Genomic DNA, 72089 nt, shown 5'->3' on the forward strand with positions numbered 1-72089 from the left:
AGGCCCATTGTTGAAATGGCCAATATGTCATAGAAGGAATCAACTCTTGTCCAGGAGCATGAATTAAGTTGCCATAAAGCTGACATTTTTGACAAGACTTAGCATAACAAATAGCATTAGCTTGCATGGTAGGCCATTAATAAACTCGTCCTAAGCAGTTTTTGAGCAAGTGCAAGGCCATTAGAATGTGCCCCACAAATTTCGTCATGGACTTTAGTGAGTGCCTTTTTGGACTCTTTTAGCTCTACACATCTAAGCAATGTTCCATCTAGACTCTTCCTATACAAGTCACTAGAGACCAAAGTGTAATGTGAAGCATTGCAGAGGAGTTGGCATTTTTGGTTGTGTGTGAGGGTTTCAAGAATAACTTGATCATGTAGGTTAGAGAAGATAGCTCCATAGCAAGAGAAATCATGACCGACAACAATGTAGATCACTTGGTTATCTAAGGAATCATGGGCGGGATAACATAGTTCTTCCACTAGGAACTGAAATCATGATTCATGTTCTTGTAGTTCGAGGATAGATGCTAGAGTGGCCATAGCATTGACAACCTTATTTTCTGCTCTAGGAATTTGCTGAAATGTCACAAAAGTGAAATAGTTCCTTAGAGCATCGATCAACTTCTTGTAAGGGATCAACTTGTCATCCTTTGTTTGATATTCATTGTTTACCTGATTTATAACAAGTTGAGAATCTCCATAGATATTTAATTTAGTTATTCTCCATTCAAGAGCCATTTTGATCTCATTTGTGAGTGCCTCATATTTTGCAATATTGTTTGTACAAGGAAATAAGAGTTTGTAAGATTTGGGAATTGTATATCCATAAGGAAAAACAAACAGGACACTTGCTCTAGCTCCATTCTATGTATGAGAACCATCAAAGAACATTTTCCAAGTTCTCTTAGTGATGTGCATAATTGAGGCATCTGGAAACTCAATTGCATGGGTGTTGTATCCTCTAGTGAAAAATCAGCCAATTGGTTAGCTATGTCTTGCCCCTTAATGGCTTTATGTTCGACATACTGAATGTCAAATTCTGAAAGAATCATCATCCATTTAGCTAGGCGACCAATAAGTGTAGCTTTGCTCAAGAAATATTCCAAATGATCAATTTTAGCAATTAGGTGAACTATATGTGCTAACATGTATTGTCAAAGTTTTGAGAAGCAAAGACCACTGCCAAACATGCTTTCTCTATGCTAGTGTAGTTCATTTCATAAGCAACCAAAGTTTGACTAATATAATATATAGCCATTTCCTTAACTGTTTCATCACTTTGAGCTAATAGTGCTCCTAGAGAAGAAGTTGTAGCTGAGATATACAAGATCAAAGGTTTGCTCAAAATGGGTGGCATCAAAACTGGAGGTTTTGCCAAGTATCTTTTGATTTGGTCTAGACTTTGTTGACAATCATTGTTCCAGATATGAGTAGATCCTTTCTGTAATGTTTTGTTAAAAGCTTGAGCTTTATCAGCTAATTGAGAAATGAATCTTCTTATGGATTGTAAACATCCTTGTAGACTTCTAAGCTTACTGATATTTCTTGGAGGAGGCATTTCCATGATAGCCTGGACCTTTTCAAGATCAATCTCAACGCCTTTTTCTGAGATAATGTAGCCTAAAAATTTTCTAGAAGTGACGCCAAAGGCACATTTTTTTGGGTTTAGCCTAAGTTGAAATTGTTCTATACGGTCCAATATCAAACTAAGGTCTTCGAGATGTGTGTCTCATTTTCTAGATTTTGCCAATGTATCATCAACATAGTCTGCCATATTTTTATGCATCATATCATGGAAGATGGTGGTCATTTCTCTTTGATAGGTAGCACCAGCATTTTTGAGCCCAAAAGGCATGACATTCCAGTAGAAAGTACCCCATGCACATGTAAAGGTTGTCTTCTCTTGATCAGCTAGGGCTATCTTAATTTGGTTATATCCTGAAAACCCATCCATGAGAGAGTACATTTCATAACCCGCAATCATGTCCACTATCATATCAATTTTTGGTAGTAGAAAGTCATCCTTGGGGTATGCTTTGTTAAGGTCTCTGAAATCAGTACAAACTTAGATAGATTTATCATGTTTAGAGATAGGTACAATGTTGGAAATCCATTCTACATAGTCAATAGCTCTGATAAAGTGTGCACTCAAGATCTTTTCTAGCTTGGCTTTGACCAATAAGGCTACATGTGGATGCATCTTTCTGAATTTTTGTTTAACTAGCTTGACAAGAGTTTTTCTAGCTCAACTTTGACCAATAGGGCTACATGTGGATGCATCTTTCTCATTTTTTGTTTAACCAACTTGATATCAGGAGATATAGACAAATGATGCATGATAAGATTTGTGTCGAGCCCTGGCATATATGAGTATGTCAATGCGAAATTGATCTTCTTTTTCTCCTCAGTTGACAATGATTGAGCTACATGAATAATTTTATGAGATTCCTCTGTCCCTAACTTGATAGGTTGTGTGGGTTCAATGAGAACCGATGATCTATCCTGAAAATAGCTTGGCAGACTACTGAGTACCTTGTCCATAGGTGCCTCAGGGAGGTTTTCACCATTAGATACGTCTTTATTTTTACTTTTTTTAGGTTCAGATACTGCCACAATGTGGTTTTGCCCATTCGACCATTTATTTTTTCTTTTAATTTCATAACTAAGGTACTTGATATCTAATTTTGTCATGTTAACCAAGGGTTCTCTCGTGGAAGAAGTGACAAGTTCAATGGCATTTAGGTAACAAGCAATCTCATAGTCATTTTGAAAAGATTGTATTTCAAGTCTTTGATTTTGGAGTGACCAATCTATGAGATCAAGGTGGATCAATGAGAGTGAGGTGGAAGCTTCAAGGTTGTTAATGTGAAAGGATTCATCTCTAGTGATATGTGAAGTCGAAACTATAGTGAATTTTGCAAAGGAATCTAGATCAAGAATAGACCTAGAGGGACCAGCGTGATCCATTAAAGCATATTGTGAGCCAAATTCGTCTAACCTTATACTAGATTCGTCTACTACATTCGGTTGGGTTGCATAGGCATGAATAACATCCACTCCTAATTCACAAGATGCATTTGACAAGCTTTCCCATTCATACTTGTGAGAATCTGTACTCTTGTTTCTAGCAGTTAGACAAGCAATATTTTGTCTAATCTGGCCTCTATTCATGTCTTCATGGTTGGATTCATCTGGTTCTGGTTGTTGAGAAGTGGAAGCTTCATCGTCATCATTGGTAATTAGAGCTTCTTCTCCCCAAAGGAGAGAAGTTATAGGCATGAAGTCCTCCTCTTGCGAAGTGGCAATAACAAAGGGAGGATCATCATCCTCTAAGTCACTAGACATGGGTGCACTTCTATCAAGTGTTGGTATATCATCTTCTAACCCAAAACCTAGGCCAACGATATCTTGAGTATCACAACCTTGAGTATGACTTAAAGATTTAACAAGAGCTTTTTCATTACCAGTTAAGGACCCATGGCCCTGATAGCCCATGTTTGCAAGCATTTTATAGCCTTTGCCGTAACATTTAGGAGAGATGGGAGTAGTGATTGTGACTTCCTCTTCCCTATAGATCCAATCTTTAATAGCTTGTTTTTCTCTCTCTTCTTCTAGTGGAACTGAGGACTGCACAAAAGTGCCAAAAAGAGTCATGGTGGAAGCAGAAGGCTTCTTTTCGGTAGACGGTTTCCCATTAGACCAAGGGGAAACAGGTAGAGAAGCAATAGAGTCTAGAGTGTATTCGCGCATACCAAGGCTCATCATTTTCAATTTCTGTTCACACTCTGTAAAGAACAGTGTATGCTCATGAGAAGAGCGATTATGTGGAACCAGTGTTTCAATAGTAGATAGTGTGTTGATAGACATTGAGTTGTCATCAGGGACAACTACTTCAGTACCATTAAAAGGGAACTTGATGCACTGATGGTACGTAGAGGGTACTGCTTGCATGTCATGAATCCATGGTCATCCCAACAACAAATTGTATGCAAGTGGTATGTCTAGGATTTGAAAAACAACATTCTTCTCAACTGGACCAACTTTGATTGGAAGTAAAATTAGACCTTTGGAAGATCTTTTGACCTCGTCATAGGCTTTCGTAGTGATTTTACATTTAGGGTCAATGGAAAATTCAGACATGCCCAACTATTGGATTACATTGAATGAAATGATGTTTAACCCTGCACCATTGTCTATCAAGACTCGACGAACATGAGTGCCGAAGATTTGGACTTCGACATGGAGAGCAAGGTTGTGGGGATGACTGAGAGCTTGGCCATCTTCTTCAAAAAAGGTGAGATAGTGAGGTGAAGAGATATGGTTCACCATAGCTTGGAATCGTTCCGCATCAATATTTGTGGGAACATTGGCAGAGCGTAAAGCTTTTTCGAGGATATCCTTGTGCAAAGGGGATAATTCTAACAACTCAAAAATGGAAATTTGAGCCGATCTATGTTGTAGTTGGCTGACAAGGTCATAGTTGGAGATCCTGGAAGTAGTTTTTTGTTTAGAAGATGAAGCATTCTTAGGATCATTAACAACTTTGAGGACAACCTTAGATTTCCCCCTAGTGATGGCGTTAAGCGATTCTCTTTATAAAGAGGAAGATTTAGCCACTCGAAGTACCACCTTAGGTCTGGTATTAATATGATGTTGAGGAGCATTACGTGTTTTTAGGATAACTTTGGGTCGTTCATCCTCAAGTTGGTTTTCATCATTAGAACTTGTCATGGATAAATACTCAACGGACTCAAGCATTCCTATAACATTGTCTATGTCAACATAAGCATAGCTAATCTTGGCATCGTGATTCTTTTTAGTAGCTTTGGAAGTTTCACCTTTCTTGTATTTAGACAAGGATTGTTTAAAGGCTTTATGGTTAGCATTTTTGACGAGGCCATCTATGACAACTTTACCATCCTCGATGAGGTCTTGGATTATGTCTTTGAGCTTGAAATAGTTTTCAGTGTTGTGACCCTTGCTTTGATGATAACTGCAGATTTGATCCTCTCTCCACCATGAAGGTTTGATGGGTGGATCATAAGGTCAAGAATTATCTGGCAAAGTAACCAGCTTGTTTGCAATTAAGGTTTTTTAGACCACTTTGTAAGGCTCAACCATAGGTGTATAAACACGTCATTTTTTGGAAAAGTTAAAGCTCTTGTCAAATGTTCGTGGTTTGAAACCTTCTTGTTTCTTTGTAGCATAGATGGTATTAGAAAGGTTAAATGCAGGTTCCTTGGTCTTAAGAGTGTCCACTACTCTATCATTGACAACATACTTGTTTTTATTCCAAGGTTTGCCTTTGTCTTTATCGTTTCCATTGTTATTTTTGTCTTTGTTTATGACAATGTCATCCTTTTTGATAGCAACATCCTCAATGCGATATGTGCTCTTAACCATGGCGTTGAAGGTTGTGAATAATTGTTTTCTTAGATCAAAGTATAACTCAAGTACAAGTGTAGTGACAAAAATGTCAATTTTTTCAGCCTCGGGAACTTGCCAAGGATACTGAAAGTATAAGGATCTCCATTGTTGAAGGTATATCGCAAAAAGTTCTCCCGATTTTTGTTTGATGTTGCATAAGTCCAACACAGTTACAGGATGTTGAATGTTGTAGGAATATTGCTGGATAAAATATTGTGCAATCTCGTCAAATGTTTTAAGAGAAGGACTCAATTTTGTGAACCATTCCATGGCTTGCCCTCTTAAGCTTCTAAGAAACATACACATAAGAAAGGTGTCTTCATGCATAAAGTCCATGCTAATAGCATAAAAATGTCTCACATGATTGTGAGGGTCTCCATTTCCATTGTATTTGTCATACTTAGGAACCTCTATATCCTTAGGAAATGGTAGCATGTATAGACTCCTATCAAATGGAAGAGCACATATTGATTCAACAAATGAAGTTTTCGGTGGCTCTTTTGAAGTTTGCAATTGTGCAAATTGTTTCCTCAGTTCTTGTATTTCTTCCCTTAAGATTTCAACCTCAGTGGGCTCTCATTTGTGGATTATGTGTTCAACATCAAAACCTTGAGGAAGTTTCCATCCCCTAGCTACCATGTATCAAAAGTATTGGTCTTTGTTTTCCTCTAAGACTCTAAGCATAAATTTTTGATCAAAACCATCTTGTTGAAATTTTATGACATCTTCACTAGTTACTTCTTTATCACTTTCATGATGGGATTGTCTATGTGGTGAAGAACATGCACCTGCGGTGACTCTAGGAGTTTGAGGCGTGTTGTTGCCATCATTGCCATCATTGCCCTCAAAAGGGCTTCTAGAACAGGGTCCTCTATTCCCCTCATGGTGTGCACAATTGTCAGTTTCAACTCATTGATTTTCTCTTTCCCTAGCATATAGTGTTTCCAAGATCCATTGATTTTCATGTGCTTGCTCTTCTAAGCAGTGTTGGACCTCATCGGCGTGCACCATAGTGATCAAATTATTTTCACCCTTGGGTGTTTCAAAGGGTGTACCAAATGGGTTCTCAAAATTGCAAAGCGAATTATGTCAAACGTTAGCTATTTGTGTTTGGGTAGATTTGGGACCTTCCACACAAGGTTGTTTGCGAGGACATTTAAGTGATGTCTCCAATTGCTTGAAAACAAAAGGGGTATGGTTACTGTTACCAACTTGATGTCTAGTTGTGACCGGCATGTAAAGATTCGTCTTTGTTTAATAGGACAAGAAAAGTATATCAAATTTGAAGCTCTTACAATCAAGATTAGTCACTTGCCAAAGTATAATAGATGGCTTGTCAAACAGTGCTCAAGAACTTACAGCACTAGTGACTCGAGTTGAGCGAGCAAGCAAGAAGCTTAATAGCAAATAGCTAAAATAGAATGGTAATCAAATTTTTATAAGTGATTCATTACTGATATTTCAAGACTTGCATCTAATGGACTAAACCCATCTTTTCAACTTAGGACAACTTCTTAACACATGGATGTGTAACTAGGAACAGGGAGGATGGAAGTGACGAGACCCTAAATCAAAAAAATTAGAACACAGACCCTATTTTGATAGCAGACAATCTCAGGTGATACTTTTTCAGAGACTAGGCGATATTAGGACAACATAATATATCATACGACACAGTTCAGAACACCCATGTGATACTTTTCTTGTAGACGACAATTCGCCCAAGGTGAGATGACAACTTTTTGAATACTAGGACAATAGACTTAGTAAAGATGTACGACACAATTTGTGAAAAATAATGTCGTGTGATATTTCTTTAGTGAACAGATGATAAAGTGCCAATTTTTGTGTAAAAAGGACAAGTTTTACTCCAAAATTTTATGTTTCAGTTGGTCAATCAAGTGATTTTCAGATCAGACAGTGTAAGTATCTAGTTTGTGTCAATTATCAGCAAGGTTTGCAAACAGTAGGTGTTTTAACATGTCTCAAACAATTGAACAAGGGTAACAACAACCTTGTCAACATGCATTTGTGATATCAGAATAGCCTTCCTACCAATTTTACCGAGATGTTTGATTTGCAAGAATGTTAACACTAGTCAACACATTTGAAAACAATAGCCAAGCAATCTACCTTAAAGTCATGGTTCATTACTCAACAACTTGGCCCATGCTTGATGCTCCTTCACCTCACACCAAGTGGTTTCCCACAAGAGATATTGACTTTTTCATGGAAGTGTCATAAGCACAACCAAGGGAACACATATGGTGAGTGTAAAATCTTGGGGTGATACGGATAATCCACTAAGATCGATCCTTGCACCAAGAAGTTGAGCGGCTAAAAAGGGTAGTTACTAACTTAGGGTGTTTAAAAAGGGCTTCCATTCATAATGTTCCTCTTGCACCCAATTAAGGGACACCCCACCTTGCGGTGGGTAATAGACCTTGCAGCCACAAGAGCACCTTAAGCATTCTTGCCTAGTGATCTCTCTATGGTTGAAATCTCATAAGCGATCACACTAAGCAAAGACAAACACTACATCTACCAAGGTTTTGTGTCCTTGATAGCCTTGAGTTTATAGTAGGTTGGAAGAGTTGGGTAATTTGCTTGTCCCCACTTGGGTTGTTCCTCTCAGGTTGTCCAAGAGCAAGCCCACTAAAGGATCCTAGACTAAACAAGAAGCGGATCAACTTTTGAAAGTCAATATTTCTGTTTTACCTCAAGGGTGAAGAGCATATGCTCCTATTCCAATAGTTTCACCTAATCACACCAAGAAGCTTCAATTATCCACTTGTTTTCAAAATCCAAAGGCAAATCAAGATTGTTGATTCACCACAAGGGTGAAAAGCATACTCTCCTATCACTAAAGAATCTTAATCACAAGTTTAATGTGCCTACAAAAAATAAACATCTAGTAAATGTCGCATAAAAGAAAAATAAGCAAGTTGGGTTTTTATGAGTTGGGCAACCCTACAAACAATTGTTAGTAGCTCTTGTGCATTTGAAGCTTTGACATGCGTTCTTTTAGGCAATATTAAGTTTTCAAAGTAACAACCTACAATCAAAACCGTTAGCACCATGAGTTAGCTTCAAAAACAAAAATGAATCTGCAAATGGACTTTTGTAAAAACAGCTAAGGATCTGTAAAAACCAGCAAGCAGCAAGCAACAACTGAGAAACTGACCAAAATACTCCAAACAACAAGCAAATTTAGACCAAGCGATAGTTTATGTTGGAAGAATGTCGTACGATACTCAGTATACGTGGGCTACAGAATCTTCTTGTGTAATATTTATCACTAAGTTGGGCATCAGAATCTACAATATCAATGCGACAATTCTTAGTATGGTCGTACGACACTATTTCCAAAAAGTATCACCTGACAGTTATGAGAAATATCATATGAACTGGAAAAATATCGCCCGAGAGCTGCGATTAAAATAGAAAAGAAAGTGCAAACAGAAAGTGGAAAAAAATACAATAAAAATGAAAAAGCAAAGGACAAAACTTGATGTTCTACCCCACTGTGGGTGCCAAAAATGTACACTCGAAAAGAGTCACACTCTAAACCCTTCTATCCAAATGATTCCACAAGTTTGGAATGTTTGGATGCCGGCTTAGAGCTCCCTATCCACGGAGTGCAGGAAGATATGTTTCAAGTATGAAGGCTCTCAACCGAGCCTTAGAGATACGCTTCTTGCTAGTAAACCATGTAACATGAGGTTCTTTAAGACAAGCAAGAATGCAAGTGTCTACAATTAATCCCTCAAAGATGCAATGCAAGATGAAAGCTAATCTAGGATGAGAATGCAAAGTGCAGCTATTCTAAGCATGGATGAGAGTGTTACAATCCAAATATTAAGCTATGTGATTTAAGCTATTATAAAGAAACTACATTAACATGCAACTATGATATAATGCTATATGAACTTAAGCTAGTATGATGGAATGAGAGAATGAAGACAAGAAATGGAAGTTCTCCACAAAGCTCCAAGGAAACCTATTAGAAAATCTGCAGCATAACAATATTCAAATGAGGATGGATCCTCTGAGGGGAAAAGCTCTCTCCTTTTAAAGTTGTACAAATAGTAGAGATCAAGATGAAGATGGTGGATGATCAACGGTAAAATTCGAAACGAGGAGTGATCCATGTGCACACACAAGTCAACCAATAGAATATAAGTTGACTTGTCATATAAGACAAAAGCCTCAAAAGCCTTTTTTTTTAATTGCAAAATAGAAAAAGGACTTTATGTGTGCACTTTAAGTGGGTTAGAAGAATGGGCTCTTTTATTTAATTAAAAGGGGACATGTTCTTTTAATCAAATTATGAACTTAGGATAGCATAATCAAACTATAGGTTATAATCAAATTAATTGATTATTAACAATTTGGTCTAGGTAAATGATTAATTAAATTAGCCAAAATGCTGAGAAGGGGGCTAATATTCTAGATGACCATTTTTAGGTGATTACAACAGGGAGTCATATGCATAATATATTGAGGGAGATGAGAATTAGTTACAAGAGAACAAGTAGAGAATCAGTAAGAAAGATTAAGCCCAAAGGGAGACTAAATAAGTCAAAGGGGAGTAAATGACTAAGAGGAAGAGAATCTATAAGAAAAAGTAAACAATGATGAAGATGATGTTAGAATGAATGATTTTGTTGTTGAACAAGAGAAGAAGATCATATCCTAAGGGGGAGAAATGTTGAAGAAGATTGATGTTGCCGAAGATACAAACCAATTACACCTATTAAGGAAATCTGATACAAAGAATCTGATATGAAGTCTAAGAGTTGAATAATTGTATTGTTCTCAATGCATACAATTGATTATCTGATGTAATGTTTTGTAATAAAAAAATCATATGTCATGTGTTACCATCAATGCCAAAGGGGGAGATTGTTAACCCCAACTGATGATATAACTAAGAATGCTATGAATGTATATTAAAGAGTTGTATCAATTGCTATTTTGCCATTGATGTCAAATATTAGTTGTTTAGACATGATAATAATTCAGTAGAGTTCCATATCAATTGACCGATGAAGAGGATTTGAAGAAAGTATATTGATGATAGAGTTGATAAATAAGGTATTCAGTGGGCACTTGAATGAGTTGGATAATGACGATATAATGTTGGTTTGATTGTTTTACAATCATGTAATATTGTAATGAAATGAGTTATACAAGCTGCACCGAGTGACAAGGTGAAAGAAAAAAGACAATATTCACTGAGTGACTATAGTGTTCACCAAACAGTGGGCGAGGCAAAGATAAAGTTCAGTATTAACTTTAAGTAAGTTTAGTATTGATCGAGTGATGTTTTACCCTAGTGAAATGTTATGTTCACTGAATAACAAAAATAAGAAAAAGATTGTAAAGATGGAATCTGAGGCAGCCTTTTGATAGAAATAAAGGATGTTCGAGAAGTTCAAAGGCACAAGTCAAAGTTTTTTACAAGATCTACAGTTGGAAAAATACAACAAAGATATGATGATAAAGATTGAAGAAGGATAAGGATGAGAAACAAAATCGATGAAAGTTCTATCTTCTAAGTGACTACATGCAATGAATCTGAGATCGATGATTGTGGTTATGCAACCAAATCTAGAAGAATCTAAAAGTAGGGAGACTACTATATGAGGAGTCGTCGAGCAAGTTTTTGGTTATTGGTTATTGGTTGAATGCTGAAAGGGTGTGAATTTTTGAAATTGTTGAAGCTGAATGAGACCAGAAAGAGACCGAGTGGATCAAAGATCTAAACAAGCAAGGTAGTTCTAAACCTAACAGATGATTTATACTATACTTTCTTACCATTGTAGTAGAAAAATACCTTAATCAAGTGGACCTAACAAGTCTATGAAATCCTATATGGTAACATCGATTAGTGGTGTTAATAAGTCCTTTAGAGTAGGCCACTCTTTAGACAAGATCAAGGAGTGATAAGGTCTAGATGATCTTTTGGTGTAAATCCTCCAACTAGGTCACATTAAAAATGTGCATGTAAACCTTTAACAAGGTTGACTCCTAGCATAGCTCACTTCATAAGAGTGAATATTTTTGGGTTGTTGGTCCTAAGTGATTTTTTCCTTTACAGGGTTTCCACGTTAAAAATCTTGGTGTCAAATGTGTGATTATTGTTATGTTACAAATTGATTTTCATGATATTTACCTTTTACTACAACTCGATAAATGATCAATAATAACTAGGTAATAGAACAATTATATTACTGATAGTCGGTAATAATGAGTTAACAATCTAGAGTGAAATGATTATAAGTGTTAATTGTGAAGTTGAATGAGATCACTAAGTAAATGCTTTTGATTTTAATGAAGTTTGATTTGGCAGTAAAGTGTTTGAAGGGACTTCAAGATAACTAAACGTAATTGATTCATGTCCCCCCCTCGCCCCTCTTAGTTATCTACCATTTCTCTCCTTACATTGATTGATCAAAATTTTAAATGTGACTAGCTTTAACTTTTCATACATTATATTTTTAGCTGTCATTTTTAGAATTTTATTAGTTAAAGTGGAGAGGAAACTTTTTGCTAAAAATCTATAATAAAGCTTTATTTTTTATTCATTGTATAACATTTAGAAAGTTGGCCATTTTGATGCAGAAGCATCCTTGGGTCGTTGAAAATCTTACGTCACCCAAAACTATTTTCTTTTAGTTTGTTTGTTTACTGTTCATTTGGATAGTTTTCTTGTTGTTTTAGGTTACAATTGATCCAGGTGGTTCATTTTCTTATGTGATCCTTATGGTATGGCCTAGGCACCATAGAGATCTTATGCCTAACTTCACATCTTGTTCAGATGTTTCTAGATTAAGATTAAGATCAAGATTGGTTTGATCCTAAACTGGATTTCTTGTCATAGTGGTTAGGGTGGTGGCTTATGACTTGCAATGAAGATTACGACATGTAATCGATGCATTGTTCTATGTTGTAATATGTTTGATCAACCTTTTTGTATGTTCACACGACAAGATGTATTTCTTTGGAATTGTTTTGATGGATTTGGGTCCTAACCTATATGTTTGTAATATATCTCCTTGTCTTGGAAATAAATGATTAGATAAGCCAACTTGTGTCTAGTGACCTTGTTTACAAGTTGAGTAGTAGCCCTCGTTTGAGTAGTATTAGACCGTTAGAAGAGATTCAGTGGAAGCAATTAAGATAACTTGGAGTCTGTTTGAAGTTTCATAATTTTGTGGGGTGCTCAGTCGTAAATAGGTTGTTGAAGGCAGTAGATGCATTTGTCTTATTACAATTGTATATTGACAATGGCAATGTAATTTCTACATTAGCAAGTGAAATTGATGATAATCCAATGATATTTCTTCCTTTATATAAAAACATTCTTGTTAGTTGTTTGGGCATCTCCATCGTGGTTTAATCTAGCTACAATGTCAAACATCTCTTTTGGGGATTCTCTCTCATTGACTACGTCAAATTTAGGTACTAAAAAAGCTTATATAAATTATGTTGCACGCTTTTGTCTCAAAATTCCCACCAATCCACCACCATCAATGCTCGTGTCAAACCTACTTCATCTCTTCCTTTCGCATGATGCCCCACCATACTCCATCTACCTCTCAGCACATGATCTCCTCACCAAACTTCTTAACTGACTACACATAAAGCCCACCTCCAATGCTTTTTTTCACCAGCTCATCTTCCACCTCAATGGCTTCCCTATATACATGACTTATCTTGAATCCCCTAATCCATTTCACAACTTCAACATGGGTGTGAGCCACTTTTCTTATCTACAATTTGGTTTATGCATCTAGCTAATAGAGTTGATGGTTAGGAGGGAATCTCATCCTACTTGTATATTGTTTACATTTTCTTCTTAAGCACATTATATACCAAACAATGTCATCTGAAATTCAACTTTGTGTTCACCCTTCTTATGTACTTAGATTTTGTCACCAAAATTCTTAATTATCTCAAAACACACCCTACACCACATCCCCCAAAGGCTAGAGATCCTATTAAAGTTCACCTTGCCTCATCCCTCTCAATTATACCACATTGGCACCTTTCTTGAATGAGCAATATGATCAAACCAATGAGCCCCATAAACAAGGGCTATACCTTACGATATTTAAAACCTATAAAATAGTTTTCAATAAATCAAAGTAACAATATATTATTACAAAAAAAACCTTTTAATATTAAAAAGAAATATAAAAATATAAAACATGGGTCATATAGTGTGCCTCCAAAACCACACAATCAGATCTTAATAACAATATCAAAAATTGAATTACCATCAAAATATCTCCTAATGAATGGTTCATAAGGCACAACAATTGGTAAAGGTTTAGCAAATGGGGTTGCAAGATGAGCTCAACCTTGGAGGGAGCAATATTAGAATGGGTGACTTTTTAAAGGGCATTATTCATCCATGAGCATGTTGCAAATGCAATGAGTGTTAAGCATTTCCATTCATTATGACCCACTACTCATAAAACAAGGACAATGAATTTGACTAAAAAATATATAATTGAATCCGAACAATGATATCAAAATACTTCTCAATTTATGAACTTTATATAAAAACAACCTATTCATTTAAATGAATCTAATTTTCATTTAACAATTTTTTCTTAAAAACCCTCTTTAAAAGCATCTCATGTGACCTATAACAAAAGTGCCTTTGATCTATTTATTCATTAAATTATTTTTATGTTGAATTTAATTATTTTGCTACAAATTGTTAGGTACAAGATATCATTTTAAGAATTCGAGTAAGAGTTGTAAAAAATACAAGTATCATAAACCATTAAACAACTGATGTGTTGGAAAAATTCCAATCCAAATGACATCTCACAATACTAGCTAGCACTTGCACCTGTAAGGATTCATGATGTTATATATATATATTATAGAAATACTCATATAATCATATAAATGTTTATAGGATTATTTTGGTAGAAGAGTTGTGCTAGATCATTAAAAATATATTGCTTATATCGCATTTGTTACATTACTTGTTACATGCATGAGGCAACCATCAATTAACATTTATATGTGAATGCATATTGATGTTATTTTAAGGAAAAACTTAGATTTTTTTAGTTATGGAGAAATTATTAAAAGATTAAACTTTAAAAAAGAAAATCTAGTATATTTTTAATTTATTTAAAAATATTAGAAAGATTGAAATAAAATATATTAAAGAACATATTCAAAAAGAACTTAGACATGAACAAATTTTTTTTTTTAAATGTATCAAAATTTAGGAACTTTGATCTAATTTCACTTCACATTCCTTTAACCATTGTTGAAAAACAGGTAATGAGCGTGTAGAATTAGTAGCCAATCTGACTATTGGGATTAATAAAATAATCTGACTACCAAATGTGACTATTGGGATGCAAAAGGAAGAGTAATCCTTTTCAAAACGAGATCAACAAGATATATTTCAGTATGCTAACTTCATCATAAATAGTGTACCCTTAATTCTTTGAAAAGCACTTTGTTTTAAAATATTTTTGAATTTTATATATTAGCCTGTACAATTAATTGAATTCAATAGTTGATAAAATGTCCAACTGGCACATTTTACTTAGCTAATAAAATTAATTTAATAGTAAAATAACTATTCAAATTTTGTAGACTACTATTGAGATGTAATCAAAGTCAAATGTGTCGATAATGAAACTCCTGTGACAAGATTGTCATGCCTGGAATAATCATTTTTGTTTGCTGATGTAGATTCTTATTCATATCCATTAGGTTTTCCCGGGAAGCCATATTACCATGATTTTCAAAGAATTACTTAAATCACCTATCTATATCATTATTACACTACTTTATGCTTCATGGCTTGGAGACACCTCACATTGGCTTTTGACAGATGGCATTCAACTTTTGACAATCGGTAGATTTTTATGCAAACATCTCTTCCTGATTTTTTTGCAATTGGAAAATCTAAAAAGGTAAGCGAAAGTCTCTGGTGATTGCACAAAGAAGATAAAAGAAGAATCATGGCATCCAATAACAGGACACAGGCTTCAAGTGACAGGGTTAGAAGCAACCTAACAAGTAACACTAACAGTAAAGCAGCAATGACGATGAATCAGTACAACACAGACTCAAAGTTACATCTTAAGTTCGAGCAGTCAGGAGAATCGACTAAGTCTTTTGATTACACTATGTCTATCAAGTGTACACTAGAATCGATTCCTGAACAAAAAATTAAGACTCATCCGTCGCGAATGCAAAGAGGAGGAAAGCTTTAGGCTTTTGGATGCATGCCGACTGTTGAGGAATGCAACTATAGGATCATTGCTTACAGGGAAAATGCGATAGAAATGGTGGATGCGACAAGGAAGAGTGTGAGTCAGTATGTTCTGGATGTGGAAATTAAGGCAGAAATGAGAATTAGGAGTGATATATGGAGGGTTTTTACAGTGTGGAGTGCAGGGAAGTTGGAGATGGTAGCGATGATGAAAGAAATAAGGCTGGTAAACCCTTTTATGTAATTGTGCCCATGAGAAGAGAGTTGGATTGGCCATCAATGCAACATCGAGGTTGCATGTTGTACCTAATAAGGATATCCATCTGCTCTGTACTGATACTGTTGTTGAGGAAGCCAGAGAGCTCACTGTTACAAGTTTCATAAAGATGAGCACATGAAGGTTGTTGTGAAAATCAACTTAAGCTTCTCTTGCTATGGCTGTAATTGTCAATGGGAATGGAAATGATGGAGGCAACAGCAGACAAAGTGCAGTGAAGCTTCAGAGGTTAGTTATTTGTCATCACTTCACCTAAATCTGTGACATTTCCACTTTGCCCCCCTTGTGAATTTTTCATGCAGACATTTAGCCTACAGGAAAGCACTGTGATTCATTTTCGCTCCTGCCTCATCCAAAACTGTGCTCCACTAATCGATATTTTCTGTCTGCAGATAATTCGCTTTCAATGTCGAGTTATACAGGGAAGAGTTTGGGATCTTCCCCAAGAGCAGAGCAGCTATGTAGTTTTAAGCAAATGGACATGGACCAAAAGCAACTCAAATGGGCATTACCTGTGCCTGGCTGATAGCAATGAACACACATGTTTTGACGTACTCACCAAGACAAGATTGACATAAAACATCACACTTCTGTATGCCCGTACCAAACAATGTGGAGGACTGGATAAATACCAAAAACCAGGTGATCAATGGTTTGAGGATGTGAGACTGGTTTTAGCGAGCGAAAATGAATGTCTGTACGTTGGAGTGTTCGCTCTAGGAGAAGCCTATCGGCTTAAATATATTAGTGGTACTAAAGAATCTTAATGAACCGCTCAAAGCGATGCCACATAACTTAAAACGGACTCTTGAAAGTGCCTTCTTCAGCTAAAACATAGAAGATTAATAACTTAATCAGCTAAATATGTAGATACATTCTATGAACAATGTCCAAATTAATTATCTATGATTATGACTAGGAAATTATTAATTTATACAAAACAAACCAATGGTTTAATAAGGACATTTTTTTTACATTGTATCAGATAGCGTGATGCTGTAAGGAAATACTGTCACATATTTCCAATGCAGCAATTAAGGAGCACTGAATCCATCTTTAAGCATTTATAATAACTCCAAGAGGAATGGATCGCAAAGGCGACCAGCCTGTACACAGCATGTTGCAGGCTGCGTCATTTATAAACAAAGTTGTTGAAAATATTCCCCCTTGCTTTGACCTGTGGCAATGATAAAAAATGCATCAAATCTAAATGATCTTAATTTTAAGATTTTATAAAGAAATATTATGTATTGTTCAACAGCCCTAGGTAGGTTTTATATCATTTTTCAAAAGCGACCAAAGTGTAAAGTGAAACTAATTAAAACACATGGATTTTCTATCATTTTTATCACGTTAACAATAATCTAACATATGCTGGTAACAGGTAAACAAGCATAGTTTAAAGTTTCACCAAATCTTCAGTATACTCATTTCCCAAAAGAAAGCGTGTCATTCCAAGAAAACTTGTGGAATACATGTGTTTTACACCTTCAAAACTATAGAGACAGCACAATTTTTATAGCATATATCCATTATTCTACCGCATATCTCTAAACACAGTAAATATGTACATCAAGCTTGTACTAAACATACAGCTTGGATGACTACAGTGATGATAACAGAAGGGGAATAATCAAAGTGATAAACTACAGTTGTTAAATAGAAATTAGACTTCCAGATATTCTGATGTGCTCGCACTAAAAGTTGTTACTTGTTGGATGCTTTTCAAGTAAACTTATACAAGACATTATCTTAGCCCTTGAGCTAGTAAAAAACTTATGGTTGGGCACCTTGTCCTAGTTATATTGTGTATTCATCCATCAATGAAGAACATGAATTTTATAATCTCCAAACAAATAAAAAATGACCATAAACCAAAAAAATGATTCTTATTAATATCAGAGAGAAAATATGAATCTAATATAAGCAGAACTGTTATTGCCCATTTCAAAGCTGAAACAAACTAAATGGAAATCAATTTTCTTACGAGGAATTGAAAAGGATTAGCACTAATGTTCTGTAGACCTCAGAAAAATATATTAACATTAAAACTATATGTCACATTTTTCTTTAAGGCATCACAGAAGCAATTACTAAGATATTTAAAGCTTTTGATATTCAGACCATTTCTATAGCACATGCATAAACGGGATAGAATAGCAACTGGCCTATTAGTGCATAAGGATGCATCATGCTAGTATTCGCTAATATGATAATATGCTGTTTGCAAGCAATATTCCCTCTATGGGCAAACCCAAGAGATGAACCATATCGACTGGTCTGTTAGTGTTAAAAGGATGCATTATGCTAGGATTCACTAGCATGCCATTTGTAAGTAAAATTCCATGTATAGGCCAGCCCAAGATAGCCGACGGACTTTTATAAATTACAAAAACAATATTGACAACAAGACCTCTTTATTTAAATTTATTTGCTATCACACATAAGACAAGTCACAATTGGGCAATCAATTAATAATTTAATATCTCCTACTGTCTATAAACTGTTAAGACGCTACTCAAGCTTGGTTTTTCTTCTTCTTATGCAAATGGGCCTAGCTGGACTCCACTCCAATCCAAATGCAACAATCAAAATTTCCTGTCCTATCTTCAGTAATGCATACCACCAAGTCTTGACCCTATTGGGCCTTCACTCCCCACACTAGATAAACAAGTCAAAAAGTGCCCAAAAGAGTCAGTCAAATGGTACTGCAACAAAGTTGCAAACAGTGTAATGAGTGCTTCGTTCCTAACAAAAATAATTATGGGTTCTACAGAACTGCAAAGGTAGCATTTGTCTTTTGTTACCAGATACAATTTGGATGCAAATCATTATAAGGTCTTTATTACAATATTTTATGGTGAATAACATATGATGCAAATCATGATAGAGGTACATGATGAAACTCAAACAACTCTACTACCTACAAGTGATCTTCACCCAACTTTGGGGGGGCCTTTTTTTTGGCAACTACAATATCATACCAGATTTCGCAACTTTTTCTCATTAAAAATCCATGAAGACTAACACACTTTGCAACAGCTATCCTCAAAGATTGACACAAATAATCAAGGATGCACAAGCTCATAAGAAAACGCTATATCTTCACTAAAAAAACAGTGTTACACAACTCTCTACCAGAAACACCAGGACTCGATAAAGTCCCAAGGCAGTTGAAGTTAGCCAATGCCAAAAGACTCGTGATCAGAGCACCTAGCAAATCTGATTATGTATGTGTTTTGGGCACAGCAAAGTAGCACGTTGTAAAAACTAGACTATTTTTGTGATTTTTTCTCCTCCACCAGGCACTTGAAATTCTCTGGCCCTGATCAGGATTTTGTCCTATTTTAAGGTGCTACAGTAGAATATTTCTAGGCATAGCTTTTGTCATAATTTATGGCATTTTATTAGTTCATTTGAGGTGCTGATTTTTCATCATTCTTTGGTTTGTTGATGTAGACTTTTTATTTTTCTTTCTTGAATATTATTGTATTTAATTTTCCTACATGTTCATAATTTATTTAGCTCGCTTACTCGTAATTAGTGGGTCATTATTAGAGTAGATAGCATCTTCATTGAGTGTAAATCCCACCACCTAATTTTAGGTCAAATCTAATGAGGACTAAACTCTGAAATCCTTATCCAACAGAGAGTCAAGAATCTAGCTACAAAATAAGGATAGCATCAAGGAATGGGAGAGACCAGATTGGAAGACTCAATATGGCTCAACACAAGATGCAGTACCCAAAAAGAAGCAATGGCATGAACAAATAAAAGTTGGAGTGGATACATGTATAGAAAACAAAACCAATTTTTCTAATTGATTGGATTTGTTTACTCTCTATTCTATACATGTATCCACTCCTCCAACTTTTATTCATTCATGCCATTGCTGTTTTTCATTGCTGCATTTCTTGTCTCTCATTCTTTGAAGCTGTCATTTATTCTACTCACTAGGATCATGACTCTTTGTTGGATATTTCAGAGGTTACTCCACATTAGATCTAAGTTCTCATTGCTATTAGCATATTCTAGCATTACTCTGCGCAGACTGATCATATATTATTCGTTCTGTTGGGCAGACAACAGACATATTTTCAATTTTTTCCTATGCAGACATTAGACAATTTTTTTTGTTTCTGGTTGGCTTATTCTTGGATGTACGTCTTGTAATGAAAGGAAATATACAATTAGGATCACATTATTCAATTTCCAAGCACCAAGTTCATGGGTTACTTGTGACCCTGTGGCATCCATACTTTGCATTCGGATTTTTTCAAAAAAAAGATAAATTTGTTTTTCCAGCAACTGTGAAATTCAATATTGAAATTTATCCTTCTATTTTCTTGTACTATCAGACGTGCGTGCATGGGTCATAGCACTTGAATTTTGGGTTTGATCAAATGATAATGTCAAAACTAGTGCATAAAATCCATACCATCTACTGAATATTAACATGGTATCAGAACAGAGAATCTAAAATCTACCAAAGTTTTTGTTCATAGATACTACTGCTGCCTACAAGGAGGAGTTTTCAGAGTTTCCACAGGTGTGATGCCAGAGTTTTAGCAATTGAAGCTGATCCATGCTTGTGAGAGGCACGAGAAATCATAGTAAGTTTTTGGGTGTGATGCCCAAAAATTTCAGAGGTTGAAGAGGTCCAGATTAGTGAGAGGTTGTTATTAAGATAATATCTTATACTTTCTATAATAGTCAACTACTTGTCTGTAGTCCATCTTTCAGTCTAGATAGGAATGTTTCCTATCCCGTCTCTTTTTTCTTCAGTCCAGATAGGAATGTTTCCTATCCTGTCTCTAGTTTTGTTTCTGATTCCGTCTTCAGTCTACATTGTTTCTTTTAGAAACAACGTCCTTGTAATTCTTTATAAGGAACGCATTTGTTCCTCTGTTAATCAATAAATCATCCGGAAATCCGTTAATCTACCAACTCTTCTTGAATCTTGTAACATGGTATCAAAGCCATGATAAAGAATTTTTCGAAAAATTTATAATTTCTTTTGAAATTATCTGCACACCACGACAGTCGTCTCTTTTTTGCAGCCTCCTGGTCTGCAAAATCCGTGCCTATATCCTTGGGAAAGCTCGCAATTTTTTTCTACACATCGCGTCCAAATCACACACATTTGAAGCAACTCGCGTCCATATATTTTTCAGCTCATTTGACAGCAAAATCGCGATTGTAGGGTCAAGGATTAGTTCGTTTTGTTTGCATTCTTCATCATTTGCGTTCTCCCTGAAAAAAATCTGCCATTTTTATCAAGAAATCTTAAGTTTTTTCAAGCCTTTTTCAGCCAGGGCCGTTTTTTTTCGAAACCCTAATTTTTGGGGTTGAAAAATTTTTTTGTTTGCAAATTCTTGGTGGGTTTTTCGAGAGCTCAACTGAGTTGTCGTCCGTTTTTTCTAAGTGCCTCAATTTTTGTGCCTCGATTTTCAAGCCAGCAGATCCAGAAAACGACAGCAGATTCCTTCTAGGTTTTTCGAGCTCTCTTCTGGGTCATTCTCTAATTCTTCTGGGTCTTTCGTATTATTGCCTCGAAGAACGTGCTTTCACAAATTTTCACAGTTTTCATTGAAAAACGTGCCATGGCATCTCTAACAAATATTTTGGTCGAACATAATTCCAAATTCAATGGTCGCAATTATGGAACCTGGAAGCAACGCATCATCGCAATCTTCGAATATCAAAACACCGATCAACTTGTTATGGGTGTTACGCAGCGTCCGACTTCTCCGGGTCCTGATCAAGGCGAAGCTGCATTTTTCGCCTTCTGAATTTTTTTTTGAGATTTTGGGTTTGTTGATTTTCTCCTCAAAAATCATTTCAAGTTGTCTGTAATACGCAAGGTTGTGTGAGATTCTGGGTTTGTTGATTTTCTCCTCAAAAATCATTTCAAGTTGTCTGTAATACGCAAGGTTGTGTGAGATTCTAGGTTTGTTGATTTTCTCCTCAAAAATCATTTCAAGTTGTCTGTAATACACAAGGTTGCGTGAGATTCTGGGTTTTACCGTTTTTTCCACAAAAACAAAGTTTTGTAATTGCAACTTATTTTGAGTCATAGCACTCTTCTGGCAAAGCTTCTTGGTTTCAACATTCTGTAGATCCAGGGAGGATCTCAGTTATCACAGAATGTTTCGACATCCGTACGTTGACCATTAAGGGAGGGTATTAAGATAATATCTTATACTTTCTATAATAGTCAACTACTTGTCTGTAGTCCGTCTTTCAGTCTAGATAGGAATGTTTCCTATCCCGTCTCTTTTTTCTTCAGTCCAGATAGGAATGTTTCCTATCCTGTCTCTAGTTTTGTTTCTAATTCCGTCTTCAGTCTACGTTGTTTCTTTTAGAAACAACGTCCTTGTAATTCTTTATAAGGAACACATTTGTTCCTCTGTTAATCAACGAATCATCCGGAAATCCGTTAATCTGCCAACTCTTCTTGAATCTTGTAACAGTTGTTGGGTGGGATGCCATTACAAATTCAATGACTAGAGTGTTAATCTATGCCTACTTAGGTTGTTGATCTGACCTTTTTTAGTTATTTGTTTAGTTTCACTACATTCCAGTAATTTCAAACATCACTACTTGCAGTCTAAGAAAGTGTGCCTATTGGGTTCTTCAAACTTTACTCCTTAGAAGTATAGGTTGCAATGGTAGTTGAAAGAAGTTTATCTTTGGGTTTTCTGCTTTTGTGGAAACCAATTTTGGCAACTCTAATTGAACATGACAAAGAAGATGACCAAGGCCAAGTTTTCTTGGATCTTGTAAAGGATCTTGTAAAGGATCATTCAGTTCTTCACATTGCTAAACAGATGCTACAGAAGAACAAACCTAATGCCACACGCATGGGTGACCCAATCAAAGTAGTCACCTTCATTATGTAGATGATATAACAACTGATCAGCTTGTAGATAGTGGCATTGGAGGATAAGGAGTTGGTAATAACTGCCCTAATAAGTTTCACTCCATCTTGAGAAATGTTCACATCATCAGAGGCTTTGTAATGATTTCATCCAGGAGGAGAATAGATTATACTTATTCATGCTAGAGTGGGAGAAGGTACAAACCCATTCCTCATGAGAAAATGAGGAAAGTGGTAGAACATGAGGACTTGGGGAAGATTCAGAAGAACAGGGCGACAGAATCAGCTCCTTTAGACCAGGATAAGAAAAACTTGGTTTAAGTGTTTCAAAAGCCATAAAAATGGTGAATGGACCACTCTGCATCTGTGTCTTGAGAAGAAGAAAACCAAAGCAGTGGCAACAACCCTAAACATAGCCAAGTTTTGGCCCAGTAAGTTAAAAATTGTGGCCTTTACAAGCTACTTGCTAATCCAATTAAGCAGGTATGGCAAGATGTCACAGTAGAGTAGCGTTCTATCTGTATAAAGACAATTTCTCAACACCTTGTGAAATCATCAATTGATTGTCTGCATGTGACAGAAGAAGTATTGAACAGAACCAAGGCAAATTGCTGAAGGCAAAAGGAGGAAGGGAACCTTGATAAAACTTTTACTCCAGTTGCCAAAGGATTCTTTAAAATGATGAGTTTTGAAATACAAGGGTGAAGTTGAGGTTAATAAACACGTCTTCGCAAAGAGGGGGTGTTAAAATCTGTGTTTCTCAGAATGTATTTAGGGCACAGCACATTAAAAAAATTACTGGTGATTTTTTCTTTTCTTGGCACTAGAAATTCGAGCCATCATCTGTTCTTTGATTCTTTTAGTATATTTAGGCATTAGTGTAGCATGTTCCTAAGCACAACGTTTTTCATAACTGAATCTGTTTTTATTAGTTTATTAAATATTTGAGGGGCACATTTTTACTATTTAAAGCACTGCTGGGTTATAATTTAGTTTTAGTTTTCTGCTATGTGGACAGTAGATATATTTTTATTTTTTCCCACGTGAATAGCTTATTTTGGAGTGACAAGTTCATGAGTTATTAATGACCTTGTGGTTCCCATTATATTTTTCCCAAATAATAAAATATTATTTTTCCAGCAAAAGCAGAACTCTGGTTTCAGATACCTTCCTATTTCATTGTACAGAAGTGTGTGCCTGTAGGTTATAGCTTGCGGAATTGCAGGCTCGTCCCTCATATTATAATAGGTAATCCACTTTCATTATATTTCACAACTTTGGCCTTTCTAATTGCTGTGATACAATTGGGTTTGTAAAAGATCAACCCTGCCTGCATATAATTGTTAGAATAATATTAATATCTAATTAGTGGTTGATATTCTAAATAATTAGTTTAGCTTCTCTTAGTTCACTTTTATTATGATCCTTCTAATTTAGTCTACTTTGTTGATATAATTGCCTAGAAAATGCATCTCATTTCTCAATAATAATGAATATGCCATTATGACCTTGTGACTCCCATAATTTGTATTCAGGATTTTTTCCAAATAATAAAATGTTATTTTTCAGCAATAGCAGAAATCCAGTTTCAATACCATCCTATATTCTTGTACAGAAGTGTGTGTGTGTGTGTGTGTGTGCGTGTGCAGGTTATAGCTTGCAGAATTGCAGGCCTGTTTTTCATATTATGATAAGTAATACAATTTCATTATATTACACCAATCTGGCCTTTCTAATTGCCCTGCATACACAATTGGGTTTGAAAAAGCTCTACCCTGCATGCATATAATTCTTAGAATAATATTAATATCTCAATATTGTAAATAATTAATTTAGATTCTCTTAGTTCAGATTTATTAGAATCTTTCTATTTAGTCTTTCAGTTTCATTAGAAACTTCATTAATGTAAATGCCTATTAAATGCATCTTGTTTCTCAATAATAAATACGCCATTACCCAGCCCTATTTATTTCATGGTATCAGAGCAGGAAACCAAAATTTGCTTTTCCTAAAAGAAATTAAATAAAATGTTCTGTTTTTTGAAATACAAATTTATCAATGGAAGCTTTTGATTGAGGCCTGTAATTTATTTGAGTAGTTTTTTTGTGCGTGTGTGGTTGAGCTTCTTCTCAAGACTCATATAGGGTTTTTTTGTTATTCATGTCTCTGTAAATCACGAGTTTTTTACAACTCACAACTGGTATTTGGTATTCTCAGTTTGTGTTCCAGCTTCTCCTGCCCATACGAGCTGATTGCAGAGGGGCTTTCTGGTCTTCGCATCTTCATTTTTGCACGTGTTTTGAAAAATATGATTTCCTCTTCGTTTTGTTAACTTGTGTTTCAACACAGTTTTCTGCCAGCATTTTTACCTGAGTTTCTGTGCCGTCACACAGAAAACAGCATGGGAGCAACATGCAACTACAAAAAGTGCATGCAAGTACATGCAACCCACTAAATTTGTAGTCTTTTGCTCAAATCAAGAAATCGAGCAGCAACCAAAACCATTGACCAAGCTTGCAATTTTCAACAAAAATCTTCAAATCCAACGAGTTTGCAAAGTCATTATTTCATTGAAAATAATAATAAACCATTTTGGAACAAATTCCAATAAAAAAGGTCTACAAATTTTCATTTTAAAAAATCACCAAATCTTATAGAAGCCCATTGACCCACTTTGATAACATGTTACATAAATGTATTATTCATAAAAGATAATTACAAATGCAGATATAGTCCCCTTATATAAAGATAACCGAGCAAAATATAAACTTTCTAAAAGGCTAACAGGAAAGTTTTTATGTTATCTAAAAACTAAATATGCCTAAACAACAATTAATATGATATTAAGTACATTATTAATAATTTCATTATCTTTGCAATTCTTTGGAGATAGTAGACTTCAAATGTGATATGATCCTACAAGCTCAAGGAGTAAATTCAAAGAATACTTGCTGACCTGTAAATTGAGCATATAAATATTCATCCTTCTTCTTCTTCTTCGGGTTTTTCATTGGTATCTGCAATTGTATCTGCTGTTTGAGAAGACTCATCTGAGTGCAAACATGTAAAGCATATCTATGAGCTGCCATCCCATATAGAGCTGATAAAAGTCTTCCAAGAAACTCTTAAATTGAATTAATAAGCTATCTGAATAATACATAAGCTTTAAATACTTTATTTTATATAGCTAAAACACCAAATATATTTTTCTTTGTTCAAAAAAACCTCAACTTCATATAAACTAGACAGGAAATAAAAGCTCTTTGCATGTGAATGAAAATACAAAATTGACAACTCCTCGTAAGGACAATGTTATATCTAAATGCCATCAGTAATCTATGTAAAGTTCAAAAAGATTCAACAGTCACATATGCTCAGAAGCAAGAATAGAAAAACTTTACATGGCAATCACCTAACAACATCCTTCATGTCAACTATCTTCAAATGCTGACAAAGCACACAATTCTCATTTAGTACAAAATTTTTAAATATTAAAATTATAAACTTAAGTATCAGGCATGGATTAGTTAAAAGAAATTAAGATTATACCTCAACCACACTTTATGAGGTCTATGCCAAGGTATGACATCAATGAAATGATTCTAGTATGCTTTGAGCTAGATCCTAAATTTCCAATGGATCAAGTGAAATAAAACAAGATTATACCTTTATTGCACCCAGTGAGTCTTCTACCAAGCTCTGCCATCAACTTCATGGTTTTAGGATTGTTCTACTCGGTTGAGAAAATGAGATGCTTCTAGTTCAGTTTCGCTCATTAGAAAGGGAAAATGAGCAATCCTAAGATACCCAACCTGAATAGAGTAAAAGGAAACTACAATTATACCTCAATCATACAGAGTGAGGAGTCTTCCAATGCATATTGTCTTAATGGTTTTTACCTTTATGGGTTTAACCAAGTTGTGGGACTGACGTGTTTTACAGTTTCAGTATTAATTTCCCCAGTCAGGAAAGGTAGTTACAGAACAATTTAATTATCAGGCTTACACGGCAAACTTTTACTTAAGGGTATAATTAAAAACCAGAACCCCCTGAAATCTGCATGGACAATAATTTATGGATTTGAGAACTAAACTCAATATCTACTACACATGAAAATTTGGGGAAACAATGTTTTGAGACGCCAACATGTGACCACCAAAAATTAGAATAATAAAGAGCAGCAAATGTGCACACTTTTTTGTTTTGATGATGGAACATCAGTTGGAGTTAATAATTCAACTATTAGTATTTACTTGCAGATTGATTTTGACACATGATATGAAAGTCTAAAATTTTGATGACATGTAACCCTGAACCTGTGAAAAATGAATTGGGCGTGTGTCTGTGTACATGTGGGAATGCATGTGTACATACATGCATGTGCCCCTCATGAACATATTTGTGCATGTCTATGTCTATATCTGTGTCAGTGTACACACACACACTCTGTGTGCTATATACTTTAATTAAGATGTAATGATAACTAAAATAAATAAAAAATGAGATACACATGCATCTGCTACTATAAAATAGCAAAGTGCTAACCCACTCAAGCAGAAACAACGGGTAAAAAACCATTAAGAACAAAATAAAAAGATCTCTAAAGGTCTTGTTGTTGAAGCTTGCAGCTGCGATAGAGATCTCTATCTCTGATTTATGAGATAGAAATATGATTGTTATGACTGTTATGGTCATCTAGCATCAGTCAAAGTAATACCGAGCATCTGACTCTGGTTCAATACATTATGCTGTAAATAAAATGATATATATATATATATATATAAAAGTGTTACATGTTTATGATTCAGATCAGGCTTCACTTGTTACTGTCACTGATTCATATCGGGTTGTATTCATATTGAGAAATCTGTGTTATCACCAATCAAGTATCGGGCTCCATTTCATATTACCATCAATATATGTCTAAGTGTTGTATTAAATGATATTATCGGGCATGATTAGTCATCGGCAGATTACTATTATGCACATGTTGGATTATTGACCAACGGTCATGCCCACGTAGAGTCATGCCCCTGCAGGGATGTGACCCCTCATGTGTTATATATATTCACTCATTGATGGGACAAAGCAATATCAATAACAGTCATACTTGCAGTCCCAGGATCAACAGTCATATATATTGCAGATTATCAAATACCACTTAATCAGTACTTGACATTCAATATGAAGATTATTGGAGCATTGAAGACCAACCAAAGTTAAAGACCTGCTGCACACAAACAAGATCAAGTACAAGTCTGAAATATAAACAGTCTGAGAATCATATTATTTATATCAGAGATCCTATGCATTAACAGTCTTCAGCTAAAAGATATTTGTGTTAATAATATGCAAACAGACGTGTCATATGTCATGCAAAGAGGCATGCGTATGGAAATGTGAAGTGTTGAACATGTGGAAATATGAAAGGTCTTATTTTTAGGACCCAAAGAGATCTTTGTGTGAAAGATGAAGAGTCAAATGCAATCTATTTATGTGATTGCTAGATATATTGTAAATCAATCAAGTGAAAGCCTTGTACTTTGAACATTTCTTATCAATGAAAGAGATATTTTGCTGGTGTGGCTAGGTTTTTATGTTCAAGTGGAAAGGTTTTCCCAAGATAAATCTATTGAGTCTTTTGTGTACCATTTATGCTCTTTGATTGCTGTCTATCTCTATTTCTAGGCTTAAAACATTAACACTTATATGACGGAAAAGATCTCCGATGTGGACAATAAAACAAAAAAGCGTGAACTACTCAGAAACAGAAGATCTGAAAATCACACCTTTTTTCAAAGATAACAAGCAACGCAACTCTTACTCTCACAAAATAAACTAAAACAAAAACATTAATGTTTTATCAAAACTCCTGTAGTATCTACCCCTAAAATTGTTTGCCTCAACAGTTATGGATCACACAATATTGATAGCCTTTGATAGAATTAAAAAATTTAACTATTAATCCAAAAACAATGATATTTTTTCCCAAGCAATGCATGCAGTTCATGCTTTGAGAATTCCATAGGAAAACAATTTGAGATATAATATAATTAGATACAGCTGCTCATCCAGATACATTACCAAAAATCCTTTGGCAATTTTATCCAATAACCTGATTGGCTCAGTTTACACCTATAAACTAGGCTTTTCATCCCAAATTGGGGCTCCCAAGTGAAAACCATATATATCTTTTATTTATTTTCCAGTTTGATTTAACATAGTTCCGCTTGCACACAGAAAAGAATGTCAATTCTTAGAATTCTAAATAGTATAGAACACTCTTTTAAGTAATTTTTATAATATGAGCTGTACTTTTGTAGTGATTACAATGAAAGGATATCCTCTTGAAGTTCCCTGAGCTGCATGGATAATGTCAATTCTTAGAATTCTAAATAGTATAGAACACTCTTTTAAGTAATTTCTATACTATGAGCTGTACTTTTGTAGTGATTACAATGCAAGGATATCCTCTTGAAGTTCCCTGAGCTGCATGGATACAAATATGGATATGGTATCATATACAAATACGGGCATTTCTTAATACCCCCAATATGGATACAGCTGGATACAGCATTAACCAAAACACATACACATAATAATTAACACAATTTTTAAAGTTATTAGAGGAGATCTTCATTACGTCAAAAGCAATATAGACACATATATGCCACATAAATAGTTATAAGTTAATTTAACACTTTACAATATGCAACAAATAATAGAGTTGCATTAGAAGACAAACAACAGAAAAACATTTCAATTGTTGTAGGTTTTGTTTATAGCAAAAAAATTTAATAGCATAATGATTTTTTTTAAATTAAATTTGGGCAAGATTTGTGTCAAATTTTAAAAAATCAAACCACATAGTATTTGGAACGGTTGGAATATAGGTTCTCTTGGGCACACATGGGTAAAATATTTGACATGTATCCAGGTTGAGTTGGATACATTTCGGATGCAGTCAAGGCTAGATAATCCCCAAGGGAGATGTTCAACCTTGCAGCTAGATACAACAAAGCAGTAAATAGGAAACAACTGATATTCTCATTAATCACAGAAATATATAACATTCAACTGGCCTGCAACATGCAGTTTACATTCTCAGAACAGATATGCCTCATTACTAAGCCTTATTCCAGATCATCCCTATCCAAATCTCTTGGCTATCAACTATCCTACTGACTTCTCTTTGCTCTTATCAACAGCTGGCTTATCCCTTCCCCCCAAATGTTGTCGGGAGAACAGGTAGTTAGACGGTTGGTCCATCCAAGGAAGTTATACGGATGCGACAGTATGCCTCACATCCCCTCGGCCACTATATGTATGCACTTCTCTCTTGGAATGAGACACACTTCTATGGATAAACTTGTATGTAGCAATGAGTTGATGAATACAATGTTGTTATATTATCTTTCTATCCATTATTGAGTACTTTATGTATGTGTGCAAGTAATCTCTGTTGACCCAAGAGGGAAAACAAGATCCTCCATTCTCTCACCTTGCAAACAACAAATTCGCCACTTTGCAAGCTCACGATCTCGGATGTGATCAGAAGATCACAACTTGTGCTTTGATGCTGATGGAGTCAAGGCGACATAATTAGAGAGATGTCCAACCTTGCAGCTAGAGACAACACAATGGAAAACTCAAAGATCCAACACCAACAAATAGGAAACAACTAATATTCTCATTAATCACAAAAATAGATTACATTCAATCGGCTTGCAACATGCAGTTACATTCCCAGAACAGACATGCCACTTTACTAAGACTTATTCTAAATCGTCGCTATCCAGATCTCTTGGCTATCAACTATCCTACTTCCTTATTGCCAACAACTATTACCCTACATTTATACAAGATTGTTAGCCACAAGAAAACTTATCCAATGGCAAATCCCCAAGAAAACAAAAACTTATTACAACATATAATTCAGGACACAAAATTAATAAGCACACCCCTAAATAGATATATCATTTAGTGTGAACAAACAAGGTTGGCCACATGTATAAGAACGTAAAATAATGTGCCAATTAGCTTTGCCAATCGTGAAACACCCTCGCAAGTCAATTTATGACAACCTGACTATTACAACAAGGAGAACAATATAGGACTAGGCCAATGATAACATAACTTCATCAGGAAACATCGGATCAAGTTGCGAAGCTAGACATGGGATCTCTATGATACGTAGAACACACCATAAGGATTGCATAAGATAACGTGCCAACTCAAACGATAGCTACCTAGAACAAAAAAATTGGCAAACAAAAACAGGAACAAAAAGGAAATATTTTTGGGTGATGCAAGATTGCCAACTACCCAAGAATGCTCCTGCATTAGTTTCCAAAATGGATATGGGTATGAGTTTCTGGCTACTATGATAGTAAGAGAACATGTCATCCCTATCCCAAGTCTTGGCTACATCCTCATCCTAGAAATATCAACATTTTGAAGATAGGGCACCATGATATATATACACCATAAACATGCATAAAACAACAAGCATGATTTTAATGCAATTCTAATAGAAAATCATTAAGGGGACACCAAATCCCACAATAAAATTCATCTAATTTCAATTTGTGAACTAAGATTTTTTAAGTTTTTTAAACCTAAAAACAAAAACAAAATCTTCAAGACCTCGTCCTTGTATTCCACACCTACAAAGATCAGACCACCTCCCACATCTAAATCAAAATTTACCCAATCTCTTCCAAGTTAAACATTTAGGTTAGCCATTTCAACCATCAAAATTTTATAACCCCTTCCAACATCAAACAACATAAAAAATCCACACAAAAATCAAACACACTAGGTCTACTTTTCTTTCTTTGGCCTTTACACTTTGCTTATGCTCGTTTTTGTTATGTTTCTTTTTCCCTTTTGTTGGCTCATCTTTTCTTTTATTTTTGCCTCATCTTTCCATCATTACTTTCCCTAACTTTCATTGTAGTCCGGTGTGTCGAACTGTTTTCAGGGGTTCCACATAGGTTCCTCCTTTTCATGTTATGATTGTTTCCCCTTTATGATTTTATGATCAATCTGTTATTTAATATCGTTGTTTTTTGCTATTGTTCAGCACATGTGATACTTAGTTGTAGGATAGAGGAGCAATCACTGAATTAATCTTAGAAAGGCTACAAAGGGATTGTATGGACAATGCAATGCACAAAGGATCTGAACAGGTTTTGGAGAAGGCAATTACATGTCAAACTCTTGTTTTCCTAATAGTTTTCAACAATCAACATTATCAGATTTCCACAATCCATTTGAAATTTATTTCTGGATTCGATTGTGTAAGTGGCAATTACACGTCAAACTCTTGTTTTCCTAATAGTTTTCAACAATCAACATTATCAGATTTCCACAATCCATTTGAAATGTATGAAATTTATTTCTTACACAATCGAATCCAGAAATAAATTTCATACATTTCAAATGGATTGTGGAAACCCTTAAGAAAAGTAGTCTTTAACAGGACTTTCATGTAAATAGCTTAAGAGGGTGAACACTGCAATAGAGGGATAAAATTCCTTAAGAGGGTGAACACTGCAATAGAGGGATAAAATTCCTTAGCAAGTTAGTCATTAATAGGACTTTTAGATACATCCAACAATGTACCAATCGCTCTTAATAGGGTCTGTCACTTAGAAAGTGACAACTTGTCGCTCCTAAGAAGGCGGAACTTATCTACTACAGTGATGAGTTGTGTCATCCCACCACAATTTTTCCCTGTAACCAAGGGTTTTTGCGAGACCAAAAATTTGGTGTTATGTATGTGAATGCTTTGTCTTATTGTTTATTACAATATGTTTACATTTCAGTTATATGATTGACTAGGTAGACAAGTTTACTTGCTTCAAGAGGAAGTATATTAGTTTAATGATTAAAGGATTCAAGTTTGAATTGGTGAATTGATTTGTAGTACTGATCCCCCCAATGCCCCCTGGGACCTATCTTTCCAACAATTGGTATCAGAGCATTGGTTCTCTAGAGGGAATTTTAACAGCTTGAGAGTAGATCGGGGAAGGTGGAAAGTTATAGGTATCAGAAGCAGTTGGAAGAAGCCTTGGAGACACCTAATGAACAACTACAAGATCTGAGAGACAAGCTGAAGATTTGTCAAAGTAGCTAAAGATAAGTCTAGATAACATTGAACAACTATCAGAGGGAAATGTCAATTCTGAGGAAGTTGATGCTGCTATAGCAGATCTATCAAGTAAAAATAATGCACTAAATGAACAGGTAAGCAAGATGCAGACGGAACAATAAGGTTAAGCCCTAAGAATGACTAAAGTACTAGAAAGAATGATAGCAGTTGAAAGTGCAGAAGGAGTTCTTGAAACTAAGAAGAAATGTTGAACGATCCAACAAAGATAAAGATGCAATCCTACAAAGACGATAAGAGGAGATTCACACACCGAATGAGCAATTAAGTGAAACCTTTGATGAGCTTGCAAATACTAGTTTGGACTATGAAAGATTGAAAGAAGATAATGAAAATTTGAAGAATGACCTGGAAGTTGAAAAAGAAGTCAATGGAAGACTCGCAAGGTTTGAAAAAAGCATGCAGAAAGTTAATGAGCAACTGAAAAACCAAAGAAGACCTAAAGACACAACTGGACTAGGATATACTGGTGCCAGCAGATATGAAGTTGGAGAATCATCCAAATCGCTGAACAACAATCACAAAACCCTAAAGATCCTATCAACATGCAAGGTAAGAAATCGACTAAACCTACCTGTTATAACTGTGGAAGGCCTGGTCATGCATCAAACGTTTGAAGAAGGAGATCTGTAAATGTTTCAAGAGGTAGTTTTTTTGGATACTATTACACATGCAATCATTATGGACATAAGTCTAAGCAATGTAGAACAAGGATGCCATCAACAAGGATATCTAACAAACCAGTAAGCTTTCTAAGAAGAGAAAGTAGCATTCCTACTATGTGCACTATATGTAGAAAAATTCGACACCTGACAATGAATTGCATAATGGGAAATATGAGAGATAATTATAGAGCTTGGAGAGCAACAAGTATGGTATGATACATTTGTCACAGATTTGGACATCTTGCACAAAACTGCAGATATTGATTCTCTACCAATAAAGATAACCAAGGAAAAAGAGTAGTAGATCATGAACAAGTTAGACATGACCTAAAGAAAGTTTGGGTGAAGAAAGAAGAAAGCATTACGACAACAAGTAACCCATTATCCTCTAGTTCAAGGGATTCATCTTCTAACTAAGCAAGTATTTGCTTAGGGACTTAAAGTTTCATGGTTACATCTACCAATCCCTTATATTGATTAAGCAGCAACACCTATTAGGATAATCAAATGCATTGGTGATAATGTTTATATAGCACGCGACATAGGAAACATTTAGTCACTATTGAGTCGCAAGTTGAAAGAGTTATACGTATACGCTATCAGTTAACACTTGGCAGAGACAGATATCAGTGAGAAGAGAGTTGTCAGTAAGAAGCTTAGTATAAGTAAACAGTGATTATCGGTATAGGGTATTATATTAGTTAATTGCATTTAATAATTTGTACTTATAGCTGCTGAGAACTTTTCGGCAAATAAATAGAAGGAAAATGTATTCATTCCTCACCTTGCAATATTAAAAAGTGATTTTAGAAGGTGATTGTGAGAGCATATAGTGATCTATTGAGTGAATTGATAAGAGTTAAGTGCTCTCTAGAGATCGAATCGAGCATTTGCTAACCCTAGTGAAGTGGTGAACTTCACAGAAACTCTGTCAATTGGAGACAGATTTCACAAGATCACCATGGCAATGAACCACTATTGATTGAAATCATACAGGAGCTCGAGCCCCAATACAAACTTTATCCTTTGAAGGCAGCTAGAATTGAAAAAGTTGGTGCCCTATCATCAACATGGAGGAACTTGCAGCTGGTCTTAATGGTCAAATTATTGCACTTACTGCACTGAAAGAATCATGGAAACATTTGCTAACCAAATAAGGACAAATTCAAGTTTGTCTTTGATAAACTATGAAGAGGGGAGTACCCCTACATATACCAATTTTGTTATACTCTTTAGCATTGTTGCCAAAAAAAGGGGGAGTAGCATAGTATAGTAGTGCGGTATATATAAACAAAAAGGGGGAGTAGTAGAAATTCTAGAGAAGCATGTACTAAGGAGTAGTAGTAAATCTTTGAAATTTTGGAACAGGGGAATATGATTAAGCGATATGTACAATAACTGGTGAAGGAGTCAAATTTTGAAATTATGAAGTTTTTGCCATCAATGCGGAAGGGGGAGAATGTCGATTGGAAAATCACAATAAGGTTATTGATGATGATTTTGGAGTGTATGATTGTCATTGTTGGCAAACCATCACATAGGTGGTCATTTTTGTAAAGTTGCACCAACAAGTAAATAGGTATATACAATAGGTTAATTAATATACCTTATCCATAAAAGGAAACACAAAGATGAACAGGTGAATTACACACTATCGGTAAAAGGTCAAATAGGTGAAGGCATATCAGTGAACTAAAGCTATTGGTAAACAAGTTAGACTGATAAAGACAAACATGTATTGTCTTATCGGTGAACTGGAGTACAAGACTTATTGATGTATAGACAGACCAATAGGTAAAGACCTATCGGTCACAGGTAAATAGACCTACAAATTAGTTAGCAAACAGGTGAAGGTTATAACAATTTTGATAAATTCAATGTGCGATCACAAAGCAGCAAGATTCATTGCATCTAGACAATTAGTGAAACATGTTAAACAAATCAAGGAATTCATCGAAACAGTTTATGGGGATTTGAGAACAGATTTTTTGGTGAATTCAAGAAATGTTTTAGTGAATAAAAATGAAGTTACTTTCTACCTAGGGAATGAAAAACAGAAATAGATCCAACTGACGCAGTCAAAGATGCAAAAAAGTTCGAGATAGAGACGGATATCAAAGGAGACTATGGAAGATTCTAAAACCCTAATTAGGTTTTCTAGTCGAAGACAAGAACAAAATAAAAGGAATCAAGTATAATGAAGAACAATGGATGAGATTCAGTTAGTGATATGAGAGATAGCTGTAGAATCGAGAAGCGATCACAGAATTGATCTTAGAAAGGCTACAAAAGGATTGTATGGACAGAAGTACAGCATAGAGGATCTGAACACCTTTTGGAGAAGGCAATTACAGATCAATCTCTCGTTTTCCTAACAGTTTTCAACAAGTTAACAATATCCTTAAGTAAGGTAGTCTTTAATGGGACATTAATGTCAATCCCTTTATAGGGTGAAAACTGTAATACTGGGATAAAATCCCTTGGCAGGGTAGTCTTTGATAGGACTTTCAGATACATCTAATAATGTATCAGCCACTCCTAAAAGGGTGAGTCACTTAGAAGGTGACAACTTGTAGCTCCTAGCTTCTAACAGGGCAGAACTTATGTACTGCAGTGATGAGTTGTGGGTGCCATCCCCATCACAGTTTTTCCCTCTAACCAAAGGTTTTTGCAAGACCAAAAATCTAGTGTTATGTGTGTAAATTCTTTGTCTTATTGCTTATTACATTATGTTTACATTTCAGTTATATGATTGCCTAGGTAGACAAGTTTACTTGGTGCAAGAAAAAGTATATTAGTTTACTGATTAAAGTGTTCAAGTTTGAATTGGTGAATTGCTTTGTAGTACTAATTCACCCCCCTCCTCAGTACCTATCTTTCCAACAGTTAGGCTAACAGCCAATTGTTATATTTATCCTCTTCATGTATGCCCCACAGTTTTTCATGTGGGATCTATGTTTGTATATTCCAAACTGAATAAGTCTCAGGCAAGACTAGAGGTTTTCTTAACTTTGTTCTTTCAGATCAATCCCCACACCAAACGGAGTTGTACTTGCATTTTATTTTTAATTGTCATAAAAATCCCAGCTACAGCCTATTACTTATCAAAACAAAGGATATTAGGTAAACCATTGCATGCCAATAACAAGATCTCAATTGAAGAAAATGATAGTCTTATTCAACATTAGAAATGTTTTTATTAGAGGGTATAACAAATCAACCCTTGTCATGACATGAGGCACAACTTCCTGGTGATCAGCCCAAACATTAACCAAGAGTACAAGCATTTGCACAAGGCTCATACAATTCAGAAATGATGGAAAAAAAACATAAAATCTGACCAAGATAACCAATTTTTAAAATGGAGCCAAATTTCCACTAGCTTTTATTGAAACACAAAGCCTCAAACAAACAATACAAGCATTCTTCCAACACCTTATTAGATTTCGAAACTACAGAATGAATTTTACCAAGTCACTTAAAAATTAGGATCACTCCACTCTCTTCATGTCAATTTCTGAAAGGTCTGGATATTCCTTTTGATTGATTGAATTACTCTGGGATATTTCATTTCTTTACTAAGAATTTCCTAACAGTTTCACTGGTTGTTAAAAAAATTCAGTGTAACCCCAAGTTTCCAGGTCGAGGACGGGGGGATGAATTTATGGGACAGCAATTTGTTTTCCAAGTTTGGGGACAATTGTATGCACTACAGTCATATGAAAACATGGTTAATGTATGCCATTAATAATAATGAACCTTAACACACAACACTTGAATGGTCAATCTCAATACTCAATTAGCATTCATAATTCAAAATTCATTGTCAATATGCATGTAACATTAAAATTATAAGATACAAAATTAAAATACACCCAAGAACATTAATCAGAAATCTTTGTTAGTAGAGAAGAACAATAGCCCACCTTACAAAATGAAGCACATCACTATCATTTAAGTCTGATATAAATTATCAGTGTACACAGTATAAGCATAGCATTACAATTGCTTTCAAAGATAATCATTTGCACATTAGTACCTGTACATGAATTAATATTTTTGTGAAATACTAACATGAAAAACCTTAAAAACTGTGCTGGAATTGATTGTTGCAGGTTTGACATTGACTCTGGGAAGGGCTTCTACAGATAGTGAAACAAGTATATGTCTTTAAGTGCTCCTCTCTCTCTAGATGGCATTCACCAATGATCTAATCTGGAGTTACACAGTTACACCCTTAAAACAACACTTTCAATTCATGTACGTGGACTGATATTAATAGGACTGCTATACAGTTTCAATCACAGTATAGGTCTGTTACAGCAATATGGCACCTTAATGCACCCTCAATATTCATCAAATCTTCCACAAAGGACCCAAATCAACACAAAACCAGCCTAACAGTGATGTATTGTCACAAAATGACATAAAGATGCACATTTCATAGTTTTCCAAAACCTTGCAAAGAGTCTTCTATACGATTCTGAGCTTGTAGCACAATTGTAACAACATACTTATTTTCAAGGTTCTTAAAGTAATGTTGCCAAATACTAATCAAATATCAAGAATTAACTACCAAACGGTATTAAGCATAACAAGGCAAACTTGAACGGAAGGGCCTACTTTAATATTAAAAAAGAAAGCGTTTTATAATTATAAAAATGTGTTTTTTGAGTGCAGAAGCCACCAATCCCACTAGAGACGCCTATCCATCTCAAGGACTTCCAAGGCATCGATAGCCATCTCCGAGATGGAGGTTAATGTAATTTATTCCAAATACTAATCAGAGGACCCCAAATAGCAAGAATTAAATACCAAATGGTAATAAGCATAACAAGGCATTTTTGAAAGGAAGGGCCCACTCTAATATTAATAAGTGTTTAATAAAAGAAAATGTGTTTTTTGAGCACAGACTAGCTTAGTTACCGGATTCGTGCCTAGGAGGCCAGATTCGAATTCGGATCTGGATTCGTGCTAGGATTCGGGCAAGATCCTTTTTTTGGACTTTGGACTCGTTTGGATCCACAAATCCACAGTCCAAAACAAGGATCTTGCACGAATCCGCGCGGATCCTAACAAATCCAACATGAATCCATCACAAATTCCCAAGGACCCACGGGCCAAACTTGGAATATATATATAAACTCACGAATCTTAATGGGAAAAATAAAAAACAACAAACCCACGAATCCAAATTCACATGCCCAAATCGGATTTGTATCTCAAATTAGTAACTAAGCAAACTAGGGATACCTATCAATCTCGGGGACTTCCAAGATGTCCACAGCCATCCCCAGGATGTATAATTGTAACAACATTAGCATGATTGTAACAACATTCTTAGTTTCACGGTTCTTAATGTAATGTTGCCAAATACTAATCAATGGACCACAGATAGAAAGAATTAACTACTAAACAATAATAAGTATAACAAGGCAAACTTGAAAGGAAGGGCCCACTTTATATTACAAAAGGAAGTGTTTTATAAAAGAAAATGTGTTCTCTGAGTGCAGATGCAGCCAATCCCACTAGGAACACCTATCCATCTTGGGGACTTCCAAGACGTCCACTGCCATCCTCAAGACATACAGTCATGACAACATTAGCATGATTGTAACAACATTCTGAGCTTGTAGCACGATTGTAACAACATTCTTAATTTCACGATTCTAAATGTAATGTTGCCAAATACTAATCAGAGGACCCCAAATAGCAAGAATTTACTACCAAACGGTAATAAGCATAACAAGGCAAACTTGAAAGGAAGCGCCCACTTTAATATTAAAAAAGAAAGTGTTTAATAAAATAAACGTGTTTATTGAGTGCAGATGCAGCCAATCCCACTGGTGAAGCCTATCCATCTCAGTGACTTCCAAGGCATCCACAGCCATCCCCGGGATGTAGGTTAATGTGATGTTGCCAAATACTAATCAGAGGACCCAAAATAGCAAGAATTAACTACCAATTGTAATAAACATAACAAGGCAAACTTGAAAGGAAGGGCCCACTTTAATATTAAAAAAGAAAGTGTTTTATTAAAGGAAATGTGTTTTTTGAGTGCAGATGCAGCCAATCCCACTGGGGGCGCCTATCCATCATGGGGACTTCCAAGGCATCCACAGCCATCCCTGGAACTTCCAAGCCCCCTGGTCTGCCATCCTTGAAACATGTCTTACCATCACCAAGCTGGTAATGTTGGGCAAGCATCTTTTATTAAGATGACAAAACTCTTAACACATTCAGGCAGAAACAGCAGGTAGAAATAGAGGTGTTGTAGAAATAGCAAAGATGGTTGATAGAGAAGATAAAATAGAAAGGCACTTCAAGCAAGTTATCATATGCAGAAGATCCGATGAAACGCCCAAATGTAACCAGGCATGACTCCAACTCTTTTTCTGTTCAGCAATTATTGCAACTACAGCATTACATTGCATAAATATATGCATAAGTACTGTTGAACCCCTGACAGCACTAAATTGCAGTTAAAACAAAAGCACTATAGGTTATGCCATCTGTTTCTTTTTTTTCTGAATAAACACATGCACGAGTGTTGAAAACTCCCCAGCAACACTAAATTCCTCTTCAAATAACAGTATTGCGTGAAGGTACTGCAATAAGTGCGTGAATCCGTTCCCTAAAGTAGGTGGTGACCTATTTAAACCATAATAAGCTGCCGAAGTCTTGATATCACAAAATATTTTTTAAAAACATTCATGTTTTATCAGTCCTAGACTATCTTCTCCGAAGGCCATTTGAATCCGCCATTTGGAATGGTGGAAGCTAGGAGTCTATAATAAAATATTCACAAAAAAATGATATTTCATCAAAACCTTCCATTTAGCGCTTCAAAACTCCACACAAAATCATTTTCAGATACAATGCATCCATATACAGCTGCGTTTCATCGAAATCCATTTCCAAAAACCTTTAGGCACTCTTTATCCAAATATCTAGTTCACACTAACAATTAGGGATCAAATAACCTTGTTATTTAATCAAATAAACAAAAAAATGGATCAACATACAAACACATCTGAAATACGAGCTCTTTTTAGGAAAATATTATCCTCGGATCTTTACCGATACAAAATACTTATAACTACATGCTTCTGCTACCCAATACAACAGAATATCTTCAGAAAAAACGCACCTTGGATGTAGTAGGCCGTGGAAGGCCATCCTCGCTTTGCCGTTGAAAACAATTGCAGATCTTCGTGAGACATTTTACTATTAATGGCGACTTCAATGATATCCCCCAATTTGGCAGGCGGGGGTACCCAATAAGACATCCCGGGACGGAAAGGAAGCCACACAGGGGCCGCTCTTTTGACGGCCATTTTATGAATTGTCTCCTCAAGTGTCTTCACGGCAAAGGCCTCCATCTCGCTGCCCTCGAGATGCACCTCTATCAGCTCCCCGCGCCTGTTCCTCCGCCTGGAAGATCCAGACTTATGCCTTATACTCGCTGCTCTTGAACTGTGCCCTAACTCGAAACATTTTTGCCCTGACTCGTGGTTTAGCTGCCCTACTTCAGAAGATTTTTCGAGCAAATGACCCCGCAGCAATCGATTGACGCAAAGGCTCCCTCGCGCCATCATTTTCTTGATATGTACAGAAATCTCTCGTTTTCTCAGATCCGAAATTGGTGTGAAATTGCAAGACGAGGGTTCGAGAGGCAGGGGGTTTCGTTTAGGATTTGGATTAGGAAGTCGTGCTGTTACCGAGAACTCTACGTTTGCTTTGCTGTTGTTTTTAAATCCGTATATATTTGCTACGCAGTTTTGGTTCTAGATGATTGGTAGAACGATGACGTTCGAATTTCCTCGCAAAAGGAATAAAACAAAACCTGGGAATTGCAAATGCTGTTTACTGAGGCGGTTTCAAGGTGCGGCCGATTGTTCCTAAAACCACTGGTTGCCACCCGCTTTATCCTGTTTTGGTTTTTTCTTTTTTTCAATCACAAAATTGTTTTAGATTGATAGAGGAACAACTTTGTCACGTAAATACTTGAGACTCAACGGTATTCATTTTGTCAAAAAAAAAAAATTGTAATCTTGATTTCATCTTTATGATATGGGAACCTTCCAACTTCACTTTACCTATTCAATATTGGAAAGTCTTAAAAAAGGATTTTTTAATGTTTTTAAGTAGTTTATTCTTCTTCTTTTTTGAAGAAAAGGGTAAAAACTTTATTGAAAATCAGACAGAAACATTACAAAGGGAGCAAAGGACTGAGGTCCCAAGGAAAAACAAAAACATCAAACCAACACCATCATCTATCACCATTCTCAGCCCTATCCTCATCGAGAATATTCATTAAATCAAGACAGATCTCCTGAGGAACCAACTCCCACTCCTCAATTCTCCATCCCTCAGCATGCTCAAAAGCCCATTTTGCCAAATAATCAGCTGCCCTATTCCATTCCCTTGGAATATGGACAAATGTCACCATTTCCATCAAAGACCTGACCTACAAAATTTGTTGCACAACCCTCGCCAACTGCCAACTAACATCATCCACTTTCTGTTCAATAAGCAAATTGATCAAAACCTAGGAATTAGATTTAAAAACTATCCTTCTCCACACTAAAGCATGAGCTCTCTCAAGAGTGTCCAAAATAGTCAACCCTTCCACCAGGTTTATGGTTTGTATTCTTCATAGATTGAAAAGAGAAAGATCATTGAGCCCAGAGAATCCCTACCAATCCCGCCAGTACTAGCCACACCCGGATTGCCCTTAGAACCATCAGTATTGATCTTCAAAACACCATAAAGGGGAAGTTTCCATTTGTCATCCCTATCAATTTTTTGTTTCTCATGACGCCTTCTCTTAGCCCTAGTCAAGGCCAAAGGAGACCCTAGAATCCCCAATCTCTCCACCAACTATGTATCCCTTTTCCCCAAAGGGAATTCCACTTCACACTTAACTTCCACTGTCTCTTGAACCATGCCCAATAACCACTGCCAAATTTGTTGTACCAATCTCTATTCTCCACGAAAAATCATTCGATTGCGCTCTAGCCAAATCTACCACAATAAGAAGATAGGCCCCACAAACCATAACTCTTGCAAAAAGGGTGCCACAAAAGGGGGCCGACCCATCCGCTGCCAAAACTCAATCAAGGAGGAAGCATAAACACAAGGAGTTGTCCAGACACCCACCAAAAATGCCAAAGTTGTAGGGCAAAAGAGCAACGAAAGAACAAATGGGTAGAATCCTCCTCACTAGCCCCACACATAACACAAATAGAAGGATCGAGGAAACCTCTCTTTCGAATATTATCCCAAGTCAAACACTTATTCCAGGCCAACATCCAAACAAAAAAATTACATTTTGGCCAAGAAAACTTGTTCCATACCTTCTTCCACCACTGAATTTCAGGCCCAACCAACTTCTGAGACAATAACCTACTATAGCCAAAAGCTACAATATAGATCCCCATAGGATCGGGCGACCAGGCAAGCACGTCATCTTCCTGGAGAGAGCAACATCTTCTACTAGAGAGGATACTCTACAACACAACACATTCCTCCTACAAACTAGCATCTGGTCACTCATCTGGGGGCTTCCATTTAGCCATCTCCATTTGACCACAAGGGACAAAGGACTTAAAGTCACTTACCCGTGACCAACCAACCTCTAGGAATCTCTGACAAAGAACCAATAAGTTGGGAAACTGAGAAGCAATGGGAGGAAAACCATCCCAAGAGTCAAACCAGAATTGGGCCTCTGTCCCCCTCTCTTATGGATCCAAAATAATCCATCCTTAATAAGCATAGCCCCTTTCTTAAGGGTATCCCATATCACAGATCTCTTCCCTACAAGGGGGTACCTAGAAATTTTGAGTTGAGGAGTCCCCGGGAGATACTTCTGGGAAAGAACCTTTGCCCAGCTCTTATCCTACTCATTATGTAATGACCCGATTTAGGGCCATTGGATTTAAACCCCCACTGTGCATATATTTCATGATTTTTGTTCCTAATGATCCTTACAGCAATGTTACTATTATGTATATATAAATTTTATAGTGTAATAGTCATGTCCCTTCAAAATAATTATATTATATTTATAACAATATAATTATATTAATTATATATTAATAATCTTAGTTTACATTAAAATATAATATATTTATATTTATATTATAATATATATTAATTTAATAATATATCAGCTATATTTATTATTAGATTATAATACTTTATTAATATAACACGTTGCTACATTAAAATATATCTTAATCTTAATTATATTATATTATTATTATTATACGATATATGATATCATTATATGATTGTAATATAATATTACTTTATAAAATATTATTATTTTAATATCACTATTTATATTACTTTATATATAATATTTATTTATTATTTAAATTATATGCTAAAATGGGGTTATCACAATCCTCCCCTCTTGAATTTGCTTGTCCTCGAGCAATTGATTTGATCCTTGTTAATTCATAGTCTGGATTCATTCTCTTTCTTACATATGTGTTAGATACTTGCAAACTAAATATGTTAGTATATAATAGCATTTACAAGAACATATGTCAAAAAAAAGAAAAACACAAAGTAGACACATTAATGCATGAAGACACGATGCAAACACGATGTAGGCATATGAATGCAGGAAGACATGAAGCAAACACATTGATGCACGAAGACATGATGTAGACACATAGTATACATGTTAAAACCCTGCTTACAAATTGAAATATGAAAAAGTAAGGAAATGTTTTACCACCTTGATCATGAATATCGTGCTCCTTTCCCCTATCTCAAAATAGAAAGTTAGATTGGAAATGCATATTTTTTATAGCTAGTACTATAATAGGGTGTATCATTCCATAGTGGATGGAAGATTTACTATGGCTCTGAGTTTGGACACGCTCAGCTTGGGGCTCCCTTAGAGTTTTAATCCATATTGGGATTCTTGCACCCCAACGCGACCGATTTACTCCTCCCCCTATGCACACTCCCTACCCACTAGGAACAAACTTAATTTTTGACGTGGATGGAAGATTTACTACTGCTCTGAGTTTGGACACGCTCAACTTGGGGCTCCCTCAGATTTTAAAATCCATATTGGAATTCAATTGCCCCAACGCGATCAATTTACTCCTCACCTTATGCACACTTCCTATCCATCAGGAACAAATATTTTGAATAATGTCTCCTTTTGAGACCCTAAAGAGATTTCTATCCACTTTTCTTATAGTTTTATCTTTCACTTTAAGTAGAAATTAGTTTAGATATGTCACAAAAAAAAAAATATTATACTCTCAAATATATAAATATCTATAATCATGGTGTACGATATATCAAATTTATTATTCAGAGTATTAATGATATTTTGATTCATTATAAATAAATATAATGAACAAAATAAACTTAACATATTTATTGCATCCAAATTATAACACGTAACATGTCATATTTACTAGTAGTTGCACATTTATGTACATGCAACGATGCGATAGGTCGTGGCATGTAAAATAAATTATGAAAAATATTTTAGAAAAATATCATAGAACTCTTAAAGATTATTGTCTTTAATAAATTTATATTAAAAAATTGGTTATTAAAAATATGTCATTCTATAAAGCAATCAAAATTACTTCAAATTGAAGTGTGTAACAAATTCATTTTAAGGAAAATCAAATTTCAAAATTAAACTAATTGAAAATGAGCATAATTTTTTTATATATATATAATTATTATGAAAACAAATAAATTAACATTTACAAAATTTTAATTATATGATTTGTTCCATATTACATTTAAATAACTCTATCATGTTTAATGTCAAAACTAATTTTTAATATTAAAAGGTTATATTTAAAATTTCTCAAAATATAATATTAATAAAATTAATATAATTGTTACATTTTTTATATCTCATATATATTTACGTATGTAACAAATTTATTCTAAGAAAAATAAAAAAATTAGAACTAAATTCATTGAAAATGAACATAATTTTTTTTTAAATAAATAAAATCGCATATATATCAATATTTGAATTATATGATTTATTCCTTATTATATTTAAATAACTCTATCATATTATATGTTAAATCTAATTTTAATATTAGACTTTTATATTCAAAGTTTCTCAAAAAGTAATCAAATTCATTCTAAGAAAAATAAAAAATTAAAACTAAATTCATTAAAAATGAGCATAATTTTTTTAAATATATAATTATTATAAAAAATAACTAAAGTTAAATAACATCAAAATTTGAATTATATGATTTTTCCTTATTACATTTAAATAACTCTATCATGTTATATGTCAAATCTAATTTTTATATTTAATTTTTTTCAAAAAATAATATTAATAAGATAAAGAAAAAATTTACATATTTTATATTTCATATATATTTTGTGTTATGTCTCTTCAAAAATTATTTTTTAATAGAGTTCCTATCTTATAATGTTTTTAAAAAAATCTACAACAATATCTATTTGAATTTTAAGAAAGTTTTTTAAATGAGATAAATTACAATGCTAAAAGGAAAGTATCATAAAAGAATAATTTATTTTTAGAAATATTTAAAAATGAGTTTTAAACTTATGTCAAAAAATCAATCCAAAAATCAAGAGGGCCAAGTTTTTACGGCATTCTACCATCCTACCATTCTTTATATTTTTCATTTATAGACTAAAATTACCCTATTTTTTCTATTAAAAGTACAAAGCTGCTTAAAAATGTGTTTTGTTTATTATAAAGTTTGCTACAAATATTTGAATATTTTGGCCTAATGACAAACAATAGAAATAGAGTAGTCCCACTTTAAAAAGTACATGTATCAAGAAAATGATATCTAATATATTTAGCTACGAAAATTAAATTAGTTTTAAATAAAAATGTAATATATTACTTTTAATAAAGAGTCAAACTGTACCAAGGATATGATAATTTGATATTTTGAAATGGAAGGTATAAATATTAACGTTTGACATTTTCACTATCTTCTTTTTGTCCATATATGTGTTAAAGATTTGTATGTCTTATCTATTTCATCAAGTGACGTCATTTTATAATCAATCATATAAATTGAACCACTTAAATATAAACCAGTAGTCACATTCTTTTGTGCAACTCACATGTTTATAAATAACAGAAAATATATAACATTTAAACACCATATTCAATAAACTTTTTGTAGAAAGAAAAAATCGCACTTAGAAAGGTTATTATTATGGATATAAAACTCAAAGAACTTATATGCATTTTTACAATTCATAATGCAATCTACAAATAGAAAAAAACAATAAAACAAGTTCCAAATCCATAGAAAAAGAATTACAAATGCATAGTAAAAATGTTTACATGGTATGCATGTATGTAGAGCATAAATCTTCTTCGTGATAATACAAACATTATTTCCACGGTGTAGAGATGCCCACGTTTGATTTAGGTGATTTGAATGACCAATCACACATTGTCAAACTGATGTATGATTGGTTAATTAGTCACCAAATCTACCAATGATTATTAGCAAAGGCATGACATGTGAAAGGCCAATTAAATCTGTAGAGAAAATTCGAGTCTGTTTAGGAAAACATCATCTTTGAATCAATGAGCTATGAATATAGTCTTGTAAAACCAAAAAATTATCATTGAAAAGGGAAAAAAACAATTTGTAAAAGCCCTTACCAAGTATCAAAGTAAGACATAAATTTTTAGTATTTAATTTAAGAAAATTATTTTGTGTAATGGAAATCTATAATCTTGAAAGAAAGAACATTTACATTTCTTATTCATGAGTTTTAGAAGAAGCTACTCATTTCAGCATTAGACATAATGTCTGGTAGATAGCTTTCAGTAGAAAAAAAAAGTCTGCCATATGTAATTGCATACTTTTAAGGTACACATATCAACTATAGGGCATTTCTCTCAATGTAGCTAGAGGATTCAATACCCTATAGTTCGGATACCAATAGCGTTACATGCGACAATTCTAACATTCTAGCGTATCTTCTGATTCATCTGGCATTACCAATCAATAATAATAATAATAAGTAAATTTCAAAGAATAAATAGAAATAACTCAAATCTAAATCAGATGCACATATATTATTCAGAGTATTAATGATATTTTGATTAATTATAAATAAATATAATGAACAAAATAAACTTAACATATTTATTGCATCCAAATTATAACACGTAACAAAATATATTAAAAAAATTCATTATAAAAGCTTACCTCATACGAATCAATCTCCTCTTACCATTCTATGCTGTCATAATCTGAAATCTACGTAACTTCAATCATCGTGGTGTATGTAGTAGACATTATTCATTAATGACCCTAGCTACTAGGAAAAAATTTAAATGGTCCTTGGAAGTTTTCTACTGCCCTAGTCACACTATATATATTTATTATTACTGAACCAAGTTCCACCGTATGTCTGCTATTGGACTTGGGCTCACGTATTGGGGCTGCCATTGTTTTCAAGTAATGTTATCATGCATGGTTACAATGCAAAGTTAGTGCCTTAAATCTATCCGCAGGTATATTCGATGCCTTCTACTTTATTTGCCAGACACTTTTCAAACTGTCAAAACATTCACCGATTATAATCTTTCTCCACAATGTCAGCCCAACAAAACTATGTTAAGAAAAATATTTGTTGATGTCGTTGTGGATACATTTCCAGGCAGACTATAAAAGTATAGAAATATATATAGGGTCAAATTATTTGCGGTTTGAACCAGAATTGATCCTATTGTAATGTTGTCACATATATGTCCTCCCACGTTGGATTCTTCCACACCAGAACAAGGGCCGTGTGTTTCATAAAAATTTCGTAGGTGTTTGCATATTTCACCCGCTACACATTCCACTCCAAATTAGAATAAAAAATATATATTAAAAAAATATCTTTGAATCTAGACCCGGTGCTGACGATTAAGATGGATACGAGTCTTGCATTATAAATTTGTTCAACGGCATAAGTCAGTTGCTAGTAATTATATTTCCTCCTTTAATTGTCATTGGAAGCCTTAATATTTTACATCTGCTCAAGGACATCGTTTCATGACATTTCTGTCATCAATGAGGCTGCACAATGATGAAAGGGCATTAACAATCTCATACAGCTCAAGCGTTGCGGAATTCTAGAGGATTGCTTCTTATTCTCCACCCGTTTCTCTGGAGAAGCCTAGAAAATCTCAGCTATGGACCTTCACATGGTGCACATGTTGCACCTTCCACATCGCATCGTGCCAGCCTCCTCAAACTTTATGAATGAATATGGGCTCCTTTTGTCGATGCCAATGAGAGAGAGTTATTCTTGTGGTGAAAACTTGCTGTGATTTTTCCAAACTAAACCCAAAGATGCCCAAGCTACGAAATTGCATGATTGGAGAATTTGTCGAAATTGAACGAATCAGTAAAAATCTGCAGTAATGGAGCCACATCCCAAATCAAACATCTCATTTCTTGCGTTCAATCCTAGGTTTCCTCAAACATAAACGTCAATTTTTTCATGATACACGGACCCAAATCTGGTTTCTGATTTTGGCATCTGCAGGATGGAAAGTTGGGTGTTTCTGCTGGGTTTTCTAGTTCTGTCATGGGGAGCTCAAGTGCAGGCCGGGTATTCTGATCACAAATACAGTAACCTCTTTATGCAAATAAAGTTTGCCCCTTTCAGAATCCAAGGTACTTGGACTTTTACAACTGTAAATACAGAGCCTTTCTGCCCATTTCTTTTCTTAGTTGGTAGGTTTTTGTTTTTCATTTGTGGTTTCTTCCCTGAATGTTCAATGACATATGTATGCAGCTCCTGGATTATGAGTGCCATCTCTATTAATCGCAAACTACTACCCTCAACTTCTACTCCTCGCTCGTGTCGTCGTTGATAAGATTATTGAGTGTGTATGGCCATTGACTTAAGCATTCCCAAACACTGTTTCATCTTTATATTCAGTTCCCTGTAATGTTTATAAATTTAATATCTAAAATATGTATATATCACACTAATATTGTTAAGTCATATTGCTGGGCAATAAATTCTTTAACTTCTTGTTTTCATATTTTCAATTCGGGATGGCAGGATCATGCTCTAATATTACTTGTAATGACCCGATTTAGAGCCATTGGATTTAAACCCCCACTGTGCATATATTTCATGATTTTTGTTCCTGATGATCCGTACAACAATGTTACTATTATGTATATATAAATTTTATAGTGTAATAGTCACGTCCCTTCAAAATAATTATATTATATTTATAACAATATAATTATATTAATTATATATTTATAAGCTTAGTTTATATTAAAATATAATATATTTATATTTATATTATAATATATATTAATTTAACAATATATCAGCTATATTTATTATTAGATTATAATACTTTATTAATATAACACGTTGCCACATTAAAATATATCTTAATCTTAATTATATTAGATTATTATTATTATTATACAATATATGATATCATTATAATATAATATTACTTTATAAAATATTATTATTTTAATATCACTATTAATATTACTTTATATATAATATTTATTTATTATTTAAATTATATGCCTGTACTACTAACTTAATCAATTAGACATGACCAGCAAAGGATAACCAATGCTGAGTCCAATGATTAACTTTCACCCAAAATTTATCCAAAATTATCTGCCAAGACTCCCTAGGAAGTCTCCTCACCGAGATAGGAATACTAAGATAAGTCAATGTGAGGTTCCTAATCTGAAATCTTAGAGTATGAGTAATCCTTTGCTGAATGGGGACCAAAGTGTTAAAAAAGAAGATAAAAGAATTTCCTTCATTAATCTACTAACCAGAAGCAACCAGGTAAGCATACAAGACCCTCTGTATATTAGAGGCCTCCCTCATTGTAGCCATCCCCATCAAAGCAGTATCATCCACAAATACTAAAGTTACACAACTTCGAACCCATTGGATCCATTCTTCCACAAAGCCAAAAGCACTAAGAATCCGCCAAAGGAAGGACCACCTCACTCTATCATAAGCCTTAGCCATGTCCAGTTTGATAAACATTGCTTTTTCATTTGAGTTGGCCATATAATGGATGACCTTAGTTGCAATGACAATCCCATCTAGAATTTGCTTGCCTGCTACAAAACCACTTTACTCTTTAGAGATCAAATCTACAAGCGCCTTCTTCAACCTAACAGCAATTAGTTTAGAAATAATTTTATAGATTGCATTGCATAAAGATATGGGCCAAAATTGGCTTAACCTATTAGCCCCCTCATTCTTGGGATAACAGCAAGACATGTAGCATTTAGAGCCCTTAACATCTACCTTTTGTGTTAAAACTCATGAACCGTAGCCAGGAGATCAAGTTTGATGATATCCTAGAATTCTTGAAAAAAACTCAATTGGGAAACCATCAGGACCCAACACTCTCCCTTTCTTCATATTAAAAATAACCCCTTCAAGCTCCTCAAGTGAGATATCTCTCATGAGCTACCGATTCATATCTCCAAACACAAGAGAGGGGACACAAGAAAGAATTTGCGCTTCCTTAGGAGATCCCTGTGCGAGTCCTCTCGAAAGAGAGAGTCAAGGTATTACACTACCTCCTTAGAATTTTCAAGAAGGAAGAAAAATGGTCTCCCCTACCATTCACCAGACCAGAGATAGAGTTACCATGTCTCTTGGCTTTCACAGAGCTGAAGAAAAAAGTTGTACTTTTTGTCCCCTTGCTAAAGCCACTCAATTTGTGCCTTTTGTTTCCAATACATTTCCTCTCGCAGTTCCCACTCTTCCAGTAATTTCACAGGCCGAGCCTCATCCTGAAGCAATTTAGCTGTTACCCCATCCTCCCTAATCCTTCTTGTGATGCCATCCAAATCTGTCTGGGCCAATTCTTTTGCATGGAATACATTCCCATGGTGTTGACGATTCCACCATTTGAGCTCAAATTTAACATATTGAAGAAGCTTAGCAAAGACATACACTGATGTGTCATAGGCTGGTCTACCTTTCTTCCACCAATCAGAGACCAAATCATTCAAAGATGAGTCCTATAGCCACATAAGTTGGAACCTAAAAGAAGGCTTACGAAGCACCCAAGTTGACTTTGTAGAAAGTTTAATAGGCCAATGGTCTAATCTTCTCCAATCCAAGATCTCAAAGCAAGATGACCACATCCCTCCAATCCAGTAATAAGAAACCAGAAATCGATCTAACCTTTCTACAATACAAAACTCTCCAACCTGACAGTTGTTCTGGAGGTGAACTGACCATTGCTAGGTTTGATATCCACAAGATTCAAGGTATTGATATTGTCTCGAAGTAGCAATGCAAAAGGCTCCGATCTTCCAGTACCACCACGCTTCTCAGCTAACTCACAAATATCATTGAAATCTCCAACCAAAATCCAAGGATGAAAAGGCATCATGCTATAGATCAATCTGATGTGGGACCACAAAACTTGTTTACCCTAGAAATCAGTAGGAGCATAAATATTGGAAAATAATATGACGTCCCTTGTCTCTAGGCTAGTAGCAATCATAGACATAGAGGATTTAGAGGAAATCCACCAAAGAGGCTAGATTTTTTGTGGATTCCATAAACATGCCAGACCCCCAAAAGCTCCATGAGCTCCAATGCATCGGCACTCCCCACTTCTCCACAACCTAGGCTTCAACCCTTGCATACTCTCAACAAATAACTTAGTTTCCTGCAAAAATACCACATCAGGACCTTGCCTTCTAACTAACTCATGAATCGCTTTTTGTTTAGGGTCGTTGTTCAAGCCCCATATATTCCATGATAGAAAAATCATTTCAAGGGGCATGAAAAAATAGAATCTAGAGGCTTAACTGCCCTTGACTCCACCAAATTTTCATCAGCTAGTTTAATATTTTCCACATCCTTTTTTCTGCCAGGTTTAACAAATTTATCTACTCCACCCTTCTTAATATCTTTCTGCAGAATGCCCAATTTAGGAGGAGGCTTAGTCTTCACTGTTGAGTGCAAAACAATATTCCGCCCAATAGACAAAGAATCCATTCTTGCTATTGTAACAATGGCCAAGGGTTCCTGCACCTCAGAACTCCCTCTTTGTTGATCCGCTTCCAATTGCCGACAATCATCCCTTAGTGGATCCATAGAAGAATCAAGAATAGGATCCTCTTGAGCTAAGCCCATAAGCCCTTGATCCAAGTTGATCAAACCCAGGTTCACCTCCTGTTGGCTGAGCTCATCCAAAACCTCAAATCTGTTGAAGGTACCATCATCATGCCTTTCTTTAAAAGGCCTTTTTTGATCCCTGTTATGATTTCGAGCCCTGACCGAGGCAAAACCATCAAAAGCACCTACCTCATCAGGACAAATGCTCTTTCCTTTATCTGTTTCAGGAGGATTGCTCACAAGTTGTGAAGGCTACGATTCCCTAGGCTTGTACCTTGGGCATCTCCACTACAAATGACCATATTCTCAACAAAGCTAACAACAAAAAGGAAGAGTTTCATAGTCCAAATGTTGCACCCAAGAATAAGAACCCACACACATCTCTATTGCATCAGGTAAAGGTCTACTTAGATCAATTTCAACACAAATTCATGCAAAAGTCATTACCTTTTTACCCAAGGTTTGCGATGAAGTCCCTATAGGATTTCCAAGCACTGAGGCCAAAAGGTGCAACACATCCTCTCGACAACATTCCACTGGGAACCTCATAAAGCGAACCCACACTGGGACACAATTTAGAAGCTCCTCTACGAGGTTAAAGCCAGCATGCCATGGCTTGATAAACAACCCAACTTTATTATGGAAATAAGGGCCTCCCTCAAATACCTGATTGTGATCAACAATGCAATTAAAAGTAACCATGAAATAACTATTTGCCAGCAACACTATCTCCATTTCCCCCTCCAGATCCCAAGTTCTCTGGGCCCAAACCTCCAAAAATTTCAAGGAAACCCTCATCCCCAAAAAATTACAATATAAGGAGTGATGTGAATAATACTCAACATCTTCAGCAATCATCTCAACCAAGATAACCAGTCTTTGTAATCCTTGAGCCATTAGATAACCCCAAATCAATAGTCCCAGAGTTCGGAGCAAACAAATTGTTATCAAAGCTCTTCATCCCTTGATTTGAAATTTTAGGGCCTATTGCTGCCCAAAAATCCAAGTGAGGGCTCCTCACTGCCATCTCATCCTTAGCATCAGCCATTATACCAAGAAAATGTGAACTCTAAAGAATGGGAAAGGGAATCCTCCCCCCACCCTTATTCTAACCCCCTCCAACACCAAACCCACTCCTTCAATTCTCCCATCCCTCGCAGAAGAGAAAAGAAAAAGGCCATGGGCGATCAAAACCACTAGCAATGGCAACGTCTTCCCACTCAAGACACAAATTATGTAGAAAGCACGAGCAGTCACTTGCGCGCGACTTAGAAACTCGTCCTCCAAATACACGGCCCAATCCAAGACCCGACAAGAAGAGCCACCCCAATCCTACCCCTACAAACACAGAACACCCACCTTCGCAGCACTTAGAAAACTAGACAAAGCTAGGGCACGAGTGCCGTAGCTAGATGCAGTGCGATCATCCAAGAATCATCCTCAATTCACCCTTCTCTCTTAAATAGTTTATTCTTATTCTTATATGTATTCTTATAGTATTTTTAGACCACAAAAATTGGATAAGTAGTAAGTCACTTGTAAGTTTATGTTTTCTTATAATATTATAATAATATTTAAATATAATTCTAGTGGCATTTACTAGCCTTTGATGGAGTATATTTTATTTTTATTCTCAATGATTTATAAATGAATGCACATTGATCTTATAAATGAATGCACATTAATCTTATCCACACATCAACAATTATGTTTGAAGTAAACATTGGTAATTAGATGGACACAAATTATTTTTCCTTAAGTCGATAGACTTTTAAAGCTCCTAGATTTTATAAATTTTTGCCAAAATTGTCAGCCCTTTTGTTCAATAAACTTTTTTCGACAATTAAAAAGCAACCTATAATTTTGGGAAGAAACTTTTTATTAATTTAAATTTTTTCCATAAAATTTGTTATTACTTATTGATCTTTGGATTTTCCAACTCTTTTTGATGACCCTCTTTGAAATTGATGTATTTAAAAATTACTAAAAATCTTATTTTCCTTATTTTCAGCTTTATTTCTTATTTCTATTTTTAAAATTTAATATGCATAATTTTTTGGAAGTTTTTGTAGCTGTCAAATCCATTCCTTTCATTATATTGCAATTCAGTTGTTTGTTGAGGAAACAACATAAAACTTTCATCATCTACTTTTATTATTGTTGTTGTAGACATTTTAGGTAATAGATTTAGCAAATTTTTGCTGGTTATTATGGTTGTAAATATTTGTTGTTAATTTTTACACTACTGTTGCAGGTATAATGGTTGCCAAAACCTTGTCAGAAAATAGAGTTTCGAACTCTACGATGATGGGGGCGATAAATTGAATCTTGGCTATGTCTACAAATAGCCATTTGGAGAGCATATAGTAGAAATCACCCATAGAATTGGCAATGGATTCAAAGTATTTGCATACATTTCAATGATATTTTTCAGTTTGTTTGATGTGGTTTATGAGTATTTTATAGTCTTATAATAGAATGTCTATCTCATGTATTTGACTGTAAAAATTTATTTATTGAAAATCAAAAATATTAATCAAGATCTCAATTAATGGATATTTAAAGTCAAGCATGCATCTAATAATAAGTTAAATGGAGTGTTTCAAAATAAAATATTTTGATTTTTCATATATATATATATATATATTCATTTAATTTCGATAAATAATATGGGAAGTTTTTAAAGGAAATATAAATATATGCATTCAATGATTGATTTTTTTAGGGAAAAAAAACATTTTTCATAGGAGAAGGTTTTTATAGATGAGCATGTTTTAATGTTTTAGATGATATTTATTTTTATTTTAATAAGTCAAATAGTGTTTCAAAGTAAAATATTTTGATTTTTCTCTCTCACACACACACATAGAGTCTATTCATTTAATTTCAATAAATAATATGGAAGGTTTTTAAAGGAAATATAAATATATGTATTGAACGATTGATTTTTTTAGGAAAAAAAAAATTCACAGGAGAAGGTTTTTATAGATGAGCATGTTTTAATGTTTTAGATGATATTTATTTTATTTTAATAAGTTAAATAGTGTTTCAAAGTAAAATATTTTGATTTTTCATATCTATATATATATATATATATATATATATATATATATATATATATATATATATATATTCGTTTAATTTGGATAGATAATATTAAAATTTTTTAAGGAAATATAAATTTATGTATTCAATGATTTGGATAGAAGATTTTTTTAGAAAAAAAAAAATTCTTATAGGAGAAGGTTTTTTATAGATGAGTATGTTTTAATGATTGAGATGATATTTGCTTGTACGAGAAATTTAGTGATCATTATTGTTGGTATAATATGAACTAATAATCCTTTTTTCTATTTTACAGGGTTGAAAATGCTAAGAATATTTGTAGATGAAACTAACATATGAATTATTAGAGTTGAATGTAGGAAGAATAGTACCTTGATTAATGAATGAAATTGGAGTTAGTGAAAGTTTGGCACACTTTATGTTATGCCCAAATTTATTTTAATTCTAATATGGGTTCCTTCCTATTCAATTCATACAAAGTATTTAATTGTTTTAATGTTTGATAAAATAAGAGAAGATACAATTGATATGTTAATAGTTTAATTGACAATTTAGATTACTGCATGGTTTCATTATTCACTAAATTTTTTTTTTCCATAATAATTTTGAACATGTTTGCCAAATTTTGGTATTGATAAGAGTTTTAAGATTTTTAATTAATTTGGATGCAATTGATTTCTTTTGGTTTATTTATTTTCTTATTAAAAAAAATCAAAAAAATCATCTATAATATATATATATATATATATTTTTTTTTTACATTATTAATGAATATTATGTATATTAAATCGGTGCATAGTTGCATGCACAAAAGCATGCAACTAGTAGTTATCTGAGATTTTACAATTGATTAGTGTGATATTTTAAGATTGAACAATTAATGCTATTTAGGTTTGTCACATCATATCTTCAACAATGAAGATCGTTGTTTATTTTGAGCTTGAAGAAAGTTTGAAAGCTTTCAATTTATGGCTAGCACAAGCTATTGGTTCATATGTTCTTGGATGACTAATACTTTTTAGAAGTATTTCTTAACCAACCCATTGAAAGATTTAACTTCTCAATGTTGTTATTAAGTTGTTACATCCTTTTCTTGGGGAATTTCAATAATTGTAATAATTATTTCATGTCAAGTATGAAGTTGGTTAATTTTGTGAATTTTGACATTTAACTAAGAAGATTGTAATTAATATGAAGATGCATTTATTTATAAGGATTATTTAATAAATAACATCTTTGTGGAAATTATATTCAAGGATAAATTATGTTTTGTGATGTTATAGATGATTTAGAGTTTAAAAGATTATGAAATTAAATACTACATATACTTTCTTGTCAAGGGGTTGGAGAGAAGATCAATCTAATGAGTGAAGGGAGAGTATTATTAGAGAGACAAGGTGCAAATGCAGGGTGAAGCTTGGAAATAATATCCAAGCAAGAAACCATAGGTAACTCAGTCATCAAGTCTTGGGTTGGGAAGGTTAGCCTTGTTTGTCCTTAGTCAGGCTGGCTTGGTTATCATTTTTATCAAGATTTCCTTAATAAAAGAATTAACAATTATATATTAACAAATGTTCTTTGTGATATGATTCTATCAATTTAAAGGAGCAACATTGTTAATATCATCATTTAACATTTACTCTAGTGCATTTACATAACATATGTAGGTATGTATGTATGTGTATAGTCTTAAGAAGTGTTCTTTTTAAAACCATTTTTAGCCCTCCTTAATGTATTTCTTATATTATGATTTCACATTACACCTGAATGAGTACATTATTTAAATAAAGGTCTTTTTTCTTCTTTCAATCTTGCTCAAAACACTAAGTTGGTTCTAATTTCTATGTATAGTTCCCCATTTATCCATACTTAATTCACTTTCCATTTTCACCCCATTTTAGTCTTTATGCTTGATTTTCCTACTCATCTTTTTGTTTTTCCTTAAAATTGAAAATGCTTCTCATATCCAACACAATTTGCCTCTGAATTAACCCATTAGGATATAGATCATACATGGGGTGACCTATACCAATATATGTCACACTTGTGGCGACCTATATCTCAGAGTTTTAATTTTGGTGATTTTCATAGCTCAATGCAAAGTATTTCACTTTTCTTTCCCAATAGAATCAACATTCACAAAATTTGACCTCGAAATCACTATAAACAAAGGTTTCCTCTCTTCATTTTCATGTCTCATCTAAAGCAATCATTCCAAACTCTCAAGAAATCAAGTTGTTGTGCATTCAAGGAGGTCAATCAATCAAACAAGCATTTAATGAAGGAATTTGTTCATCATCCATTAAGCATTCATTTCCTTCTACAACTATAGCTTCTTTATTCATTGGTGACAAATGATTTGGTCATCAGGGGAGGAGATGTACATTCATCTAGGAAAATTACAAGCATCTACTACATGAGGTTTTGTCTTACATGGTATGCCATGCTTTGTCGTTGTTTAATATCCACTACATGATAGCATTTCTTTTGTTTTAGTTCAAGGTTAATTCCTAAAAAGGGGCTTGACCAAGGAAAACCCCCTCCCCAAATAATTTCCCCTTTATCTTTACAATGCAGGTGTAGATTCATGGAGTTTTAGGTCCAAATTTATAAATGAGGAAGTCTAATTATAGTCATAGTCTTGAGACCTTCAAACTTATCTCTCTTAGGTACAAGTCTCCTCAAGTTTGACATGTTCCTCCTATATTTAATTTTTTATAATAGAAAGCTCCAACCTTTAGGTCTCTAGATCTTGATCTATTTTTTGTTTTAGTATAACTTTTAAGAGAGTTTCTACTTGAATCTGAAGTTTCCTCTACTAGCCATGAAGGTGAGTACATCCTCTTCCTCCATTTTTCATAGCACTTACTTTGATACCCTAAATCTGATATCTTGTTGCTTTTCATCGCACAAGTGTTCACTTTTCTTTACTTTATCTCATCCCTACATTCTCGCATTGACAAAATGGACCCTAGAATCTTACATTCTTTTTACACTAAATCTTGCATTGTCAACCTACATTTTATCTAGGTTGTAGCCTTATACATTTTAGTGAACCAGTTGCATTCATTCTTTACACTTTCTGATTGGGTAGTTAGATATTATTTATGTGATCTTACTTGCATTAATATATACTTTGTAGACATTGTGTTCATCACCACTTTGTTGCATTGTATGAACACAAATCTATAAAGTTTGCCTTTCATTTAGTGTTTAGAATTCCTTTACATTCGATATATTTGTATTTTGAAAAAGATAAAAAAATGTATGTTGCTTCATAGATCTAATTTATTATAGATTGAATTACTTTGCATTTTCTTTAAAATATGAAAAATACAAAAATATTTCATCCATAGTCATTGCATTTCATTTTCAAAGGAGTTTTTATCTTCATTTGCTTGTTCAGTTTCAAGTTTTCTTCGAGATCTCCAAGATGTTTCATTTCATGCATATGATGATAATTTAGTTCTTCCTTTCACTGATTCCCATAATGTTCACCCTCCCAAAATCAATCCCACCCATGAAGACATTTTAGCACAAGAAGAGTCCATTTCTAAAGAAGAACCCTCCTCTAAAGGGCAAGTTCTTGAAAGCTGATGTTGATCCTTCTACTAAAATGTATCTCTCTTATAAAGATATTTTGGTCTAAGAGAAATACGTTCTCCCGTTTTCTTACTCATTCTCTTTCTTTTAGGGAACAATCTTTAGTGAGTTGTGATGATACTTTTGTCATAATGTGATTTATCCATATGAATGTTCCCACACTTAATGATTATTCTATTCAGGATGAACCCTTGGATAGGGATATTGATTACTCTCTCCCTTATGAAACCATTTTGAGTCATGATTATTCCTCTCCTACATTGTGCCTTGTGCTACACAATATTCCTTCCCTTGAATATTCTCCTATTTGGGATGAACTCTCAAATAAGGACATGAATTACTTTCCTCTTCATGAATCTGCCTCTATACAAGAGGATGCTAATATCACTATTTCTCCTAACCATAAACCACTTCCTATGAGATTCATTGATAACCCTTATATAGAAGAGGTCTCGATGAGTTATGTTTATCCTTCTCCTTAGAGTACCTTAGAATTAGAGGAGAACATCCTTGATTATTTTTCTTTTCCTAAGGAATCCTTTGCACTCAGTGAACCTAATCAATGCGTGATTATGCACTACTACACATTAAAAGTCCCTCATTTCCACAAATCAAACCTTATACCATAAGGATATTAATCACACTAACTCTATGCAATCTAAATATCCTTCTTATCTATATAAATAGGTGGCTTATCAACTCTTCGAGATGTTTCATGCCAACATTTCATAGAAAGAACTAGTCCCTTGTATTTGAGAATTGAACAACCCCATTTGATGAGTATATGAATATTGATTGGTCGTATTTAGATTTCAATCCTCTCCAACCTAAAGGATGTTTGCATAATTATCAAAAGTGTCAAGTTATGAGACCACTTGAGCATGTTGATAAGACAAGTTATATGAATGTTGTCATTGATGTCAAGTCTAAGATGAAGCATTGATCGATATGAGGTTATGACTGGTGTAGTCAAGGATGCACATAAGTGCAAATATAATCTATAGTGGGGATTGGAACGTGGTAATGCCAAGATAGGTGAAGACAAGTGGTCCTCAAATCTTACTTAGACAAATTGGGCTAAAGTTGACATCAAGCAAAAGACATGAAGTAGAGACTAGTTGGAAACAAGACAAGATGAACTGAATGTTAGCCCTATCTGATATTGTAATTAATTGTGAAATATTGTTAGGTGATGATGCTATTAATGCATGTAAAATATTTACATCATTTTTTATATTGTCATTGATGTTAGTCTTAGTTGGCTAGACATTATGCTAACTTGGGAAAGTACCATATCATTAGATTGATGAAGAGGATTTAAGGAAAGCATGATGAAGACAGAGTTGACAAGTAAGGTATTTAGTGGGTGCTTAAATAATATGGACAATGATTATGTAATATTGGTTTGATTGTTTCACAATTATGTATTGTTGAGAAGTATTGAAGATCACAAGGTTAATGAAAGGAGACTATATTCACTGAGTGATTACACTATTCCCTAAGGGATTGGTGATGAATAAGAACACAGTGTTGACCAAGCGAGTTAGTGTTAACCAAGTTATATGTTGTCCAAGTAAATGTAATGTTTACCAAGTGATAGCTGGATGAACAAGTTTGGAAAATTAAAATCTAAGGTCGAATTTTGATGGAATTTTGGAAAGATCGAGAAGGTCTTAAGCGAGAGTCAATTTTTTTTGCAAGATCAATGATGGAGAAAATTCAAGAAGGATGTGATGATGAAAATTTAAGAAGGATAAAGATGGACACAAAGATCTATGCAAGGATGTCTTTTTCTATATGTCTAAGTTCATTATAAGAAGGAATTATGTTGTAAACCTAAGATCGATGATGTTGATTAAGTGACAAAAGATGTAAGGATCTAGAAGCATCGAGAAAACTATTTAAAGAGGAGAACAAAACAATTTTAGGTTGTTGTTTTCGTTGATTGATGTTATTGAGTTTTCTACAAATCAAGAGGAGATCAAAGTGCGAAGGAGAAGAAGGTAAATGGAGATTCTTGAGCCAGGTGAACCGAGCAGTGAAAGAAGTAAGAGAAGGAGATATATAGCCAAGTCAAAGAACAAAGTGAAAGAATATACAAGACAGAGATCAAAAAATGAAAGAGGTAGAAAAAATATTTGAACAAGCAAAGGTAGTTGCTATTCTTAACTAATCACTTTATGATGTTACTGTTTAACCATTGTAGCACAAAATATCGGAAGTACCAAGTGGACCTAACCAGTATGTGAAATCCTATATGGAAACATTGATTAGTGGTGTTTGTAGGTCCTTTAAACTAGACCACTCTTTTTATTTGAGGACAAGGAGTAATAAGGTCTAGATGATCTTTTGGTGAAATCCTCTAATAAAGTCACTATAACAAAGTGTATTTAACCTTTAACAAGGTTGTCTCCTATCAGAGATCACTTCAAAAAGAGTGAAAGTTTTGGGTTGCCGGTCCTAGGTGGTTTTTCCCTTAGCAGGGTTTCCATGTTAAAAATCTTGGTGTCAAATTGTGTGAATGTTATTTGTGTTGCAAGTTGTTTTACATGTTTTAATAGTTTAGTGCAAATTAGTAATAACTAAGATATCACTAGGTAATAACTAGAAATTTACTAACAGTCAGTAATGTAAGGAACAAATTGATGACAATTTGTAAAGAAGTGAATGGTCTCCTACCAAAGATCACTTCGAAAGAGTGAAAATTTTGGGTTGTCGATCCTAGGTGGTTTTTCCCCTAGTAGGGTTTCCATATTAAAAATCTTGGTGTCAAATTATATGAATATTATTTGTGTTGTAAGTTGTTTTACATGTTTTAACAATTTACTAAAACTTGGTAATAACTGAGATATCACTAGGTAATAACTATAAATTGAATAACAGTCAGTAGTGCAAGGAGCAATTTAATGACAGTTTGTAAAAAAGTGAATGAATGGATTCAGTAATGAGTTGGATGTGTCTACTGGGTAATCAAAGTTATTATTATTGATGTTTATGATGCTTTGATGGTGTTGAAATGTTTGAAGGGACTATGAGATAATTGGAGATGCTGATTCACCCCCTGCCCCCCTCTTAATTATCTAATAATTTGGTATCAGAGTCGAGTATTTGAAGAATTTTTTTAAATGGAACTTGAGCTAAAGATCAAGATGTGTAAGATAGACCCACCAAAGCTAAACAAGGAGAAATTCTCCTCATTGGAAAGATTGAATGAAGTTGCATCTTTCTAGTATTGGAGACATTGTCACATGTTGATTAGAGAATGAATATGTCACACTAGTTGGTTCCCTGACTATGGACCAAATGAATGAAAAGAGGATTCACAACAATATGATGATTGATATTGCATCTACTCTCAATGATGTTAAATTTAATGATGTCATGAATTGTGCTAGTGCTAAGAAAATGTGGGATAAATTGAAGCTTGTTTATGGAGGAGGTGACAATGTAAGGAGAGCCAAAGTTGAGAGCCTGAGAGGTAAGTATGATTACATGATAATGAAAGAAGGTGAGAATGTTGCACAATATGTGAACCGAATCAAAGATGTTGTGAGTGCAATCATAGTTGTTGGAGGAGCTATTGTTGATTCAAAATTTGTAAGTAAAGTTTTAAGAACTTTTTTGCATGTTTATGCTATCAAAGTTTTTGCTATTCAAGAAGTAAGAGCTATGCCTAGAAATGATCTAACACTTGATGGTCTAGTTGGTTGGTTGTCTGAATTTGAGTTTAGCAATTATGATAATAGTATGGTCACAATGAGAAATGATTTTAAGTCTTCACTAACCATTAACAATTCAAAGAAAGAGAAGAAAACCAAAGAAGAAAGTCAGTCCAAAACTAAAGATGATCTGGATGTGATTGAAGTATTGCTTGCAACAAGGTTATCAAGAGGTAAATGTAAATACAAAGGCAAACTACCCTTGACCTATTTCAAATGTAACGAGGTTGGTCACTTTGTTGCTAAATATCCTAACAGAAGAAAGTATGATAGAAATGACAAGAAAGATTTTAAGTACAAGAAGAATAGGGATTACAAAGACAAAGGCAAGAAGTCATGCTACATTGTTGAAGAAGAGCATACTGGGTCAAGTTCTGACGATGACAAGGAAGTAGTTGAAATGGTTTATGTTGCAATCAAGGAAGATCCAAATTGTGAAAGGTATGAGAATGAAACTACCCTTATTTCACATGTTACAAATAATGACTCGTAAATTATTGATAGTAGTTATTTACATTACATGAATGGTGATCTAAGTAAGTTTGATAAATTTGAAGAAATCGATGATGGTGGAACTATTAAGTTTGGTATTGATGTTCCATACTCAGTGAAAGGAAAAGGATCACTAATGTTGAATGATAAGATCATATGTGATGATGCATATTGGGTACAAGGATTTACATATAATATTTTGAGTGTTTCTCTGTTGAATAATTTAGGTTATAAGTTGGAATTTGAGAAAAGGAAGGTCAAAAACTTTGATGATGAAGGTAATATGATTGGAACATGAATGCAAACAAAAGGTAACTTATTCTACTTTGATTCTACAATCAAGACATGTTTATTTGCTAGAGTTGAGGATGTTTGGTTATGGCATAAAAGGTTGTGTCATGTAAACTTTGAAAATATGGTAAAAATCAATAGAAAGAAAAGAGTACAAGGCTTATTGAAACTATAAAAATAAAATAAAAATGCTACCTGTAAAGAATGTCAACTTGATAAGATGACAAAGTCTAGTTTTTCTAGCAAGGCCCACACTTCAAATGATAATATAGAATTAGTGCACATTGATTTATGTGGTCTAATTAGAGTTGACAATTACTATGGTGATAGATACTTTATATTTCTTGGGGATGATTATTCAAGGATGATGCCTGTAATGTTCATGAAATTGAAACCACATGCTTTTGATATATTTAATTGATACAAAGCAAGAGTTGAAAAGGAAACTAGTAAATCACTAAAATGTTTAAGACTTATAGAGATGGTGAATTTATATTTTTTGAATTCACTAACTTTTGTGCTGAGAATGGTATCAAAAGAAAATCATCTACACCAAGGACACCATAAAAAAATGGTATTGCTGAAAGGAGAAATATATCTATCATGGATTATGCAAGGAAATTGATCATTGAGAATGAGGTCTCTTAGATATTTTGGAGAGAAGCAAATAGTATTGTTGTCTACACTCTCAACCAAGTTTAATTGAAGGAGAACAAAAAAGACACCCTATGAGTTGTGGTGTGATCATACACCAAATGTAAGTTATTTTAAAATATTTGGAAGTAGGTGTTACATTCACAAGGATGCTAGGAATGGTAAACTTGATGTTAAAGGAGATGAAGGTATATTCCTAGGATATTCATATAAGAGCAAAGCATACAAATTTTTGTACAAGGCTAATAATTGTATGCAGTATATCTTAGTGTGTAAATAATATTAAAATCAATCTAACATTCACAAATTAAAGATATACAACAAATGTTATGAGAGGATGAAGGAGACACATAAGGAGAAAGCAAACCAAGTATGGTGAGCTCCCCAAGTGTGACCTTGATACTTAGATGTGTCCAAACAATGGTGGATGTGTGATCAAGCTTGCTTCAAGCCTTCAATGGATGAAACATGGTGTGTGGGGTGAGTAAGGATTATTGCATGGTAAGAGCATCATTCACTGATTTGTTCTCCAAAGGGGCATTATAAGTTTATATATGAGTTTATATGAATTGTGAGAGGGGAAGGGTCCAATTTATAGGCTAGGGGGTGGTGGGATGGGTAGGATGTAAGAATGGATGAAAGGTGAGAGAAGGATAGGATTGAAGGAAGGGGAAGCACATGGTTTGTGCTTTCTCAAATCCATAACCTTGTGACAAGTGTCACAAAGGGATTGGATGAGAGAGGAGGGTCAAAATGGGTGGTCAGAGGGAGTTATGACTGGAAGGAGTGTGGAAGAGGGATGTAAGAGGCCTCAAAGAGCCATTAATGCCTTGTAAGAGCCTTAAAGTCTCTTGGATAGGAATGTAAGAGGGATGGGATGGGAGTTTGACTTTGGTTTGGGTTAGAAAGTCTTAACTCTTGGTTAAAGTTGTGCACATGTTTAGGAAGGGGATTGGGCTTAGCTTAGGAGGGGATTAGGATGCAAGTGGCATGATAGAGGGATGAAAGTGGGTTAGCATTAATGAGGTGAGTTAAGTAGTTAGCTAAGTGAGGTTAACATGGGTGAATGGGTTGGATTTAGCTAATGATAGGGATTTAGGGATAGTTAGGGGTTGGGGATTTGATTTAAAATGATTTATTAAATCAAAGAGGATTTTGGAATTAAATTAAATAGATATTATAAATTTATTTAATATAATAGAATGGGGATTTAATTGATAACTAGACTTTGGGTTTGTCATTTGATTTTATCAATTGGGCTATAGTTTATTAATTGAATTAATTAACTATGGGTGACATTGAATTATTTAAATATTAAATACTTAATCAATGATGCCTTAGGAGATGACTAAATAGGATTACTTAATTGATGTAATCAAATTTAGGTGTCTACACTAACAAGATAATTGGAAGTGCAAATGTAAGATTTGATGAGTTTGCAAAGAGAAATGATTTGGAAAGCAAGAAAGAACCTAGAGATTACAATAAGTTTGTCTATGTCTATGAAGAGACACTTGATACTGTACTCGAGTCACATCAGAAGCATATTGAGCACTAGACAATAACACCCGAGTCTCAGACAGTTATTCCTGAGCACTAGATGGTGCAACTTGAGCAAGAAGTTGAACTTCTATTGAATAAAGAAAACACTAAGAATCAAAGAGCTAAACCTGTATTGGTCAAATATGTGAGGAAGAACCATTCAACTGAACAAATAACTGGAGATAGAAGTGCTAGAGTACAAATAAGAAGCAAGATAAGATAATGTACATGTTTAGTAGTTGATTTTGAACCTAGACCAGTAAAACATACATTTGATGATGAATGTTGGATTATGCTATGAATGAGGAGATTGATCAATTTGAGAAGAACAATTCTTGGGAACTTGTATCAAGACCTTCTAAAAATAATGTGATTGGAACAAAGTGAATTTTCATAAACAAGTTGAATGAGAATGGTGAAATAGTAAGAAACAAGGAAAGATTGGTTTGCAAAGGGTATGCACAAGAAGAAGGTATTAACTATGGTGAGACTTTTGCACCTATTGCTAGATTGGAAGGTGCAAGTACATTTTTGGCTTGTGCTACATATAAGAAATTCAAGGTATATCAAATGGATGTAAAATTTGCATTTTTGAATGGAATACTTGAAGAGGAAGTCTACATTGAACAACCTAAAGGATCTGTTGAACGTGGAAAGAAGGACATAGTTTTCAAGTTGAACAAAGCACTATATGGACTGAAACAAGACACAAGAGCATGGTATGAAAGGTTACACTATTATTTGATTAAGATTGGATTTGCTAGAACAAGTGAAAACAATAATCTGTATTTGAAGAATGAATCTCAAGATATGGTGTTGATAGCTAAAATATTTGTTGATGATATAATATTAAGAGGAAATGAAATGTTGAGTAAGACATTTGTTGAAAAATTGAGTACTGAATTTGAAATTTCAATGTTTGGAGAGATAAAATAAATCATTGGATTACAAATCTATCAAAAATGGAAAGGTGTCTATGTCAGTCAATCCAAATATGTTGTTACACCCCGCTAGGGAACCCAAAAGAAACTAACCTAAAGTTTAACTAAGTTTTCCAAACATAGTTTTTATTTTTAAAGATAATAACTTAACAACAACAAATATAATATAGCAAAAGCATTAACATTCACATAAACACATACCATAAAATAAATTACAATTCTCAAGGGTCCCATGATGTTGAATCACATTTAATTTTCAATTAATACTAAATCCAATATATAACACATCCATGTTAAGGAATGACTACAAGTACATATCCATTTAAATAATATACAATTATATAAGATACCACTTGGCAATTAATAGAATGCACAATTATCCACCGTATAGATCACAGGGTATGAAAGGCTAAAATAATATACATCATGAAATAGATTATATCATCTTGTAAGATCTATGAAATCAAGTACAATACACTTAGAATATAACCATCTATCACAATACATAAGAACTAGAATGAAAGAGAGCACAGAATAGGAAATTCCAACCACAACATTAAACAATCATATCTCAATGGTATAAGAAAATGCAATACCACTTGACCTCATGGAACCCAAAAAGGCCCACTCCCATTGCACTAAGGAGATAGTCTCAAGTCCCAAACGAGATAATAAACTCAAAAGTCAAAACCAACAACTAGGTTCAAGGAATCACCTGAAGGCAAACTATCTCAAGGGTACCAAGACACAAGTATCAACTAATCCCAGAGGCAACAAAGACACGTAGGATAACTACTATGTAAGTGGGTAAGTGTTATCGCATGAGCCAACTCTAAGGTTACCTTGGCAGCCTCTTTGGACTCTGACCCCCTAGTGTCTCTATGTGGCATCAATATCCTTTTGTACAAACAAGGCATACTAACAAGTCAACTCTAAGGTTACCCTGGTAGTATTTTAATACTCCAGCCCCCTAGCGACTTTTCATGGTACCAATATCTTATTAATTCATTTCAAACTCATTTAATGAAATGTTATCACTTATTAAAATAACCTACAATGGGTTATCCATCAACCTCTTTAGGGCCTCAACCTCCATTGCAAGCCACTTGCCAACATGACATATAGAAAACCTACCCTAAACTCAACAAAAGAAAAAGATCTCAAATGACTATAAACCGCATATCTATTCTTAAACAAGCAACTGGAACGATCTAGAAAACATCACTGATCCAAATCACAGATTCCACCAATACGATCATCCCAACAAGACTGATCCAAAATTGAGTACACATAAACTAGATCCACATCATAACATGACATCACAAAGAAAAAATCACATAATTATCTCAGTCCTATACAAGCAACTAGGAAGCAATCCAAACATAACTAATCGAAGACTCAAAAGGTTATACTATAAAAGTCACACCATTCACCCCAGTCCCACACAAGAAATTGGAAAGCACATCAAAATATCTGATCAAACTCATCATAGCACACACATGACACATCACCATGGTCGGGTATAAAAGATCGAAATAAAAACATCATCATGACATCACAGAACAAAACTCCCAAGCCTCTAGTAAACATCCTGACTGACCAGAGCTAAGACAACCCTGAAACCCATAATTGTAAACCACACATCATAAAGAGCACATACAAAAGTCATTTTCATAATTCATAAGGTTTTGAAAACACCAAGGTTTTTTTCACTATAGGTTTTCAAGTTCTCATTTTCTTTTTCAAGTATTGCAGTTCATAATATTTTCGATCTCAATCAGGGTTTCTGTTTCCATTTCTCTAGTTGCCAGATTCACTATGGTTTTCGAGTTTACTAGAATCCCAAATGATTCAACAATTCATATAAAGTAATTTAAACATTGTTTCATAGTTTAATTCGTTATCAAAACATAAGAATTCAGGTTTTCATTTCTAGGTTTTCAACTTAATAAAGTTAAAAAATTTCTCCCCTCTAATAGAACCCATTTCCACTTTTAAATTTGATCACCCAATTACCACTAACTCACAAAATTATTGTCTTTATTAGAATCATATATTAAATAATAATTATTAAATACTTAACTAGTAATTATTCAAATAATTAAATAATAAAATGAATTTAATAACTAATTTCTATTAATATCCAATTAACAAATTGATTAATTAATACTAATTTATAACTTAATTAAAAATATTTAATAAATCATAAAAATTTAATAATAATAAAAAACTATTAATAAAAATATTCATAATTAAATTTCAATCAAATTAAAATTGATGCATATTAAAATTAAAATTAAAATTAAAATTTAAAAAACAAAGTTTCAGCGTGTTTTAAGGTTCATTGGTCTGCCATCATTGGTGGTTGTCGCAGGCAACTCTACTGCCACTGCAGCAAATGTTGCCATGACCAGGTACAAAGAGGGGGTGAGGGGTTTGGTGGCCCCGTCCCCAATCAATATTTTTAAATATTTTTTTTGGTTTTATATAAAATACAACAAAACAAAATGCCCCCCCCCCCCCCCATTTATTGTTATATATATATATATATATATAAAATAATAATAATAATAATAATAATTTTTTGTGAATAATACTCTAATAGGCAAACCAAGATAAACCAATCAAATTTACATTCTAAATTTTGATTTTTAAACAAAAAACCCAACTAATTAAAATTTACAAGCACGAGGGTTTTCCAAAAATTCCATTCCTCAAACACAGATAATTTTGAAACAAAAATAAACTCAGATTCACAACAGGGTTTCATTGAAGAAATCAGAGAAATCAACAATTATTCGAGAATGGATCTATCCAGACACGAAGCAGATAGAAGACTGGAAAATTGAAACTATTGCGAAATTAAATACTAGATTCTACCTGAATCTGTTGCTAACCCACAAACACGCCATCGCATGAAGAATGCGAGAAAATCTCTTTCCTTTGAAAACTTCCTTCCCTCAAAATCACTTCTTCAAAATCCTGAAAATTGTTCCTCCTAAACTTGGTTATTACAAAATGAGCTCTAGATCTCTGATAAAGAGTTCTCCCCTAATTTGGAGCTCTGCCTGTGCAATCATGGGAAGGAACTCATTGATCAATTTATTTTAATTTCATGCACACTTTTAGCAATTTGAAATATCTTTATTATATTAATTCTCTCTCTCTCTCTCTCTCTCTCTCTCTCTCTCTCTCTCTCTCTCTCTCTCTCTCTCTCTCTCTCTCTCTCTCTCATTAATTTATTATATTTTAATTTCATGCATAAGCTTTATGCAATTTTGAAACAAGGGGGTAAAAACTTTATTGAAGATCAAAAAGCAACATAAGAAAGATAGTAAGGGACTAAGGTCTTGAGGAAAAACAAAAGCATCAAACCATTACCATCATCTGTCACCATTCTCAACCCTCTCCTCATCAAGAATATTCATTAAGTCAAGATGCATCTCTTGTGGAACCAACTCCCACTCCTCAGTTCTCCATCCCTCAGCATGCTCTGAAGCCCATTTCGCCAAAAAATTAGTTGCCCTATTCCATTCCCTTGGAATATGGACAAAAGTCACCATTTCCATTAAAGAGCTAACCGGTGAAATTTGTTGCACAACCTTAGCCAACTGCTAGCTAACATCAGCCACTTTCTGTTCAATAAGCAAATTGATCAAAACCTGAGAATTAGACTCACAAACTATCCCTCACCACCCTAAACCATGAGCTCTCTCAAGAGCGACTAGAATAGCCAACCCTTCCACCAGGTTGATGGTCTGTATTCCTTTGTATATCAAAAAGAGGAAGATCATTGAGCCCAAAGAATCCCTACCTATCCCACCCGTGCCAACCGGACCAGGATTTCCTTTTGAAGATCCATCAATATTGATCTTCAAAGCACCATAAGGGGGAGGTTTCCATTTGTCATTCCTATCAATCTTTTTCTTCTCACGACACCTTATCTTAGCCCTAGTCAAGGCCAAAGGACACCCTATAATCCCTAATTTCTCCACTAACTCTGTATCCCTTTTCCCCAAAGGGAATTCCACTTCACACCTAGCTTCCACTATCTCTTGAATCATGCCCAATAACCTCTGCCAAACTTTTTGCACTAATCTCTGTTCTCCCCAAAAAATCCTTCGGTTGCATTCTAGCCAAATCTGCCATAATAAGAAGATAGGCCCCACAAACCACATCTCTTGCAAAAAGGTTGCTACGGAAGGGGGCCGACCTATCCCCTACCAAAACTCAATTAAGGAGGAAGTATGAACACAAGGAGTTGTCCAAACACCCCACCAAAAATGCCAAAGTTGTATGGCAAAAGAGCAATGAAAGAACAGATGGGTAGAATCCTCCTCACTAGCTCCACACATAACACAAATAGAAGGACCAAGGAAACCTCTCTTTCAAATATTTTCCCATGTCAAACACTTATTCTAGGTCAACATCCAAACAAAGCGGTTACACTTTGGCCAAGAAAGCTTGTTCCATACCTTCTTCCACCACTGAATTTTAGGCCCAACCAACTTCTGAGACAATAACTTATTATAGCCAGAGGCTACAGTATAGATCCCCATAGGATTGGGTGACCAAGCAAGCACGTCATCTTCTTGAAGAGAGAAACATCTTCTATTGGAGAGGATACTTTGCAACACAACACATTCCTCCTGCAAACCTGCAACCAGCCACTCATCTTGGGACTAACCATCATCATCTGACCATAAGGGACAAAGGACTTAAAGTCACTCACCTGTGACCAACTAGCCTCCAAGAATCTTTGACTAAGAATCAATAAGTTGGGATACTGAGAAATAATGGGAGGAAAACCATCCCAAGAATCAAACCAGAATTGGGCCTCTATCCCCCACTTATAGATCCAAAATAATCCATCCTTAATAAGCAAAGCCCCTTTTTAAAGAGTGTCCCATATCACTGATCCCTTACCAACAAGGGGGTAC

General features: G+C 34.4%; 1 protein-coding gene across 1 annotated transcript; it reads right to left on the reverse strand.

Annotated features, from left to right (window-relative positions):
* Positions 1 to 16786: 16786 nt before the first annotated feature.
* LOC149569538 (uncharacterized) lies at positions 16787 to 52104 on the reverse strand. The gene is made up of 5 exons (XM_089816938.1): positions 51910 to 52104; positions 51447 to 51730; positions 40837 to 41429; positions 25804 to 25897; positions 16787 to 17144 (listed from the first exon to the last, which is right to left on the reverse strand). The coding sequence occupies exons 1-4, from the start codon at positions 52102 to 52104 to the stop codon at positions 25827 to 25829; spliced, it is 1143 nt and encodes a 380-aa protein (XP_089673064.1). The 3' UTR covers positions 16787 to 17144; positions 25804 to 25826.
* Between the last annotated feature and the right edge of the window lie 19985 nt (positions 52105 to 72089).

The sequence above is a fragment of the Cupressus sempervirens genome, chromosome 3 (assembly GCF_028749045.1).
Source record: "Cupressus sempervirens isolate cs-2001-9-10 chromosome 3, ASM2874904v1, whole genome shotgun sequence".
NCBI classification, from domain to species: domain Eukaryota; kingdom Viridiplantae; phylum Streptophyta; class Pinopsida; order Cupressales; family Cupressaceae; genus Cupressus; species Cupressus sempervirens.

What these genes read in the sequence shown, in the direction of transcription:
- LOC149569538 (XM_089816938.1), bottom strand. Translation starts at nt 52,104, where the DNA reads ATGCCTTTTCATCCTTGGATTTTGGTTGGAGATTTCAATGATATTTGT. An exon ending in CTGTCAGGTTGGAGAGTTTT is followed by an intron (nt 51,731 to 51,909) that starts GTATTGTAGAAA and finishes ATGTGGCTATAG; the next exon opens with GACTCATCTTTGAATGATTT. An exon ending in CACGGCCTACTACATCCAAG is followed by an intron (nt 25,898 to 40,836) that starts GTGCGTTTTTTC and finishes GTTTGCACTCAG; the next exon opens with ATGAGTCTTCTCAAACAGCA.